Source organism: Myxine glutinosa, chromosome 14 (assembly GCF_964187855.1).
Source record: "Myxine glutinosa chromosome 14, kmMyxGlut1.1, whole genome shotgun sequence".
Taxonomy (NCBI): Eukaryota; Metazoa; Chordata; class Myxini; order Myxiniformes; family Myxinidae; genus Myxine; species Myxine glutinosa.
In genome coordinates, this window is record NC_136274.1 from 51,082,677 (window position 1) to 51,154,765 (window position 72,089).

At 44.9% G+C, this 72,089-nt stretch overlaps 1 protein-coding gene across 3 annotated transcripts; it reads right to left on the reverse strand.

The window, feature by feature from the left end:
• Nucleotides 1-5,175: 5,175 nt before the first annotated feature.
• AK9 (adenylate kinase 9) lies at nucleotides 5,176-35,846 on the reverse strand. Of its 3 annotated transcripts, XM_078768436.1 has the most exons (10): nucleotides 35,752-35,846; nucleotides 35,343-35,482; nucleotides 35,056-35,236; nucleotides 31,242-31,374; nucleotides 30,893-30,985; nucleotides 23,508-23,656; nucleotides 20,707-20,837; nucleotides 16,168-16,359; nucleotides 14,281-15,587; nucleotides 12,196-13,657 (listed from the first exon to the last, which is right to left on the reverse strand). In XM_078768436.1, exons 1-7 carry the CDS (start codon nucleotides 35,758-35,760, stop codon nucleotides 20,811-20,813), a joined length of 732 nt encoding a protein of 243 aa, XP_078624562.1. In that variant the 5' UTR covers nucleotides 35,761-35,846; the 3' UTR covers nucleotides 12,196-13,657; nucleotides 14,281-15,587; nucleotides 16,168-16,359; nucleotides 20,707-20,810. The 3 variants fall into 3 exon arrangements, with proteins under 3 accessions (XP_078624561.1, XP_078624562.1, XP_078624560.1); XM_078768435.1 differs by lacking the exons at nucleotides 16,168-16,359; nucleotides 20,707-20,837; nucleotides 23,508-23,656; ... (3 more) ...; nucleotides 35,343-35,482; nucleotides 35,752-35,846 and adding exons at nucleotides 5,176-6,288; nucleotides 11,224-11,436; nucleotides 11,539-11,684 and having other exon boundaries at nucleotides 12,726-13,657; nucleotides 14,281-14,632; XM_078768434.1 differs by lacking the exons at nucleotides 23,508-23,656; nucleotides 30,893-30,985; nucleotides 31,242-31,374; ... (1 more) ...; nucleotides 35,343-35,482; nucleotides 35,752-35,846 and having other exon boundaries at nucleotides 20,707-23,003.
• Nucleotides 35,847-72,089: the final 36,243 nt, after the last annotated feature.

A 72,089-nucleotide genomic window follows, 5' to 3' on the forward strand; every position in this document is an offset into this window, starting at 1 on the left:
AAGGTCGTATATTGATTCGCCCCACTTGTGCGATGTCCTCTGCCGAGACAGCTCTACGGGCAATCTGAAGTGTCCGGACTGTTTTCGGGGTCACACTCGCAATAATGCCCATACCATGGAATGTGTTTCTCCCATTTAATGTGCAGATGTCATGGTCAACATTGTCCACCACATATTGGATGAAATGTCCAGGGGTAAAACCAGGGGTGTCTGTTCCACACGTGACTGCTGCGCTGCGCTCATACGTTTGCACCTCCGTGTATGAACAACTATACCCATGTGCAAAGAGCGTGTCTATGAGAAATCGAGAACCAAAATGGAAGTGCATTTGGATTCCAAGACCCACCAACAGTGGAGCTTGAAGGATCCTAGGCCTCGCGGCTTGCATGATCGCCTGTCCCAGTGAGCAGATTTTTAAGTCTTTTCCTTTCCCCACAAACAGCATTTCGAGCAAGAGCTTTAGTGACTCAGGTAGGAACTTGGTTGCAGCATTGACAGTGGACATATCGAGAGTAGTCGGGTAAATGTCCTTATTTTGAGATACCTCTTTTATGTCACTTCTAATGAGATCAGCAGCTGTCTTGATCAGGCGCAACTTTTCTGTTTCAGGGTCCCTTTCCTTTTGCTGACGATAGAAGTCATGAAGAATCGACGATGCCACACCCCTAAATGTCACAACATTTGATTTTCCATTAATGTCTGCAATTATGATCTTATCACCAAAGTGATTGAAAAGGTTATCCTTCATGTATAAAAAACCATATGCATCACAGCCAGTGTCTACTAGGAAGGCCTCCATTTTCCCAATTAAATCACTAATTGTGGTTAGTTCCTCATCATTTTCCTCAAGGTACTTTGCCACCTTCAGGAACGCTTCATGTCTGATCTGGTCCTTGGGTCGACCAAGCTTCTGCTTTTTTGATGAAGACGCCTCTTCCGATTGGAATTTGAGTGGTATCTGTTTCTTTGTATGAAAGTTAACACTGCACACCTTATGGTATACCGCATCTGCTGCGTGTAGATCGCCAACAAATGCCATTCTGCTCCTCACAGTACCCGACCAGTTGTCAGATCGATTTTCACAGTCAGCAGACACATTATTTTGGAAGTCGAATGTCTTAACCTGGATCAACATATGGTCCTTTTTCCTCCCCTGGTACTTGTCAGGATTACCACAGAAAAGACACTGAGTTCTGTAGTCAAACGCTGAATCCATTGAACGAAGGCACCTCCCTTTGTCTGCTTCAGACGAAACACGTTTTCGCTTCAGAGAAAGTTCAATGTCTCTCACATTGCAGAACACCCAACGACAATCTGTATGAACTGCCTGTCCTGGATGGACTTGGACTTCTTCACCACGCTCACGTCCAGCTTCTTCGATCCTCGTACAATCTTTATCCGTCAGTGTACTGGTTGGATCACTGGAGAGGGGTTTCTTACAGAAGACACAGTCGACATCACCCATGTTGCTGAAAAAGAGAGGGAACTTAGGATTACATTTTATTCCCTGTGTTGTCCTACTATAAATGTATAGGTTCATAAAAATACAAAATTTGAACATGTTTATTATAAAATTAAATGTTAAAAAAAATTTTTTTAAATGTTAAAATTAAACATTTTACATTTAACATTTTAAAATGTTAAAATTAAAAATGCTTTTAAAAATAAAAATAAAACCTTAAACAATCATAAATTAAATATAATACGACTTACATTCACAATGACCACAGCGTTTAACTGTCCTCAGCACACTGATCAAATCTCTCACTGCAAGCGTCACTCCACCTCTCGTTCACGGCTCTCGTTCAATCTGAAAATAAAGTATGATCCACTCATTATAATTGAGTATAATTTTATGTATTTGTTCAGAGGATCGACAGGTTTCAGAAAAATATCATTTTTTTTCTCTTGCAATTAGTGGTGGGTTAGGGGTAAAAGTTCGCTAGAATGACTGGACTATTATGCCGAGATACACCCACACACCAGATTAGAAGTTGGTACTTCGCTTATTTGTCAAGATATTCTGCTCACAATGTTCAGACATACATGGCGGCGGCCATCTTGGATTTTGACGTGGTGACCCAATTTTCAATAGCGTTCTTCCTTATGCCTAGATACACCCACACACCAAATTAGAAGTTGGTACTTCGCTTATTTTTCAAGATATGCAGGTTACAAGGTTCAGACATACATGGCATCAGACATACATGGCGGCGGCCATCTTGGATTTTGACGTGGGTTGCATCCACACACCAAATTCGAATGCGGTCCTTCGCCGACGCATGCACGCACGGACGGATGGACACAAGGACGGAGGGGAAAACCAGTCCCCCTTTCACTCCACGGTGCGACGGGGGACAATAATTATATTGCTAATCCTCCCATTTTACACCCATTTCTCTCCTTTAATCTTGCTCGTCTCCTCGAATTTTCAGGATGATGAAGAATCCCTCTGAAGGCGGTTTTCATCTATTTATTATAAATGCACACCCAAACATTCCTCGTTTTCAATCAATAAAAAATGCAAATCCTTGCAATTCTTTTATTTGCTCAGCTTACCTGCATCTCTTCAAGAAGAAAAAGATTCTCATCAAAATTTTCCAGAATATCATTCTTAATTTGTATCCAAGCCTCCTCCTCCTCCTCCATTTCCATACCCCCATCTTCCTCTCCCTCCTCCTCATTGTCAACTGCTTCAATTGTTTCGTCATCCTAATCAATCTCACACAAAAGAAAACGACGATATTCCATATTAGAGATGTTTTTAAATATCATAAACACCCAGATTGTTCCAAGGCATTGGATAGGTGGGTGTAAGAGGGGGAAGGGAGGAAGATATAGGAGCGGAGGGGAAGGAAGAAAGGGAGGGAGATGTAGGGGTGGTGGGGAAAGAGGAGAGAGATGGAGGTGTAGTAGTGTGGCAGGGGCATCTTTGTGTCTGTCCAATCATGTTCCTCCACCACTCCAACCAAAGTCTCCCATTTTCATTATGTTTTTTAAATTCCCACCAACGTATGTCAAACCTGACTTTCCGGAAAAGGATGTAAATAGAGCTTATGGGGCTTTCAGAATGACCCCATTTATGTACCTAATTATAAGCATCGTCAGCGTGATCAACCACCAACCACTGCCTTAGACATTTCACAAAGTACCTTTTGCTTTTGCAACTTTGCAGCAGTTTTGATTCGAAATTTTTCCAAGCGATCAGGAAGCAGACATTCGATAATATCCTCTTCTGTTGCCGTAATTATAATGACAATATCAGGAAAAAGTTCTTTCACTTCAATGTACTCTACATCATCCGTGGTGGTCGGAAAGCCATCCAAAACGAAGCCATAAGACCTGCACAAATTGGAAATAGTACAATAATTGGTAAATAAATAAATTCCTTCCATCAATCCAACTAAATGGCAAAGGTAGTGTTGAATCATAATCACTCAAGTTGCACTATTGTGCTTCCAAGATATTGACAACGGAAGACAGGTGACCTTTAGGCCATTTTCTTTGATCTCACACAGACGTATGTCATGTTGACGTCATGCTGTGTATTTTAACCCTTAGATGCAGTAGTAAAATAAAGTTTTCCATCCAGAAGTGGGTAATTAGTGACCCTGAGTTGTCAGGCTTTTATTGTTGTAAAAAAGAAATATCAAAAGTAAATGCAATTATCTTTTTATATTCTTTGAGGTGTATTCTTTGAATATTTAACGAATTAAAAAAAAAAACATTTCTCCACCCTTCAATGCATTCCTAGATCTTTTAGACCTGGCCTGATTTTTGTTTCCCTATAACTTTGTTATAAAAACATTTCTATGCATGACCTTCCATATATGCTTCAAATAAAGGGTAATACATATTCCTATGTGTTTGTTTTATTTTTTGGGGTCTTTCAGGATTGTTGTTATGGTTTATCAAAATTTTCACGTTCATCCAGGAATGGGTACTTTTTCGCCCGGGTTAAGAATGATTGTTTTGTCACTATAACAATACATTTTTACGCATGACCTTTCATATGTGCTTAGAATAAAGGGTAATACATATTCCTTTGTGTTTTATTCTATTTTAACCACCCCGCCACCCCACATCCCCTTTACAGGAACCGTGTGTGTGTATGTGTGTGTGTGTGTGTGTAAGTGTGGTTTGTTCCAATGTATCTTACACACCCTTTACCCACAGGACTCAAACTTAGCATAAAGAACGTTTTCTCCCCCAGAATTGTTTTGCGCTATGACCTCCCCCCATCGTGTGTATGGGACAAGTTATTTCATGAACAAGCGGTGTTTGTGGGTCACATTCAGCATATAATGTGGGTGTTGTAACGTAATGGATGTATGCATTGAGGTAAGCTACATCCATGACGTCCAGCCACAACACCAGAGGCCACCTCCTGCTTTGCCGTTTACACGAGCATATGTGGACCATCTGATCCATCGTGTCCACACCAGCTTTTATTCTGTTGTAATACTGGATAATTTCAGGTTTCTTTTTCGTTCTCTCGTCTTCATCAATGGCATTGTCGTGGTGTAAAGTGCCGAGAAGAATTACAGCTTTTTTGTTTTGGCACATAGCTGACCATGGTGGTGTTGTCCCTGAATCCAAATACACTGCTGTACCGTTGTCATTGCTTATTGGTTGCCATCACTGGTGGGATGTGAGGTTTGTTTTTTTTGAGTGTGCCTACAAGTGTGAGTCCTTTGGTGAGCAGCTCCTCAGGCAGTGGCACACTCGTGAAGAAAATTGTCCATCGTCACATTTCTTCCTGTACCCCTAAAAAGCACAATGTTGATTTTTTTTTTTTTGTATACAAGAGAGGCTCATGTAAGAGCTAACATTAATCACAAAAAAATAAAAACTGACACATAAAACATATGATAAAGGGAGCGGGAGACAATATGGGGACAGAGAGGGAAGCATACAAGTACAACAGTATAGAACAGGGACATCGGGAGATCTGTGGGAGGGAGAGGGATTGGGGGAAGGAGGCATGGGAAAGGGGGGGGGGGGGGTATTGTGTGCCAAATTCTCTGCACAGGTTGACCAGGCTGTCTCCCTATGTATGCAATTATTTATCTCCTATGAAGCGACCAAAGCTGGGATGCAAAGGTGCACAGTCAAGTGCTATTTTTCAGCAATCTTGAAATAAAAATAAAATAAAACACACAAAGGAATATGTATAACCCTTTATTCTCAGCACATATGAAAGGTCATGTGTAAAAATGTATTGTTATAGTGATAAAACAATCATTCTTAGCCCGGGTCAAAAAGTACCCACTCCTGGATGAACGCGAAATTTTTGATAAAACATTATTACAACAATCCTGAAAGACAACAAAAATAAAACAAACAGATAGGAATATGTATTAACCTTTATTTGAAGCATATATGGAAGGTCATGCATAGAAATGTTTTTCTAACAAAGTTAGAGCAAAACAAAAACCATGGCGGGTCAAAAATTACCCACTTCTGCATCTAAGGGTTAAAAGGGTAACAAATGTCAAAGCTCATTGCCGCGATATAGGGTTTTCAGCCAGGTATGATCATCCCCACTCATTCATCTCTTACCTGAATGGTTCCTCGTTCCACCATGCATGGATAATATTATCAAGGGCACATACTGTCAAGGGTGTTGCTTTCACAAGGAAATGTAAAATTGACTCTTCGTCCTCAGAAAGAGTTGTTTTAGCCTAGTTTTGAAAGAACACAATAAAAAAACGTGTGCATATTTGTACCAGAAAATTATATATTTTAAAACTCCATCGCTTTTGCAGATGCAGCAATATCCTGCTATCCATTGTAAAAGCTTGACCTGGTAAGGCAAAGCAAAGACCCATGTAAAGGTATATCACTTACACAAGACATTGTAGGACTTTTAAAAGGGCGCACAGGTATACAAGTCATTAATTAGCACAGCAGAGTGCAGCAAAACTATTACATTTCAATGAGCAGAGGTTACCATGTTACATGTTATGTTCTGAGGAGTGGGTACTATAAACAATCCCATGTTACAATCACATTCTGAGGAGTTTCTTCCTCTTCCTCCTCTGTTTCCCCTCCTCCACCGACTCCGACTCATATTATTTTTGCAGCCCCGAGTTTGCTTGGTACGCCAAGATCATCCTGCTCAACTTAATCATCGCCCGCTCTGTAGCCAAGCTTGGGTAAAAGCATCTCCTGCAACTGAGCTCGGAACTGCAAGTGGAAGCATCCCAACTTGGTGGTGAGCCACCATCCATGCAGCCCTTTACCGGAACCAAGAGCACTCAGTAGGAACACACGGATTGGGGGAGCCTGAGAAAGAAGGGGAAAGAACATGAGCCTCGAATTTGCATTCAAATAAAATAAAAATGAACAGTATTTTCGTTAATAGCAATTGTTTTTAATCTGAACATTGAAGGAGCTGGGGCTCCCACGTCGATCAGAAGAATGGACGCGACAAAAAGCTGGAATTCATCTGAGTTGCTTTATTGAAATCAAACACTCAGGCACTCTGAAAACCCGTTTATCGGTCAGCAATATATATCTATTAACCCAGGGGGTTTGCCCAGGCCCGGCGCCAGGGGGCGTGGCCCAGCGTCCTGGCTGCGGCCTGGCAAGTTGAGGGCGAGCCTGCCCGGGCATGCCCGGGCATGCCCGGGCGTCCCGACCGAGGCCTGGCAAGTTGAGCGCGGGCCTGCCCGGGCGTCCTGGACGAGCCCGGCATGGTGATCGCTCTGCGTCCTTGATAGGTGCAAGGCGATTGTGAAACCCCAGCGGCAGCCGCTACACACGTCCCCCCAGAATCGACTTGCACCGGCAGGGTCAACTTGAGGGGGGTCCTGATGACCCGGCCGAAGCGACCCCTGGCGGGTCGTGGGAGGGGGTCCGGTGAGGTGGTGGGCGGTCGAGTGGGGGGCCCCGTGGACGGGGGGCGGCCTCGCCGCGGCGGAAGGGCCACCCGTGGTGGGTGGTCGACGTCCACGTGCGCCGGCTTGAGGCGGTCCACTGCAATCCGGTCCGACCTGCCGCCGATGTCGATGACGAACGACTTGTCGTCCCGTCGCAGCACCCGGAAGGGCCCGTCGTACGGCGGCTGGAGTGGCCACCGATGTGCGTCGTGACGCACAAAAACATACTCCGCTGTGCGGAGTGCTGGGGGGACGTAGGACCGGGGGTCACCGTGGTGGGATGTCGGCACGGGGGCAAACCGTCGGGCGGCCTCCTGGAGGTCCGAGCGCTGGTGAGCTGCGGACCAGGGACTGGTAGCGTCGGGCACGAATTCGCCCGGGACGCGTAGCACCTGGCCATAGACCAGCTCGGCGGTGGATGCCTGGAGGTCCTCCTTGGGGGCCGTGCGAAGGCCCAAAAGGACCCACGGCAGCCGGTCGGCCCAACCGCCGTCTTGAAGGCCGGCCATGAGCGCGGCCTTCATGGAGCGGTGGAATCGCTCGCACAACCCGTTTGCTTGGGGGTGGTAGGCCGTAGTATGGTGGAGCTTGACCCCCAGGTTGCGGGCGACCGCGCCCCACAGCTCGGAGGTGAACTGTGGTCCGCGGTCTGACGAGATGTCCGCCGGTGCGCCGAAGCGGGCGACCCAGGTGGCGATGAAAGCCTGCGCCACATCGGCGGTGGTGGTGGAGACGAGGGGAACGGCCTCCGGCCACCTGGTGGTCCTGTCCACCATGGTGAGCAGGTGTGTGAACCCCCGTGACGGGGGGAGGGGGCCCACCAGATCCACGTTGACGTGGTCGAAACGTCGTTCGGGCACGGTGAAAGGTGCCAGCGGGGCCTGGGTGCGTCGGTGGACCTTGGCCCGTTGGCAGGCCGTGCAGGCGCTGGTCCAATCGCGGACGTCCCGACGAAGGCCGTGCCAGACGAAACGCGCCGACACCAGCTTCTGGGAAGCTTTCCGGCCCGGGTGGGAAAGGCCGTGGAGGGAGGCGAAGATGCGGCGTTGCCAGGTGACGGGCACGATGGGGCGAGGCTGGCCTTGGGAGACGTCGCAGAGCAGGACAGTGTCCGCGCAGGGGATGTCGGCCAGGCGGAGGCCCGTGTCCGCCGCCCGGAGGGCTTGCACCGTGGTGTCGGTGGTTTGGTCCGCCGCCATAAGCGCAAAATCCACGCCCAGGTGGACCGCGTTCGCGCTGGCCCGGGACAGACAGTCGGCCACGGCGTTGTTTTTGCCGGCGACGTGCCGGATGTCCGTGGTAAACTCCGACACGGCGGAGAGGTGTCGCTGTTGGCGGGCCGACCATGGCTCCGTGACCTTGGCCATGGCGTAAATCAACGGCTTGTGGTCGACGAACGCCGTGAAAGGTCGGCCCTCCAGGAGGTGGCGGAAATGGCGGACGGCCAGGTGTAGACCGAGGAGCTCCCGGTCAAACGTGCTGTATTTGAGCTCGTTCGGCCGGAGCTGCCGGCTGAAAAAAGCGAGTGGCTGCCAAACCCCGTTCACCCATTGCTCATGGACGGCGCCCACCGCGTAGTCGGAGGCATCCGTGGTGAGGGCGATGGGAGCGTTGAGCACCGGGTGAGCGAGCAGTGTTGCGTCGGCGAGGGCCCGCTTTGAGCTTTGGAAGGCCGCATCCATTGCTGCGGCCCAGACGATGTCGTGCTTGGCCGGCTTGCCCCGGAGGGCTTCGTAGAGGGGCCGCATGAGGTGAGCAGCGCGGGGCACGAAGCGGTGATAAAAATTCACCATTCCCAGGAATTCCTGCAGGGCCTTTATGGTGCGGGGACGCGGGAACGTGGTGATGGCCTCGACCTTGGTTGGCAGCGGCACGGCCCCGTTCTTGGTGATGTGGTGGCCCAAAAAATCAACGGCCGTCGTGCCGAAGTGGCATTTGGCCGGGTTGACGATGAGGCCGTGCTCGCTGAGGCGCTCGAACAGTGTTCGGAGGTGGAGGAGGTGCTCGGCCCGGGACGTGCTGGCGACGAGGATGTCGTCCAGGTAAACGAACAGGAACGGCAGGTCACGCAGCACGCCGTCCATCAAGCGCTGGAACGCCTGAGCCGCGTTCTTGAGACCAAACGGCATCCGCAAGAATTCGAATAAGCCGAACGGCGTGATGACTGCCGTTTTAGGGACGTCGGCCGCCCTGACAGGTACCTGGTGATATCCCCGTATGAGATCAATTTTCGAAAAAATGACCCGTCCCGCCAGACGGGCGGAGAAGTCTTGGATATGCGGGATCGGGTACCTGTCGGGGGTGGTAGCGTCATTCAGACGGCGGTAGTCGCCACACGGGCGCCATCCACCCCCCGGCTTTGGCACGATGTGCAGTGGCGAGGCCCACGCGCTATCGGAGCGCCGCACGATGCCGAGGTGCTCCAACGCGTCGAATTCGGCCTTCGCTACGGCGAGCTTGGCTGGGTCGAGGCGGCGGGCCCTGGCGTAGACCGGCGGGCCCGTGGTTGGTATGTGGTGCTCGATCCCATGCCGTACTGCGACGGCCGAAAACGTCGGCCGCGTGAGGGCCGGGAACTCCGTGAGCAGGCGAGCAAACTCGTTCGCCGCCGGGACGGTGCATGCCAGCTCGGTCGGCGCGGAGCTGCTCAATGTGCATACCAGGGAGCTGAAGGTTTCAGCGTTGATTAAACGACGCCGTTGGACGTCCACCAGCAGTCCGTGTGCGCAGAGGAAGTCGGCGCCTAGCAGAGCCACGGGCACGTTGGCGGTTACAAACGTCCAAGCAAAGCGTTGGCCGCCGAAGCAGAGGGTGACGTTGCGCGGGCCGAAGGTGCGGATAGTCGATCCGTTGGCCGCAACTAAGGAGGGGCCGCAAACCGCGGATTGCCTGTCCTGGTCAGAGGCGGGTATGACGCTCAGTTGGGCGCCGGTGTCGCACAGGAAGCGCCGTCCGGACGCTGTATCCGTGATGAACAGTAAGTTGCCCGTATGGCCGGCGCTCATGGCTGGTAATGAACGCCGGCCCGGCCGTTTCCCGGCCTGCCGAAGGTGCACGGGGGTCGGCATGTCCGGGCCTTTTGTCCGAACCTGGCATGATAGTAACACCACGCTTGGTCGGGTGGAGGTGGTCGGCACGGTAGAGCGGCCGCCAATTGCGTCGGCAGTTCGGCCGTCGACCGTGCCGGGTGCTCGGGCGCCATGGTTGTTGCGTCGGACGGCGGTGGGTCCCATGTCGCCGCTGCGATGCGCCGTCCTGCAGCGGAGATCTTGTCGGCTTCTCTGGCAAGGGCCCGGGGATCTGTGATCGTCGTGCTTGCCAGGGCGAGGCGTACCGGGTTAGGCAGCTGACGGAGGAACAGCTCCCGGAACAGGAATGCCGGAGAGTGCTCGCCGAGCAGTGAAAGCATGTAGTCCATTCGCTCGGAAGGGCGCGTGTCGCCGAGCTCAGGCAGTTCGAGCAGGCGCCGTGCGCGTTCCGCCGATGGGAGGGCGAAAGCATCGAGGAGAAGCTGCTTAATCGCGCCGTATTTGTCAGCGGCTGGCAGGCTTTCGAGGAGGCTCAGGGCGCGGGCTGCGGTAGCCGACCCGAGCGCAGCTACCACATGGTGGAAGCGGGTGTCGTCGGCCGTGATGCCTCGCAGGGCGAACAGGGACTCCGCCTGTGCGAACCAAACCGCAGCGTGAGCCTCCCAGAAGGTAGGCAGTTTAAGGGCGACTGCCGTGTCCATGTCGATAGGTCACCAATGAAGGAGCTGGGGCTCCCACGTCGATCAGAAGAATGGACGCGACAAAAAGCTGGAATTCATCTGAGTTGCTTTATTGAAATCAAACACTCAGGCACTCTGAAAACCCGTTTATCGGTCAGCAATATATATCTATTAACCCAGGGGGTTTGCCCAGGCCCGGCGCCAGGGGGCGTGGCCCAGCGTCCTGGCTGCGGCCTGGCAAGTTGAGGGCGAGCCTGCCCGGGCATGCCCGGGCATGCCCGGGCGTCCCGACCGAGGCCTGGCAAGTTGAGCGCGGGCCTGCCCGGGCGTCCTGGACGAGCCCGGCATGGTGATCGCTCTGCGTCCTTGATAGGTGCAAGGCGATTGTGAAACCCCAGCGGCAGCCGCTACAACATCAACTATCTTCTCTTAAACAGGTAAGAAATCCTAATTGGTGAGCAAGACACCACATCCTTTTTTGGAAAGGTGCAAACCCACCACTTTTAAGTGACTCAAAACAAAGTAATCTCTTTCTCAGGCAGGATATAAAGCTGGCTGTCCATCATTCATCTGTTTGTGCACGTGTGTTGGTAAATAACACTCATGGAATCCTGCAACTACAGACTATACCTGCAATGGTTTGTCACCACCCACATAAAACTGTGGATCGCTCAGGAACATGCCTTGGGCCTTTGAATCTGAGCAAAGGTAAAGGTTTCCTCGGAAAATGGTTGCAGCTTCTAGGCTTCCTGGGATCAGAACAAAGTTGTTTTTCAGAGCAACCGGAAAATAGTGCTTCGTGTCTCCATACTGCCTCTTGAATGATTTGGCAAACGATTCACCCTGTGGAGGTGAATCAAACGCGATGTGAATACAAATTGTGCAAATTTAAACCTCTTACAAATCCTTGAAACAACCAACATCCTGAAACCACAACAACTGCACCTTTTGCTTTTCATTTTCCAAATTTTCATCACCATATTCAAAGTCGTAATCATTTGCTCCATCGTCATCGTCTCCTTCCTCCTCTTCATCTTCCTCAAGCTCAAGTTCCATTGAGGATACAATTGTCACCTTATAATCAAACATTTCTGGAGAAAACACAAGTAAAACAAAACTAACATGTGAGAATGAATTTATCTGCATCAATGATCTCTCTGACTGGAAAATCATATTTATCGATTTGCTGATGACTACATCCTCTGCTGTAACATTTCTCATCCTTCATACAGGCAGGCTGCAACAGGCTGCTCTTCAGACCTCAATGGAATCACAAGCTGGTCAAACACTTGGAATATGACTTTCAACATTGACAAATCGCACACTCTATCTCTCTCCAAAAGGACTGTCTAGTGAACACTCCCCTCTGACCCCCATCTACTTTGTTAACAATCCTCTGAATGAAGCTCAGTCACTTAAACTCCTGGGTCTCACTATCAGCCATGATTTTTCTTGGTCAAACCACATTTCAAAGTTGGCCTCCAAAGGCAGTCGCCTGCGATGAAGGGTTAAAGGCCAAAACATCAACTTCTCCTTGCTTCCCATGGCAGTTAGCAATTTCACAATCAATGTCCTATTGATTTAATCCATCGCTCAGCAAATGCAAACATATTCAAGTTTATTCATCACTCATAGTGCAGCGGCATAGCAAACCAATTGTGCATTTTGTGATGGAAGCACCAAATTTGGCAGAATGATAGAAAATTATATGGAGAACATTTTCAGATATGGAACCACTTTGGAATTCACCCCAATGTGGCCGCCATATTGGATTTCAAAATGGCGGCTTAAAAATCTTTAATTACAAATATTTCTGGTTCTATACCAGCTACAGCCTTGATTTTAGTGTCTGGATGTACAAACTTGAGGTCAAGGAATTGAATGGTTCTACTTAGAAGTTGATTTACTGACGCCATATTGGATTTCAAGATGGCGGAAATTGATTTACTGACGCCATATTGGATTCCAAGATGGCGGCTTCCGAAAATCTGCTGACCGATATCTCTGGTTCTATGCCAGCTAGATACTTGATTCTGGTGTCTAGATGTACATTTCTGAGGTCAATGAATTGAATGGTTGTATTGAAATATGTTTTAATGCACATAAGCAACTGATAATCCCATATTACGTACATTGTATACACACGTTCAGCAAGAGAACTAGCGAGCGTATTGCATCAAGTCATGCCAAGTGTCACAGTTCCAACTCAATGTGAGCAGTCACCATCACAGGCACACAGTGCTGTGCATTTCAGAGCCGCTTTCTTGCACTTGCATCTCCCACTGCAACCTTTTTCGCACCCACAACAGATGAGTTCATAGCAGGATTTGGCAGCTTCTGGTAGTGTTGTCCACAGAGGATCGAACTGTCCGTCATTGTCCACCCACCCCCAGTCGCATGGTGATGGGAGATAGCAGTGTGGGACAAGAGACTGTCCCCAACAATGTCCACCCTGGTAAGTTGCTCTCTTCACGTGTTGTACTAGGGCGGCCTGTGTTGGAGGTATTGCTTCAATGGATCGAGATTTCTTTGCAAAGAGTTTCTTTCTTGCCAGATTCACCTCAGAACATGTGCATGTGCGGTCGTACAGAAGCACTACGTATCTCTCCAGGGTTGCCAGTGTATCCTCAGAGATCTCACTTGGTGCAGATGCCAGGTCCAGGAATGCATTGGTCACTTCTGGAAAAGTTTCCCATACTGCCCATGCTGTTTTCTTGCCACGACCTGCAAAGCTCGAGACGGTATCACACCCTGTGATTGCATGGAAGATTGGCAGTGCCTTGGCTTTGTCTGGTCCCAGGGTAGCAGACAGCTCGTGTGCTGCTATGTAGCAGAAGTTCTTTCTGGTTCCAAACACTAACCAGAGTTCGTCCACTACCTCATTAAGCTCCTGGGCCATCCACACAGCGAGAACCACCACATCTGTGTCCACGGTGCGGATGAGTACTCTGCGGTGTCCAGATTTCATAGCAGCTGCTGCGTGGAGCATCATGCGCGTGTCTGCTTCCTCGTGATTGCACGGGGCCAAAGCGGCTGTGTCTGCACATGGTGGTACAGCAATGACCTGTTGGTGTAAGCATGAACAATACCGTGATGTAAATTAAATGTGAATTCCTTTGGTGTAGGTGGTCACGAATAAAACCTGACATGAATCTGCATAACATTTATTAATTTATTTCAGTACATTATTTCAAGTACATAAATACAGGGCAATTATTATTATTATTATTATTATTATTGTTATTTACTTGGCATCAAACACATGAAATCATACAATATGACATTGTACATATAACAGTAGCCTGTTCATGTACACTCCCCCAATATGCCAGGAAAGAAAAAAGCAATTCAAGAACACTATGGCCAATAGGCCTTTCTTAACAATTTGAGGGAGTGTACCGTGGACAGCTAAAGATTATATATACAATACAAAATATTCTTCCGAATAGATAATACAAATCGGGATTATATAATCAAAATTAAATTATATGAAAAGAATACACATATGTGGGTAAGAATTTACTCTACAACAGCATAAATCAATAATACATTGTATAATATGTACTGAAACCACAGAAGATTGTACACACACTCTCAAACACACAAGCAGGCACGCACCCACTCTCACCACCCAGACACATACACACACTTTAACTAACACACACTAACATACATCATGCACATTACCTGTTCACCGTCAGTAGCAATCAGCTGTTTGTCTGGCACATCGATGGACTCCGTGACCTGCTTAGACAGAAAGCTGAAGAGTTCCTCCTTGTTCTCGTCGACACGGAGGAAACTGTGCCAGTTGCCTGGTAGGAGGGCAGAGCCAGTGACACGTCTGCGTATTCCCTTGCCTCTGTTGGTCCTTGCAGTTGCCTTCAGGCTGCCTGACTTTGCATAGCGGTCCCACACTAGATCGAGACGAGATCGATGTTGAAGCTGTGACATAATGTATGGAACGAATACTTTTGTGGCATAGTCAAGAAATGTTTTGGTCTGGCCTGGGCTCAGCATTTGAACTATTACAGCTCCATCGAGGATCACAGAAGATACTTGTGGTGGGTCCGACTTTGTTTCGACAAGCTGTTCTAAGGGCTGCAACAAGTCAGCTTTGGAACCAAAGCGGAGCTGTCCATTTTGCGAGAGTGCTGGCGGATGTGCGCTGTTCTCATGTTTGAAGAACTGCTCGAGACCCCCATCTCTGGTTTGGCATGCGATGTATAGTCTGGAGAAGAGCTCTGAATCACTCTTTGCAGAGGCTACTTGTTGTTTGCTCTTCTGGGCAGCTTTGACCTTGATGGATGAAAACAACGGGAGTTTGTTGCGTTTGATGACATCATTGAGTGGCTTGGATCTGTCTGCCAGACGTTCCTTCTCAAATGAATGGAACTGATCTCTCCCAATCTGTAAAGCTGTACGCACAGTATCTACAACAGCTGGGTATCCTGAAGAAACTCTGCAGCCTTGCGAACGTGTTTATCTAGTTCCAATGTCGCTGCTTGATGAAACTCCAAACCAAGCTCTTGCTGGCAGAAGAAGCACAAATTGTCGCATATGCTATCAACACAAGCTGCCTGAGACCTAGTAAGCTTGTACTTATCTGTGATTGTACTGGGGATAGGGCTTCCCTCTGAATGACTTCTCTTCTGTACCCGCTGTAGCTTGGTAGTGTTATATTTCACCCTGCATGACTTGTGCCACTTGGCTTGGTGGGCAGCTAGAGTGGCAGCTATCCCTTGGCCTTCATCCAGTCGTTGCAAGTCCACGTCTTGTGGCAGCTTGCCTAGTTTATTGAATGCTGATAGATTGTCTTCAAGTGTCTTGTATCCAGCACCTGCATCAGTTATTTTCGTGACAGCAGGACACTGTAGGGACTCTCCTATATCAACTTGACACAGAACACAGAGTTCCCAGTCCAGTGGCGTCTTTGGCATTGAAGTTACATGCTTGGTAACATGAACTAACTTGAACTGCTTCGACATGATTGAAACCTGGATGGAGCAAACAAACAAAAAAGTCGTTTAATTAGGGGTTAATCAACGGACCAGCATGTTTTATCTACAGGACAATACACGACCCCCCCTGAAATTTGACACCAAATGACCTCTTTTAGGGGTATTTTTGGCCGAAATTTTCAAATTTTTCACTTCCCAGACCCCTAGATGTTCCCTTGAGCTCAGAATCGCCGCTGTAATGTGTCTACTGATGTTAGAAAAGATATAGGGTGAATGGGGCAATAATTGTGCCTGTAGGATTTGTTTCCGCCACCCCCCCTAAGGGTTACAGATTTTTAAAGCCGCCATTTTGAAATCCAATATGGCGGCGACCTTGGGTGAATTTCAAAGTGGTTCCATATCTGAAAATGTTCTAAATATAACATTCTATCATTGTGCCAAATTTGGTGCTTCCATCACAAAATGCACAATTCTTCTTAAATTTTTGCTATGCCGCTGCACTATCACACGTTTTCTTTTCCGTTTTTCCCGACACTGCTGGTGAAGTGTTAATCTTCACTTGCTTCGTCCATAAAAATAAACAAGTCCATACTGATCACAGTTGTATCTCACATACTTTTCATGGGGTTCAAAGCTTCATCTGCAAGTTCCATTGAAGTTTTCCATGCAATGTCCAACATATATGGACAAATGGTAGACGTATCATTGATGGTGTCAAAAAATATTTCCCATTCCGTCTCAAATGCCTTCACTTGTTGTCTATAATGTTCCATCTCTGGTACATCTGGGAAATCGTATTTCGAACATTCTGGCACAGAGACGCATTGGCCAGAGAAAGGGAAAAATAATTCACAAATTTTAATAACAATGCATGACCAAAATTACATTAAAACCAGTTTAAATACTATATATTTCACAAACAAAGCAAGTCATTTGTCAATCTGGAAAATACTCATGTGAGAAGCTACATAATGCTGAAACCAAGTGGATAATTTGTTGTAGTTGAATACAAATGCAAAACAGCACAGCTTTGACCACCGACGACATGAACTTATAGAAAGGACCTAAGAGTCATGCAAGCAGTCTCTTTAGGAGGCAACCCACCTTGCACTCTTTCAACGCAAGGATCATCCAAGCAAAATTACATTTTAACACAAAACATCACATGGCAAAACAAAAAAGCAAAAACGAATTTTAAGCCACAATAATAAAAAAAAGATAAAGAATGTCACATGCCAGTTATAGATAGGTTACACGCATGAATAAACCGGCATGTCTTTATTAACTAGAGGGCTGCGATTAGAGATCGCTGCAATCGCTGTAAATTAGAGATCGCTGATGGTTCCCGGTATAGCCAATTCATAATATTAGCCAAATGATAGCACTTGAAATTATGCCTGAATGAAATGAATGACAAAAATTAAATCATGGAAATATTTAATTGAAAATTGAACAAGCGTTATGCCTAGGTCCCCCGTCGTTGAAGTGATGTGCGTTGACAAAGTGGAAGACGCAAGGTGGCCATCTTGGATTTTGACGTGGCGACCCAATTTTCAATAGCGTTCTTCCTTATGCGTAGGTACACCCACACACCAGATTAGAAGTTAGTAGTTTGTTTATTTTTCAAGATATTTCGCTCACAAGTTTCAGACATGTATATGGTCGCGGCCATCTTGGATTTTGACGTGGCGACCCAATTTTCAATAGCGTTCTTCCTTATGCCGAGATACACCCACACACCAGATTAGAAGTTAGTAGTTCGTTTATTTTTCAAGATATTTCGCTCACAAGTTTCAGACATATATATGGTGGTGGCCATCTTGGATTTTGACGTGGCGACCCAATTTTCAATAGCGTTCTTCCTGATGCGGAGATACACCCACACACCAAATTAGAAGTTGGTATTTCGCTTATTTTTCAAGATATTCCGCTCACAAGGTTCAGACATACATGGCGTCAGACATACATGGCGGCGGCCATCTTGGATTTTGACATGGGTTGCACCCACACACCAAATTAGAATTCGGTCCTTCGCTTATGCACGCATGCACAGACGCACGCACGTACGCACGCACGGACGGAGGGGAAAACCATAGTCCCCCTTTCGCTCCACGGTGCGACGGGGGACAAAAAGTTAGATAATTGAAAATTTCAGAAAACAAATAATTGAGCAATGAAATAATTGAAAGATTAAATAATTGAAAAATAAATAATTGCAAATTAAATAATTGAAAATTAAAACTAGAAAGCATCTGAAAATGCAAAGCTGTCCGCATCTGCTTTGCATTCAGAGGTCTTTTTCTTCTGTATGTTAAACATGCCAAAAACAGCTAAAACAAAATACAAAATGAAAATTTTATGCAACCTTGACCTTTTTGTCTAAAACCTTTTCATCTAAAAAAAAAGAAAAAAAAAGTAAGAATTGGCTTATAGCTTTTGATTGGTGAACCAATTCAGTGACCCAATATGCAAATACTTAAAATTTAAGGTCAATCGGAGGAAAAGCGACAATTTTTTGTGATGCTGATCTTTGACCTATTGACCAAAATATTTATTTATCTTCTCTTTATTTTCATAATAAAACTTTGTTGAAAATGTGATGACAAAGCTCAAATGGTAAATTGAAATTTCAGGTTACCGTATATATCGGTGTATAAGACGCACTTTTTTATTGGAAAAAAAAAAAGTCAAAAGTTGGGGGTGCGTACTATACACGGGGATAAAAAACAAACAAAAAAAATTCGGCTTAAAAGCAAGTCAATTTTCCAATACATTTACAGAAAAAAGTATTTTACGAAAAGCGATCTCGGTTGCACATTTTCCCCGTTGTGTCATGCACAATTGCGCCGACATGCAGGGCCTCCATTGCTGCTCGTTCGCCCCGGATGGCAAGCGGGTTTTGTACCATTATGTGCTTTCTATGGATTTGTCGCTCAAAGCAACGCCGCTTCCGGAATGTGAATAGAACTGCTTTTCCCGCTCTGAAAAGCCACATCGGTCTTTTATTTTGAAGGTCTTTTATTTTACGACTGCAATAGCAATCCGAAATTATAGGGCAGATTACCGTAAATGTCAGCTTGGACTGAAACGTCTTCATACGTTCTATCCGGTTCCAGAGAAGAAAAGATCAAGATGTCAAGGCGGTCGTACACTTCAGCGTTCAAACTCTCCGTCTCCCAGTCTGCAGAAAAGTTTGGGAACCGAGAAGCTGGGAGGAAGCACGGCGTGAATGAGTCTGTCATCGGCGCTGGTGAATAACAAAGGCTTCCATATAGGATATGCCGAGGAAGAAGAAGGCGAACAGGGGAAAATCGGCGAAGTGGCCTCAGATGGAGGAGCGTGTCATCGCCTGGGTTCGGGAGAAGAGGGCAGAGGGTCACGCCATCTCTACACTTGCTCTCAGGCTGAAGGCAAGGAGCTTCGCTTTGGATGGAGACATCGAAGACTTCATGGGCCTACAGATTTATGGAACGCCATAATCTGTCGGTATGACGCCGCACGCACATCGCACAGCATCTTCCCGACGATACGGCCGACAAAACAACACGCTTCCAGGCATTCATAATCAAGCTTCGCCGGGAGCACAACTACCCGCTCAGCAGGATCGGAAACGCCGACCAGACCCCTCTAACCTTCGACATTCCAAAAGGGACCAGCATTGGAGTGAAGGGGGAGCGGACCATCACAGTCAAGACAACCGGCCACGGAAAAGACAGTTTCACCGTTTTGCTCGCTTGCACCGCTGATGGGGGCAAGCTTCCACCGTATGTCATCTTCAAGCGGAAACTCTACCCAAGATAAAATTTCCAGCGGGTGTCATCAATCGAGCCAAACAGAAGGGTCGGATGGATCTGGCCCTGGTCCAGGACTGGCTACGAGTGGTGTGGGGTAGGCGGGATGGCGGCCTTTCTCGACAACGGAGTATGCTGGTCCTCGATGCGTTTCGCTGTCACAAGACAGAAGAAACCAAAGAGCTACTCCAGCGTTCCAACACGGACCTAGTCATCATCCCGGGTGGGATGACTTCCATACTCCAACCCCTCGACGTGGCCATCAATAAGCCCTTCAAAGAAGGTATGCGGCGATGCTGGGCGAATTGGATGTTGGAGGGGGACAAGAGTTACACAAAGAGAGGGCGAATGAGGAAGGTGGACCTCCCGACGATCTGTGGCTGGATTGTAAAGGTGTGGGAGGAGATGCCGCCAGCGATCATAAAGCTGGCCTTTCTCAAGTGCTGCATTTCTAACAGCATGGACGGTACCGAAGATGATATAATCTGGCAGGAGAGAGCTTCCAGTGGCGGCGACAGCAACAACGAGAGCGATGGTACTACCCAGACGAGGACTTGCATGCCGTCTTCGAAGAGGAGAGCGACGATGAGGATTTCCTTGGCTTCAGCTGAGAAGCCCATCACACACCCAAACGGCCCTTTGCAGGGCCACAACTCCACAATAAAGAATGTTTTAATAATCTCTCTACTCTCTCCTTTCTTCTATGAAGCAAAGAAGCTCCCGCGATTGCATGCACATCTGGACACTGACGCGTGTGTAACAGAATACTGACTACATATAGCTAAATATTTTGAGGTTTTTTTTCCTTTCAAAATGTTCATTTTGTGCTACTTAAAGTTTGTGTACAAATGCATAGATTCACGCTACTGTAATCTGAAAACGAGTGATTTTTTTTTTTTTTTGAGGGTGGAAGTTGGGGGTTCATACTATACATGGGTGCATAGTATACACCGGTATATACGGTAATTGGATGAAAAAATGATTTTACATGATGCTGACATTTGACCTTTTGATGAAATTATTAATTTGACTTCCCCATATTCTAATAATAATGCTTTGTTGAAAATTTGATGACAAAAGCTCAAATAGAAAAAAAAAAGTAACGGCCCAAACAGACACAGACACGATGCTGGGGACGGGCTATATACTGTGTACATTGGTACAGTATTTGAAAATTGGAAGAAAAAAATAAGTAATTGCAAATTGAAAAATTAAGCAATTAAATATGAAATAATGGAAAAATGGAAAAATTCTTCTTCAAAACGCAGGACACCATGGACACCAATACTACTTAATGCCAACCTCTCTGAGCCATAATAATATTGGAATAACGTATCGTTTAATGACAAGGCCTTATAACATACCAACAATGTCATCCAGTGCTTCTGTGCGTTTCACTTGTCCTGGTTCTTCCTCCTCTTTGGGTTGAAGTCCATTTTCAGTCCCACCTATCTCCTGCAGTTCTTCTTCATGTATAGTTGGTAAATTTTGGAAACTTTAAGAAAAAGGAAACATAAGAGCACACATAATCCAACCAGGCATCGGAACATAAAAAAATAAAAATTCCCCTTTTTAAGGCCATTTTCCCTGCTTGAGCGGTGGTTAGCCTTGCGGGCCCCATGACAATCATCATGGTTCCCTTTTTGAGGCAATGTTTATGGCCGGATGTTATGGCGGGATGCCCTTCCTGACGACAACCCTTTAGTAAGAGCACACATAATCCAACCAGGCATCGGAACATGTAGTCTGCAAATCCAATTTAAATAAAACGTTAAATTGTTCAAAAAACAACCATCAAAGAGTTCTCATCTGAATTTGTTTAAGCATCGTACAAAATATACGTGACTCCCAAATCCTGTAAACAACAAACAATGAAATTTGAAACTAGAACAGAACTCGGGAGAGTGCATACATCCACCAGGCGGAAGTTTACGTTTTGTATCCCACTGATAGGCTGGATCTGCATCCGAATTTTAATCAATCAAATCGACTTGTTTTTGTCGCCTAACTCGTCCACTTAGTCCAAATCGTCTGAATCCGTCCACCATTTTTAAAAATTTATATATAGCGTTCTCTATCATTTTTGGCCCTAGCTATCAATGCTGACGAATAATTAAGAAAATGAAAAAATTCTCAGATCCGGGTTTTTCATGAAAATCTAATCAATTTGTCCTTGCCAAACACCCAACCTGTCAACCAAGTTTAACCTGGATCCGTCCATAACGTTTTGAGATATCCTGTTCACAGTCAGACAGAAAGACAAACAAACAGGGATGAAAACATAACCTCCGTCCACCCTTGGTGGCGCAGGTAACAATGCGTTGGAAACAAGACCGGTGTTAAACCACACATTTCCTTCGAGTGTCATGCTGTTGACCTGGAGTATCATACTCGGGGGAAGCAGCTCGTCGAAAAACTCCATTGTGCACAGAGAGAGGATGGTGATGCATCATAGAACACACCCACCTTCACAAGGGTAAGTAAAACCAGCCATTCATATCTGCATTCCTGGCCACGACCTCCAGAAAAGACCGGTCTATTGAGCAAACCAAGATGGCACTGCCTACCTCATTTCTTTTACAGTTTGCTCCGTTATCTGTTTCTCAGCAATTCTTTTGCTGACACTATTATCTATCATTTCTTTGTTCATGTGGTAAAGTCGAGAAAGAAGAAAATTATCTGCAGAAACATGAAAGAAACCAATGGAGGAAAAATGTACAACAACCAAGTTGAAAACAAAGGAACCACAGTGTGTAATGAATGGCTTTAAAAGCTTGGAATTAAAGAGCTCACTTCCTTCGCTGATATCTCTGAGGCAAAACACAGTATTTGGTAAAAAAAATCGCCATCCAGCATGGCGATCCAGTACTCGGGTCTCAAAGGCGGCACCTCCAACACCCAGCCATTGCTGGGGATGGTTCCAGGCTGAAAATGGGGGTCCTGGGTAGAATGATTGAGCTAAAATCATGGTGTAACACACATACCTAATCAACCATGTATTCAAGCTCAACGATGACAAGATTATTAATTACGAGCTGAAACTCACAAAATTTGAAACCTTAGAAGTATGCCCGTGTCAGTTCCCGACCCAAGACCATACTGAAGAGGTATGGATCATCCACATGTGCCAGGCAATTATTGCACGATCAGCTGACAGACATTTAACTTTTGCATAGCATCAAGAAGACTGTTGTTTGCAAGGATCAAGTCATAATTACAAGCAAAGTCATAAATACATGATCGCAGCGGAAATGAGGGAAACATCATCAGCAGGGTAGAGTGACACAACAGAGTGACACTTGGAGGAATAATGGGTGAGGGGAAGAAACACTGAAAAAATCCGTTTAAGCCCATAATAGGATGTTTTACACCTGTAGCAAAAATTAACTTGGGGAATGCAACAAGGCAATTCTTTGGGCTAAACAATGATGGGCTAAATGGGCTCGTCCCTTATTTAAGGTCATACAGGATTGTGCGACCACTTGTTGGATTCAGTGTAGTCCCATGGAGACTGACCCTTTGTATAATAATTCCATTCTGTGTGCAGATAATACATATATGAAGTATACAATACATATCCCCCAAAAAAAGAAAAAAGAATATGCAGAGGGGTTTGATTCCCGACAGAGCATCAACCATCAAACGCAGAGGCGCAATCCAAGCTCTGCTCCTCTCCTAGCCGAGGGAGTCACGTGACGTATAATACTTGCTTGCCTAGAGCACCGTTACTTTCTTTTTTTTTTTAGATCAATTTGATTAATAAAATTGAAAGTTGTTATTGTGACGTTGACTTACGGGCACTTATAATTATATGTCATTCCTCTGTCCAATGTGCTGCAGATCAGCTGTGAGAGTCAAGTGGTTATTGTGTGATTGGCCAACAGCAATCGCACGTGAACACACACTTACCAGATGCATGCCGCAGGATGAAAACTATACAGCTGCCAAAAATCAAAAAACAAAAAAAACTCTACCTTTGGAGTAATGTTGGTGGTTGCTGAACATTTTGCCTTAAAACAAACAAACACCAGAATCACATCTGGGAAAGTTCAAAACCGTCGATGGAAAAAGAAGAAGCCATGAAACCTATGAGACAACAGAAGGGAGCCGAGGTGCACCAAGAAGACCCCTTAATGTATTATACAGATTACTATGACAGAGACACCTTTAAAAGTGCTTCTTTCAGCATATCCATGTACGTCTGTGCAGGGAAAGAAAGTAACAGCTCAATGGTCGTTTTTGTAACCTCAAACTGATCATCATCCGACACGCCAGACTGCAGGTTTGCATCGACTTCCAGAAAATCATCAATGTCTGAGCAAAAACACGAAAGCAAAGGTGGTTAAGCATCTCAGAGTAAGACTTTTGTGGTTTATTTAAAAAAATAAACTTCATTAACAAAAACAATGCTTTCGAGGACAAAATGTTGTCTCGACTGGTAGTAAGGGCATTTTATGAGATATTTCACAAATCTGTTAACTAAATTGTTACCAAAAAATTTCTTCACCAATATGTTTGTAAAGGTGTGTAATAACATGTGTTAAAATGTTGAAGTTCAACTCCCGTGGGAAACCCAGAAAAAAAGCTGTTGAATTCTGGTACCGAAAAATTATTTTCGAGAATTTTTTTTTTTTTAAATCGGCCCTTAAGTAACTTATGAGGGGTCAAATAAGGGTTTTTCATGATTCTGAGTTGATTGTTAACATTTATATTTTCACTTTTACATTTACACACAAAGTAGCTTTTCTTTCACATACATATATAATACTCAAGAGTTATTTCTCATTCACAATGTCAGAAGTTTCAACAGTCATTGTCTATGTCTTCTTCAGACTCAACAACATCATGACTGCAGTTTCTGCATGTAATGCCATTACAGACTCCACAGGCCGAGATGCACGTGACCCCATTCTTCTTGCAGCTGCATCGCCGGTTGCTGCAATCTCCATGACAATTACAGCTCGTGAACTGCAATAGCTCCTCAGGAGCCGTGGGGTCCAGTGTTGGAACTGGCTCATACCCATGCACACCTATTGTCCATCCATAGTCACTGGGGTTCAGAGACATGCTGCAGAGACAGAGACATGTTCAGAGACATAGGCAAAGGTGGTGCCGGAGAGGTGACTTCGATCCAACCCATTGAGTGAAAGGGAGTGTTTCCGTGAATAGAGACAATGTTTAAATCTATATTGTCTCCAACAAACTGAGTGACTGCATTGTTTGTTTCCCCAACCTCCATAAAGACCACCTGATCATTACTTGACAATTCACTTTCACTGGCTGGCACTTTGGCTGTCATCACTGATTGATCCTCAAGCGCAGCATCAACCGCAACCTCATCATTGATCTGTTCATCGGTTTCCTCCACAATGGTGTCAAGAGTGCCAGAAGTATCTGGAACATCATCTCCACTCCTACTATTAAGGAAGCAGTATTTGTAGTTTTGTGTCTCCGTGTAAGACTCAGTGTATCCCAGCCGGTGGAACTTGTTGAGCATCCATTTTGACCCAAATCTATGATCAAGTTGTATGGCAAGCCCCATTTGGTGTGGCAATACTCCAGACCGAGGTCGACAGGCCTTAATAAAATTCTGCCCCCAAACGGCAACTCTTTCGTCTGTCTTGACAATCGGTCTCAAGAACATCTGAAGGCTTGCAGGAACAAGTGTCAGCTGACTATCGATGTCAGTCATACTGTGTGTGGTGGGGTATGACTTTGGACCTAAATCAATCAAGGCAATATCATTGGATATGAACTTGAGTGCCGTCTTTATGATCTGAGTCTTCTCATCTCCATGGTCAAGATTAGCATGATGCGCTCGCAGAATATTGTCGGTGCCATCTTTGAGACAGAGTACATCTGCCCTTCTTTCCTGTGTTGTGAAATACAAGGTGTCTTCGTATTTCTCTAGAAGTTTTATCTTTAGCCAATGCTTTGAATAAGAAAGGCTCTTCTCTGGTGACTGATCAAACTCCTGCAGCTTTTCATGGACTTGGTCCATGTTCATTACCCCATGCTCTAATTCTGAGTCTAACCATTCGCAGAATTCAATAAAAACTGCCTCTCGCTCCTCATCAATACTCCTCTGTCCTCTCTTCCTTTTTCCTTCCTCATCAGTCTTGGACAAACTGTCACCTCTCGCAAACATAAGTTTGCATCGCAAATGGTACAGTGTTTCTTCTGCTACCAAGTCGTTGATCCCTTCCAGGCGTCCAGTGACTTCAGTGCCCCAGTCATCCCCGCGACTCCGTGCTGTCTTCAGCAAGCTTGCCTTCAGTGTATCTGCAGTCAAATTATCTGGCACTCTGTATTTCTTTCTAGCTTGTGCTGGTTTATTTTTGTAGAGCTGGGCTGGTTGGTTGCAAAGAATGCATACATCCTTATACAGGAGGTCAACTGACTGTGATCTTCTAGAACTGCAGCCAGTTGATGAACTGAACTCACAAGTAGTGCGTCTTCTCTTCAACTTTGATGACTCTTTCTCTGCCTTTGATGCTTGAGCTGACTTCTTGGTGGTTGCAACAAAGTTGTTGTACAGATCATTTTTACACTTCTGGTGGTACCTCAGTTTTCCTTCCTTTTGAGCCTCCTTCATACGTTCCACAACAGTAACATTTTCGACAGTTTCTGCTCGTTTCAATAAAGTTGAGTATCCCTTTGGAGTTGCCTGTATGAGCCTTTCAGCTGGTGTATCCGAGCGTGCACAGATGAAGCAATTGAGCACAGGTGGAGTAACGTCTTCATCCATATTGCTAGACTCCATGTCCTGCAAAGTAGAAAATGAGATATATGTATTTAGAAATTATTTTTCCACAAAGGAGTGTCTGTGGTGAAATATAAATGTTAACAATCAACTCAGAATCATGAAAAACCCTTATTTGACCCCTCATAAGTTACTTAAGGGCCGATTTAAAAAAATATAAATTCTCGAAAATAATTTTTCGGTACCAGAATTCAACAGCTTTTTTTCTGGGTTTCCCACGGGAGTTGACCTTCAACATTTTAACACATGTTATTACACACCTTTACAAACATATTGGTGAAGAAATTTTTTGGTAACAATTTAGTTAACAGATTTTCATATGTTTCCCTTACTATGGTGGCCAAGTCATCCGAGGTGGGGGCTGCTGTATTTAGCACGGTAACGCTGTAATTTTTACTCATATAAACAGTCCTAGCCATCCAATCACATGGAGTTATCACCAACAATCCCAGGTTCTCAACAGCAGCTAAACGACTTGAATGCATTGTTGGTGAGTATGGCAAGAGATCTTCTAGGATTGGAGATGTAGTGAGAAGGTGGGAGTAATGTAAAGGGAAGAGATGAGTGCAGTTGGAGAGAATGGAAAGGGATGGAAGGGAAGGAAAAATCAAACACTTCTACGATTTTTGAGCAAGTAATGTATTGTATTGTAGGATCTGAAGGTAACAATTATGCCTCCAACATTTTTGGATATCGATGGTGTGTTAGGATTATAAGTATAACAAGCTAATGGTGAAAGTGATTTTACCCTACAGTGTCAAAGTATGTATGCTCTGTGATTGGGAACTCCCTGGTGGTATGCGAGATTGTCATGCATGTGCAATAAAAGAGGCCTTCTAGTTTACCCCGAACTGAAATATGGCGTGTTGTCAGACACTCTGGATCACGTGAGCAATCTAGCCGATAAGTATGCACATTACAGCCATCGAGGTGCATCAGATGTGTACCTGTTCAGATTGCTCCTGTTCAGATTGTTTTATTATTTTTCCGTCGGACATTTTCACTGCTTATTAGGTTACTGAGGGTACCCTATTGTTTTTTGTTCCGTTTGTTTTATTTTCTTCCACCGCACTTTTCAGCTTTATTCATTTTAAATTTCCTTTTCTCCACAACCGCTTGAGCAATTGACACAAACTTTGATCATAGGAGCGAATACCGATGGAATTTTAAAAAAATGATTACTATGACATTATAGGTCATGTGGTATGGCAGCCATATTGGAAAAAAAGGGAAAACTTTGGACATCTTGTCTGGAACTGCTCAAGGGAAAAAAAAAATAGAAACTTGGCACAGATTAGGAACTCCACACCGGGAACATTTGTTAACGATGACATCGGTGCCTTATGGGTATGTCAAATTATTTATCCGATCAATACGAAATTTTTTTGAGAGTCATCTACGAAGAAATTGTTTAAAAGAATTTAATTCATGACATCATCAGTCATGTGGTATGGCAGCCATATTCCTTTGAAAATAAAATAAAACCATCATCATCCGACATGCCAGACTGCAGGTTTGCATTGACTTCCAGAGGCGCAGTCCAAGCTCTGTATATAGGGTGATAACAATGATGTCATCAGTGATGTGATACTCCAGCCATAATTGGTAGAATCAAAATCCATATCCGAAAAATCTGAAACTTCACATATCTGATCTGCAACCCGATGTGAGAGAGAAATTAAATTTATGAGGTCATCGGTCATGTGGTTTGGCAGCCATGTTGGATTGAAAAAAAAGAAAAGAATTCTCCAGAACCTGTTAACAGATCGATGAGAAACGTCATCCATATGATCAACTAGCCATGGGGAATATAGTTTTAATTTATTTTTCATATTCATCTTCATTGATGCAATTTAGCCTTAATGTGCACAAAAGTGGTCGTTTAATATTTGCATCATGAATCAATAATCAATAAAGCTATGGATAATGGCAATGTATGTGACATAATAGGGTGTATGGATGATATGGGTATTTGGGCCATAATAGTAGCCTATTCAGTTAACGACTCGTTTTTGTTCACAATGAGTGCATGGGGCAAGACTAAGCACTCTACCAAGTGCTACGCTAGTTTGTATATTAGTTTTGTTCCATGTATATTTGAAAACTATGACTGCAAAAATGTCCTTCAAAAAAATATTATCTTTGAAATTAAAAAAACCCACATAAAATATAGATTAATGACCATGTTAATTTCATAACAGCAAAATACTTCATACACATAAAACTCTCCCAAAATACAGGCAAAGATTGTGTTTCTCTGCAAAACAAATATAAAGCAAAAATAATAAGAATGATCCAATGATCCCGAACAATAAAAAAAATATATATATATATAATAATAATAATAATACAACAAACAAAACAACATGCATTTTAAGACCATTTTCCCTGCTAGAGCGGAGGTTAGCCTTGTTATATATTCTACGCGCTCCCCATGACAATCTTCTCCATTTTGCCCTATTTTCTGAATCTCTCCTTGTTAACCCCCTTGCCCGCATTTCTTCTTCCACCATCTTTAGCCAAGTCTTTCTCGGTCTTCCCTGTCCTCTACTTCCTTCTACATTCATTTCCATCACTCTTCTCAACCAGTCACTTTCATCCTTCCTCAACACATGACCAAACCATCTCAACCTGTTCCTCTTCACAGCATCAATCACAGGCTCTATTCCCATCATCTTTCGCAATTCATCATTTGTCTTCCTCTCTCTCTCAACGATACTCCGCACATCCACCGAACCATTCGCATTTCCACCCTTTCCAGCCTTCGTTGCTGCTCTACGTTCATTACCCATGTCTCGCTCCCATAAATCATAACACTTCTCACACATGCAGCATACACCTTTCCCTTCAGCTTCAACGACACTCCCCTCCTCATCAGCACACCACTCAGTTCCCGAAACTTCTTTCATGCACATCTCACTCTTGCAACCATTGCCGAGTCTGATCCACCTTCTCCATACAGCATGTCTCCGAGGTAGCAAAATGTTTTCACACCTTCCAACTCCACGCCGTCTCCAAGATCCAACTCAACATTTCCTCCATCTGCAGCTCCCTCTGTGCACACCTTACATTTGAATGTAGCTGCCACACTGGTTAATGACCCTCTCAGACCACTACATTTTTGATGAACCCACTCAGCGCACATTGTACATTGAATGGAGTTCACTCCGACACCCTTCCTGCACACAGCACATGGCCACTTCCCAGTTCTTTCCACCTCACCACATGCTTTACCACTTGCCATCACCTTCGACTTTCCTATATTCACCTTCAGACCTTTTGTCTCCATACATTCCTTCCACTTGTTCATCTTTTCCTTCAGTCCATCCATACTTTCCGCAATCAACACCAGATCATCTGCATACAACAACTCCCACAGTAAACCCTCCTTTACGTTCTGAGCCAGCACCTCCATCACAGCTACAAATAGTAGTGGACTTAGTACCGACCCCTTATGCACTCCTACCTTCACCTCAAACTCACCACTGTTCCCGTCCTTCGTCCTTGGAGCTGTGCACGCTCTTTTGTGCATTGCCATCACTACTCTGATCAACCATTCCACCACTCCAAACTTCCTCAATGCCCATGTCAATACTTCGCGTGGAACCCTATCGAATGCTTTCTCCAGATCAACAAACCCAAGAAACAACTTCTTCCTCTTCTTCATGTACTTCTCCTGCAACTGCCTCACAATAAAGAGTGCGTCTGTCGTTCCTCTTCCTGGCATAAATCCAAACTGCATTTCGTCGATCTTCACCTTCTTCCTTATCCTCCTCTCCAAAACCCTTTCTAATACCTTCATTCCATGCTCCAATAACTTTATCGCTCGGTACGAGCCACACTCCATAGGGTCACCTTTCCCCTTGTATAGAGGGACGAGGGTACTCAGTTCCCAATCCACTGGAATGCGGCTTTCTTTCACCACCAGATTACAGATCTCTGTCATTCTCTTCACACCCCAACTTCCTGCTGCCTTCAACATATCTCCCACAACTCCCGTCGGCCCTCCCGCTTTTCTACTCTTCATTGCTTTTATCGCTTCCTCAACTTCCTTCTCAGTTATCTTCTCTGCCGGTCCTAAAACTGGGTTACTCTCTATGTTGCCATCCCATTCATTCTCTGTATTCAACAGCATTTCTTTATATCTTTTCCATCTTCCTTTAATTCCATCTGGGTCCACAACGATTTGTCCCACTTCATCCTTCAAGCAACTCACCCCCATCACATTACACCTCTCTTTCGCTATCTGCTTTGCAATCCTGACTGAATACCGCTCTCTGACCCTCTTCCGAATCCAAGCTTTCTCCGAACATTTTCCTGCATGCCTCCTGCGCCTTTGCTACCTCTTTCTTTGCAGCCTTCTTGGCTGCCTTATAACTTTCATGCTCTGCTTTTTCTGCTCCCGTACCCTTCGCCTTCTGCCACTCCTTGAACTTCTTCCTCTTCTCGTCAATCCTCTTTCCAACTTCCTCATCCCACCACCATGTTTCCCAGTGCCTCGGTGGTCCTTTTGTCCATCCACATACCTCACCAACGGCTCCCAACAGACTATCTTTCATTGACATCCAACCACGTTCAAGCTCAACCACATCATCCTCTACCCTACTCAGCCTCTCTTTTAATGACTCCCTTACTGTCACTTCTTTCAACCTCCACACCTTCATTCTCGGTTGGTACTTCACCCGCCGAGCTCTCCTCGCACCTTTCACCTTAATAATAATAATAATAATAATAATAATAATAATAATCGCCATCATCCTTATTCATACATTTAAAGCCAAAATTACCTTCATCTTTCATAATGGATGAAGGCATTGAGTTCATATCCTCAATAAGCAATGGTAAATCTTGTGAAACATCTCTCTTGACATCTTCAGTCACTGTTGGGATGTTGAGCAAGTCAATACCAGCCTCAGCCACTTGGCAAAATAACACAAAGGCATTATCACAATAACCTAACGATAAATTAATATTGCATTGTTAGGTACACAAACCACAACACTCAGATTATTAATGCTCCCTAAGAGAAGATGCATAAAGTCTCTCTTCTTCAGTGAAATGGAAAAGCAATGTAAATGTCTAATAGCAGTCAATCAACAACTTCTGTACACAAAAAAAAAAAAAAAAACATTGTACATTGTGCCACTTCAGTGTCCTTGCTCAGCTGCTCTGTATTCAATCTCACGATTGCTTCCTCAGCTGCTTCCTGTGTCGCTTTCTCAATCTGCTCCTGCAATCTCTGCTTCAGCAACGAAGTGACGTCAACAACCTGAGGCACCAAAACGTCGTCATTTAATGTTAAGGGGAGGTCAAACACACGTCTGTGCAAAACAACAAACGATAGTTATTAACTTCGTGAATTAAAAAAACAGATTTAAAAAAAACACCTAAATACAGTGCATTCAGAAAGTATTCAGACCGCTTCACTTTTTTCACATTTTGTTATGTTGCAGCCTTGTGCTGAAATCGTTTAAATTCATTTTTCCCTCATCAATCTACACTCAATACCCCATAATGACAAAGAGAAAACAGGATTTTAGAAAGTTTTGCAAATTTATTAAAAAGAAATAACTGAAATATCACATGTACATAAGTATTCATACCCTTTGCTATGACACTTGAAATTTAGCTCAGGTGCCTCCCATTTCTCTTGATCAACTTTGAGATGTTACTACACCTTGATTGGAGTCCGCCTGTGGTAAATTCAATTGATTGGACAGGATTTGGACAGGGTGACGTCATCAGCAAATAGATAAGGGGGGTTTTCCAGAGAGTCAGATAGATCATTTATGAAAATTAAGATTAGGACTGGATGCAGAACACGGCACTCTCGGCTTAACTGGGAGAGGAGATGAAAGGATTCCATTGAGATCCACACAAGAAGAGAGCAAGTCAGTAACCCAAGAGTGGAGTTAGCCTTGGATGCCATAGGCAGAGTTTAGACGAGAGAGTAAGGCAGGATTCCAGACTGTATTATAGCTTGTGATATGTCCGGAGAGATGGCCCTGATCTCATATTTGACATTGAGGGCCTCCAAATTGTTGGGAGAGTAGAAGCAGCATGTCTAAGGTAGAGTGACCTGGTCTGAATTGGAATTTGTGATCTGAGATGAGGCTGTTGGAGAAAAAGAAGGATTTAATATCAAAAGCGATTATGGATTCTATGACCTTGATGATAATTGGAAGTAAGCTGATCGGTCTGTAGTTGAGGGGATCGGTTTTTGCACCTTTTTATGTAATGCGGGGATGTTGGCTGATTTCCAAGCATATGAAGGTGACCTGGGGCAAATGGTTGGGCAAAAAGAGCACAAATAAGTTGTGCAAGAGCAGCACGTTACGTGCTCCTCCCCAACCCCCGGTCACGGTGCACCTCCGAGCCCCGAGAGGAGTCACGGCAGAAAGATGTGTTATTCTGTGTCAAAGATCAATGGTGAAACCACACCAATTGTTACCAACAAACAAATATTGTATTAAGGTCACATAAGAATAACAACACAAAAAATAGTAATCAATTGTACAACCAATATATTGTTGCGGCTCTCAACGTCGGCCTTTCCCCTTACCAAGGGGGGGTTAGTCCCCTTGTCTTTTACTAGCCGAAGCGATCCAGGGCTATGACGTTCCTTCCGGACGGCGTTGAATAGGGTGGTAGGCCGAATTCCTATTACCTAATTACCAACGCCTCCCAGGAAGCAAGGAAATAACCCCGCCTGAATCACGGTTATAAGTGGAAACGCCAAGCGACAGCGAGCTGTGATCTGAGCCGTTAAGAGCTATACCCGATCTGAGCGGTTCTGAATCGTGCCACGCTTACCCAATGGAGGAAAATACTGATACGGTCGAATCAGGAAAGACAGGAAGAACAGATTGGTTTATTTACAATTTGTACAGGAAGGAGAAGAAGAACACACAGTGAAGCTTATACAGTCTTAACTTATCCCAGGACACGGGCCCGTTTCACACTCAAACACACTCACACGGGGATGTAGATGGTGAGGGCGATGGTCCAGGGATGATGGCGTCCAGGCAGTTCACTCCAGTCCCCGACTCGTACCGCGAAGGAGATGGTCAGGGCAGCAGAAGCTCCCCGCGGGTCGTTGCGCGGAGCGGACAATTACGGGGTTAAAGGCGGGGCGAAAGGTAGGCTGGCTGGCGGTTACTTCGCGGCTCAGCCGCATACGTAATAAATGAACCGGGCTTTATATGCGCTCCCAATACAGTTCACTGCAAAACGCCTCTCCCGCAGGAGTCCTCTCACAGCGCGCAAGCCCAAACATGCGAGTCCTTATACAATCAGACGTCTCCGCGCAGTCCTTTTCAGCACAAGCTCCCTCTGTAAGTCCTCTCAAAGCCAACCCTCCAACGAGTCCTTTTTACAATGCGCTTTCCTCACGAGTCCTTCTGCACGAGTCCTCTCGAGGCCTTTGTGCATGCGCTTACATAGCCTTTGCAGCGAACCTTCCAGCATTTGCTGGATGCGCCCTTACCACGCCCTCTTAAGCCATGCCCACCGAGCCCTGGTTGGTCGTTGGCTCTTACCGTCTCCGCCTTTGACGTGCTGCTTGACGCGGCCACACCCCGACCTCGCGCTCCTCCCCCTTTTCAGGCCCACCTCATGGCCACCCGACTAGTTTGAGCGAGCAGCTGGCAGCTAACGCTGCCGGCCCAACGCGTAACAAACGAGGTGGATTAGCCGAATCAGGGCACGGGATGGATGCTGCCCAACGAGGTCGACTTGGAGGGTGGCCGCACAATGAACGGAACCTAAGCTTATTTCTTTTACACAACGCAGGTATCACTAATGGAAATGGCCTTATCCTCACACATACTATGACATAACGAATGTTCTAAGGGGCCTACGTGTTGCTTGTGGACTAACTATGGGGGAAAACCTTTAACCTTTAATGATGTTATATTCACACTCTCAGAACCGCAACAATATATTTCCTATGATGGTACCATCAGGTTCGTACAATATAACTCACTGTGCTCCAAGTGAGCGAAAAGTAGTACATTCCCCAATGTCTCTATTCCGGCATCAAGCCAAAGTCGATCCGCTCCAGCGATCGTCAGAACGATGTCCAATAGAGACCAGAATCCCGTTCGGGTGACAGTCACAGTTACGCGGCCAAAGCTGCGCAAAGGTGCCCCCAAGGCGACGGGGAAATCCAAAGGCGCCCTCCAGGCGACTGGGAAATCACACCCTCGGGTATGGACGTTTCACGGCTCCAAACCGGCGAACCGCAGATTTACCTTCAAAATCCACGTGACACACACACACACCAGATAAACGTCTGGATGCGGTGAAAATGGTTGAAGCGAAGCGAAAAACCTTGCGCGATGTGCAAAGCGCGCGAGTCAAAATGGCCGACGGCCCGTTCTCGAGGCATAACGGCACGACGATGATTCTCCTCGGAATCAACCGCCAAAACCTGACACGCAGGTTGATCTGTCACAGCGTTAACAACTCTGTCGCAAGAATCCCTTTCCCGGGAAACCCGAAGTTCGCTAGTGACCTCCGTTCGTCAACGTTTGCTCCAGACCTCGAAGCAGCTAGGCTTCTTCCCCAACTCACTCGCTCCACCTTCTCCTCCTCCTCTTCCTCTTCGTCGTCGTCGTCGTCCGGTTCCATTTAAAACATTGACCTTTTTACCTTTTGAAAATAGTAACCTCTATCTCCCTTAAACGACAACAACAATAGTACATGGAATCAAAAATGTTTACAGTGGATGAAAACCACAACAACGGAAGTGACGAATCCGTAACACACAGCAGGTTTTTAGGTCTGCCTCTTCTGAATAAAGTTGGTTCCTCCCCTCTTGGCTAGAACCCCTGCTTGTATCAGCAGATCTGCCTCTTCTGGAAAAGCAGAGGCCGAACGTGATGAACTTTCAATTAACAATTAATACAAAACATATCGTGACATTGCAGCTGCCTAATGGAAATTGCACCTGAGCATTGTACATCTGACCAAGTGCGTGACACAGAGTCGATTTCCCAGAAGAGGGAGGCCCACACACAAGAACTTTGCAAGGATGACGTGGCTGTGGAGGCATCAAGTAAATGGATGGGTTACATACAAACTCCTTCATAGCCTCCTCACTTGATAGCATGTACATCTTGTCCAGCAATCTGAAATGGAAACATTTGTACAATCCAAATCAGAAACAAAATCAAGAACATCGCTAGTTTCATCTTACATCAAAGGTCTGATAAAGAGAAACAGAACAGGTATTACCTGACAGCAAATTCTGGCTTCCCATGAATGATGCTGCCACGATAGAGCGCAACAGGACACACATCACCCCATTGGCTCAACTGCCACCGACAACCCGATGCGACGTTATGGGACCGTGATAATACGTTCAGCATGTCTGCCTGAAATGGTAACAAGCAGCCTGAATTGTATCGATGACAAACCGACTTGGTTATTTTCAGCACAGAATGTTTATCACCACTGTACTATCTTAACAACAATATAGGTTTGTGTGCAGATCACGAGTCGTCCCATACATCCTGTAGCAATAAGAATCACGACCGCTTTTACATCACGGAATTTTACATCATGTAATACATTAAATCCATTCCGTTCCTGATCCCAATCAAAATAATCTTCATTAAATGTGCCGTGTGAACTGCATGCTCACCATGGCCATATCATCGAGAAAGCACTCTGGCGGTAGCTCCAGATGGAGTGGTGACGCAACGTGACGGACACCGATGAAGTCAAGCCATTCCACTACAGCCTGCAAAAAAAAAAATCTCAAATTCAACTGTCAGAATGAGTCCAAATATTCTTGGGAAACGACGATGTCCTGGACATAATTAACTGTTGACAAATACGAGCTCCCTAACCTAAGGTTAGATACAAACATAGATACAAATCTTACTATAATTCACCAAATGTCCGTCCGTCTGTCCATTCGAAGGTACCGTAAAAACTGCTGAACCGATCGCAACAATATTTTGGGTGGATAATCCTGGGATCTCCAGGAGTAAAATAGGCTATTTAGTTTTCTCAATTTCAGCTTTGGTCTCCAACATTCTCAGGTTTGGACTCCCGCATAACATTCGCGTTCGCATAATGTTCATTGTGACGATGTTGTTTTCCCGGGTGCCGCACAAACGGCTGCACGGCTGCACCGATCGGACTCGGTGACCTCGGACAAAGACCTTTTATAAGGACACGGGTTGAATCCCTGCTTGAGAGAATTCTAACCCATTTCAACTGAAGGAAACACGTATCGGGAGTACATACGACATAGCGATTGTGAACACGATTTTTATCGATCACGATTCACGATCATAGTGTATAGATCACTGTGGGACATTTGGTGAATTATAGTAAGATACTGTTTAGATTTTGATGACTTGCGTGTGATATGATTTAACGGATGTTTATATGAATCGTTTAAAATAAAAAAGCCTTCAATTTCTGATATTTTACCTTTTCATTTGGGCCTCCCAATTGAAGCCCCGCCCGCAGGGTGGGTACCGTTGCTAGTACTATTAAAATCTGTATCCATTAGCTCTTCATATGATAAAACCTGAAACGGTTAGTCATATCACTTTGTACAAATTAGGAGGCCAAGCTTACATCAGAGAACTGCATGACATAATGGGCCTCTATTTAAAGATAGAAGATTGTGATGTGCAACTGATGTCAAATGGAGAAAAAACTGAATGACTATTTTGCATCCTCGGAAATTGGCTCCAATCACAGATGAGAAGACGACGTTACATGATTTGCAAAATCAAATACAAGCTTCAATCGTCACATGCATCGTTTAAACCCCATTCTGGTGAAACCCCGTAAATCCGGGATCACTGCTCACCTTCACTCATTCATTCATCTTTATCCCCCCCTGTGATGCCAACTTGCGTCTCATGACATTCCTTCTTCATCAGAGCGCAGACACGAACTCCTCACAAGGTTTGGAACAACGCTCCTCAAATTGGAGAGTCATCGTGAAATGCTGCGTCCTATCCGTCAATCTCAACCTCGTTCCTGCCTACAACTAAGAAACTCCTTAAACTTGGACTGCCCCTTCATCACCATTTTTCTGGAGCACATTTACTACCTTTTTTGTTTATTGCCTGATTTTAAACGTGCAATGGTTATGTTATTTATAGACTTAAGACCACAATGCTTTTTAAATTCTTTATTAAATGGTATTGTTTTTATTTTGATGCAATGGAGATGTAATTATTGTTATTTTGCCGTTATTTTATTGAACACTTTTATATTTTACAATGTAAACCACAGAAATTTAAATCTTTGGACTACCTTGTATGGTGTTTTATACAAATAAACCAAAGTACAGTATTATTATATTATTATTATTATTATATTTCCCGGTGTGTACCCCGGTTTAGAATAGGTACACCGTATCCCTGCGCATCGTAAGAGGCGACTAAGGGTTGGCGTCAGGAAGGGCATCCGGCCATAAAACATTGCCTCAAACAGGGAACCATGATTGTCATGGGGCCCGCAAGGCCAACCCCTGTTCCAGCGGGGAAAATGGCCTTAAAACGATCATTCATTCATTCATTCCACATTCTCTAAAATCTCATTTTCCCTTCAGGTCTTCAAGACAGCTGTTCACCAATGTCTCAGACTGTCCCTGATCCAATTCCATGATCTTTTCTACCCTCATCAACCCCCACCCACTACCTCCTTCCAAATTTCCAGTTTTTCTATCCTGAGAGTTTGATTCTGTATCCATCTTGTTCACCCACTGCATTCTTCCCTACCACTCATCCTTAACCACATCCCTTGTTGGCCGTCTCCATATATTATCTCCCTCGGCCTTGCTGTTGGCATTTCTCCCCTCCCTTTCCGCTGTTCCTTTTGTTCTGTTGCATCCTGATCCGTTCGGTGTTCTCGAAGTTCTAGGTCTTCCATGAGCCTTTGCTCTGTACTGTACAGTATACAAAAAAAAAAAAAAAAAAAAAATGAACCAGAACACAAATTTCACAATTTAAAAACGATTTTGTCTAAATAGTACCAACTGGACAACTTGCAGGTATTGCTTCACTATATATAACCACCTTTAGAGGCCATTTTCCCCCGCAAAGCGGGGGTTGGCCTTTTTCGGGAACCGTGGTTGTTGTTGTTTTTTGGTCCCCTTTTTGAAGCAATGTTTTACGGCCGGATGCCCTTCCTGACGCCAACCCTTTTTGCCGCCTTTACCGACAAACAGGGAATTACCAGTGAACTGGTACTCAATTTGCCGACCTCGGAAGGATGACAGGCTGAGTCAACCCCCCTGGCGTTAATTCAGCGATCGACCGGGATTCGAACCCAGGATCCTAGGATCCTAAGCTGGCACCCTAGCTGCTAGCCCAACACCAGGGTGCTTCACTATAAACAAAAATCATTTGCAGATTGTTCACAATAGACGAGCCAGTGAGGGCCACTGTGGAACTTTGTCGTTTAGATATCATGTTTATAGCTGCAAACATTTTCTGCTTTACAAAGGAATCCACGGAGTGACAGTGGCCAGTAGTGCCAGTAGGCGTCAGACCTGTCAGATAGAACTCGGAAACCTCACAAATGAAAGCAAAGAAAAAAGTTTAAAAAAAAAAATTAATCAAATCTCTCAAAGTTCAACGGACCGCCAAAACAACTTCAGGCTCTCGAGTCCCATCAACATGGATCGCGTGATCACGTCCATGCTCCGCCAAGTATGTCTGAAGAAGCAAAAAGTTTTAAACATAATGTGCACACATCATGCCATCATTCCCCATTGTACACTAAAAAGACGATTAACAAAAGCCAAGAATGATGGCAAACCTTGAGGGGGCCTTTGCATTCTGTCCTTGTGCATCTGTAAGCACCGCTGCCCATTCTCCAAAAATGCTTCTGGGTTTTTTACCAATCGTTGCAAAACCTCCTTTGGTGGCACTTGGTAGTGCCCATTCTGCAAAATCAAAGCACGCATCATCCCCTCGATTGGTTGCATCAAGTTAATTGGCTAAATTGGATCCTCAGACCTCGATCTTTCATCTTGCTCATATGTAAATTGCCATCACTGGTGTGCTTAAACCTTAATACTGCACTTCATTCGTGCTCGCTCTTACTAAGTGAAGACAGATCATTTGTAAATATGACGTGAACATCATATAATCCTTTTACCATGAGAAAGAAAAGAATAGTGTTCTCAAATGCAGGTACCTCGTCTTGCTAAGATCATTGCGTCAATCAATAGGTCATGACTACAAATTTCAAACACTGGTAATTGTATTTGGGTGGGGAGAGGGGTGAAGGTAATGTGTGAAACACGGTTGTAGGGTGAGGAGTGAAACACCCAGTGTATCTTTTGACAAAACCCCCTTACAGACATCACAATCATGATACCAGTCTAAAATCAGTCACCCATACCTCAGATACCTAGCATTCCTGCCAATACCCATGTACCCCTCTATTCCAAATGCGTTTAGGTACCTCACTCCTCACAGACCATCGATACCACCAAAGCAGCTTTCTGAATAAGAGTTATACTGGGTGGTTTGCCATTGCTTCCCCAGCAAGAGTTAGGACAGGAAATTGTAATTCGTTTATGGTGCCGGCGATAGCTCGCCTACTCTTCTTGAAGGATACTGTGGCGTCTTGAACGTTAAACGGGCATCCCATCTGCCAGCACTAGTCGGTGCACGTTAACCGGAATGACATCACACACAACGATGAATCACCCTGCTCGTGAAACACAGGGCCCACAGTTTATAACTGGGTCGGGATTAAAGCCCAAGCGTACCACAGGTTAGTGTGCGTACCTCGAGGCCATCCTGCATACCCTTATGCACTCAAATTTAAATCTATCAAGTCTTTGCAGAATGTAAACACAAATTGCAATCGCCAACATCTCGAATCAAAATTGGTTACAAAGCTGTTACTTAAGAATCCGTGCCCGACAGTCGTGTGATGTGGCCGTGCAGAAGTGTTCTCACCAATAATATTTCATCTTCTGCATCTTCCAAATCATCAGCAAGAAGAGTGCTCGATAACTTTATCGAATTCCATTGCCGCTCTGTGTATGATACGCCGGTGGTTGGATCTACCCTTTGTCCCATTTGGCGCAGCAAAACGTGAGCATCTGGACACTGGTGACGTACAGAGATGTTAAAACATCCTAAAGGAAATTGGTAAAATGTATTTGAAATTTAACAGAAAGGGAGACTCGACCAATCAAAATAAAACTTCATTACAAAACCTTTTTTTTGTAATATATTATGAGGGAAAGGTGAAAAGGAAGGTCAAAATGTTTCTTATAAACGTCCAGCTAAATGGCTAAGTGTGACATTATGAGCTGACAACACCACTTCGGAAGGAAATACAAGAAAGGTAAGTAAACAGGTGGCCTTCACAGGCCGATCATCACAACACGGAGCACGAGTTGAGCTGTTGTGCCCACCTCCCCCTCCCCCAAATTTAAATGGATGCAGGTGCGAGTTCCAGGACACAATAAACGTATCCACAATGAACGTCATATTTATCGCTTGATAAACAACGCAAAAATTTTTGAAATGCAAAACTTGACCACAAAAGTTTTTTTTAGTTTTTTTTTTTAACAGTATCTAAGGTTTGTAGTGGACCTGCTACACACACATGGACATACAGACGAATACACGAGACAAAACATAGGACTGATTTTCGAGAAAAATACAGCCGACACTTCCCGGAATACTCTGGGCACCAGCGACGTCACAACAATGGCGTACATTTCTCACCGCACTCAACGGAGCATTCTTCTAAGGAGGAATTTCCTCCTCCCTTTGGATGCCAAACACATGGGGATTGTCTGTGATGTATCCTTTTAAACGCTGAACGTTAAACAAGGATGAGCATGTGCCATTTTTAAAGTCTTTCGTATGACTCGGCCGGAGTTTCAACTGCTGACCTCTCACACATGAAGTGGACGCTCAAACCATTACACCACCCAGTTTGGTAACACAATCTGCCAAAACACCCTCAGTCATTTTGTTTTTATAAGCAGAAAAGCTGCAAATCAAATACTATTAGGAACTTCTAGGGCAAAGCACATTTCAAAATTCACCTCCAAAGCCGGCCGCCAAATGGGCATCCTCCATTGTGCAAAGTACTTCCTTGGTACACCTGAACTACTATCCACCTACAAGGCCTTCATTTGCAGCTTGATAGAGTACTGCTCTTCCCTCTGGTCTGGCTCCCCTGCCTCACATCTTACTCAACTTGATGGCAAGGAAACCAAGGCCTTAAAGATCAATGGAATCTCCCACGATTAAGCTGAATCTATGGGTCTATCACTTCACCATCAGTCATGATGGTCGTCTCGCTGTCTTATACAGCCTCTTTCATGGTCTTGCACCCTCTGCTCTTTCCATGCTTTGTCCCACCCAGGTTTCTTCAGGGCACACACGGTCCACGATCAAACCCCTTCTGGTGAAACTCCCTAAGTCCAGGATCACAGCTCACCGATACTCATTTGTTCCTCTTTTGTCCCGCATGTGGAATCACCTTCCACATTCTCTTCAATCTCACCATTCCCTCCATGTCTGCAAGCCAGCTGGTCACCACCATCTCAGATCATACCCAATGCAAAAGCATGATCTTTTCTACACTTGTCACTCCTACCCAAATTACTCCTTCCAATTTTCCATTTTTTTTTCTCCTTGGAGTTTCTTTCTGTATTCATCTTGTCCACCCCATGCATGCATGTTTTGCATCCTATTTTTAAATTCATATGCACTACCGGTCAAAAGTTTTAGAACACCTCAATTTTTCCAGTTTTTATTCAAATTTACACAGTTTAATGTCTCATGGAATGGCCATGAGCCATGAGGAATGGCCATGAAACAAGACGATAGGCTTCAAATCATGGAATGGCCAGCACAGACTCCAGACTTAAACCACATCAAGCTGGTTTGGGATGAACTGGACAGAAGGGTGAAAGCAAAGCAACCTACAAGTGCAACACATTTGTGGGAACTTCTGCAACAGTGTTGGGAAGAACTTCCTGAACAATATTTGATTTCCATTGTAGAAAGAATGCCACGAGTGTGTTCGGCGGTTATATCTGCAAAAGGTGGCTACTTTGCTGAGTGGAAAATTTAAATAAAATTTTGTTAAACAAAATGATTCTATGATTCCTTTTTTTATGTCCAATTGTTTATTTGTTCTATGCTTAATTTCAGAGTACATTGAGAAATTAAACTAACCAGAAATTAGGCTAACCCCGCTCTAGCAGGGAAAATGGCCTTAAAATGCATGTTGTTGTTGTTGTTGTTGTATTGAGAAATTAAACTGCATAAATTTCAATAAAAACTGGAAAAATTGAGGTGTTCTAAAACTTTTGACCGGTAGTGTATGCAGGAAAATTACATGCCCAGACCAGGAATCGAACTCAGGTCCTCTGGAAAACCATACCAGTGCTCTGCCATCGGAGCTATCTGGGTGACCCTGACTGACCATGCAATTTTCCTCTGAAAAACCGTTGGAAAACCGTTTCACTAAGCTCTTACACGCTCTTACAAAATGTGAAAAAAGTCAAGGGTTGTGATGTGAATACTTCCTCAAGGCACTGCCTGTATGCACATAGTGGGCACGTCTTTGCTTCAAACCAGGGTTTTCTTATTTTATTTTGGGAAGCGATCGAGGCAGCGGTCTGTTTCCGACTATTTCCTCCTAAAGACTCGACCAAGATCCATAAAACCCACTTCATTATAAAGGTCTTTGTCCGAAGAGTTCCAGGAATATCGCGAGATTGTGAAAGAAAACATCCGGGAAAAGTTCCGAAAATCTCACGCCCACGGATCAATGAATGAACAGGATTCCTTAACTGTCTATGTCTTATCTTGGTTCACAGGCACATCACTGTAGAGAAGACTGGGGAATTCACAAGACAGAAGAAATACCGGCACTCCCGGTAGAATATGAAAGGACATGAAGATACAGTCCCGGCTTGCTCAAGCAGGGAGAACAGGCGCCTTATCCCATGACTCTTGGCCCCTGAGGAAAGGAGAAGAGAGGACGTGGCTCTGGCATGGTTCTGGTCGAACAGGAGCAAGTGAAAAGCACAGCTTCTTCCAGGCCGACTTCTTCCAGGTTTTTAGACACATGCACCAGGTGGGGTGGACGTCGTCTATCTATTACGTATAGCAATGCATATCTAATATCACAATTAATTACTTTATGCTCATTCGATTACCTTCATTAAGGAATGAACTAAACTATACTAAGCAACGTCAGCACCTTTATTTTTATTTTTTTTGTATACAAGATCGAGGCTCGTGTAAGAGCCTAACATTAATCACAACAACAAAAAAAACAGACATGAAACGTATAATAAAGGGAGCGGGAGACGAGATGGGGGGAGAGAGAGAGAGAGAAGGAAGCACACAAGTACAACAGCAGAGAACAAAGACATCGGGGGATCTGTGAGAGGGAGAGGGCTTGGGGGGAGGAGGCATGGGAAGGTGGGGGGGGGGGGGGCGGGGTGGTAGAGGTATAAAACACATGGACACTGCTAGGACTTCTAGGAAAGAAGTTGGTATTTCAAAAAAGAGGATCTGGGGTGAATTAACAGGGGTAGAAAGGATCAAGGTTTTTGATGGGGGAAGATAAGAGATGGTGGTGAACAGCTGTTTTAAAGACCTGGAGGGAGGAGTGGGATTGAAGAGAGTGTGGGAGTTTGTTCCAGAGGTGCGAGAAAAGAGGAATCATTGATATGTCAGAATATGATCACCTTGTCAGATATGTCAGACTGACCTAGGAGTCATTTGACCCAAATTACCCAAATGTTGCATATGTTGATATAGATATGCTGGAAAGATGATCACACCTTGGGAAATATAAATAGACAAACATTAGGATGGAAAATGTATACGCACTTTGATGTTGATGATCACGTTTGGTTTCAATGGCCAAGACTTGATCAAATTTATCTGCTCCTCAATCTTTAAGTAATCTTCAGAAAGCGATGGAAATCCACATAATACATACCCTGTGTGTGAAGGAAGGTCTTTTGAATTTTGTTTTTAATCACAAATCATAAATTCATGAGCAGGCAAACACAAAGGCATTTCTAAAATACTTCACAATAAAATGTTGCTTAGTCGGGCAAGTACACACTTGGTAATTTGTTCACAGTTCCTAAGTCAATGCCTCGAATGGTGTAATGATCCCAGGATGTGAAACTAGGAAGAGACTTGAATCTAGAAACCATGCTAATTTGTCCATCGTCTCTTAAGGCCCATGTTGTCATACTAAAATTCAGTAATCATCTGGATCAATGTCTGACCCTTCATCATCATCATCATCATTAACACCAGTAGTCCAAGGTATTCTCACAGAAAGCCCACAGCCCACAGGAAACTGGCAGCTCCAACCGGATTCCCCCAGAAATGGAACAATGAATAAATGTTAAATAGTTGTCAGTATTGTGTAGGGTTGAGAGCAAGTTGTAATGAAGTGGTGTACAGTTAAATGTCTGAACTTGTGAATGGATAACGGCTGGGCCGATCTCCACACAACATTTTGCATGTGTGATCGGGGTACATTGGGTGAGGTCATAGGCACTAAATAAGCCCTCTCCCAATGCCTTCCAGGGTGGGGAAATGGCCTCCACCCCCCCCCCCCAACCCCCCGTGAACCCCCAAAGGGGCAGATTTCTGTTAATGCCATGAACAAACTTTGGTGCATCACGGGTGGTGGAGGATGTGGTGAAGTTTCATCGAAATATTGTGTGTAGTTTCAGAGAAAAAAGCAATTCATATTTTTGGGGGTCAAACCTGGATCCACCTTGACCCCTGGTAGACCCCCTTAGACTCCGTTTTTTTTAAATGCCGTGAACACACTTTAGTCACGACACAACAAATATCATTTGTACCAAATTTGGTCGCAATCCCATCAGCGGTTTCGGAGAAGAGGTTTCAAGTGTTTACGGACGGACTGTCGACGCGCCATTGCATAAGCTCCCCTGAACTTCGTTCCAGGTGAGCTAAAAGCGGAGAATGGCATAAGTTGAGATTTTTTGTCACTGATCTATACGTAATAAATACCCCATAATGTCAGTGGAATTCCTTTTTTTTAGAAATTTTTACAAAATATTTAAGAATAAAAAGCTGAAGTGTCTCGAGTCAATAAGTATTGAACTCCTTTAATAAGACACTCTAAATTGAGCTCAGGTGCATACAATTTCCTTTGATTAACCTCGAGATGTCTCTACAACTTGATTGCAATCCACCTGTGGCCAATTCAATTGATGGGACATGATTTAGAAAGAAACACACCTTTTTATACAAGGCCCACAGTTGAAGGTGCATGTCAGAGAAGCAACTCTAACATGAAGCACAAAGAACTGTCCGTAGAACTCCGAGATATAATTATGAGGAGGCATACAGTGCATTCAGAAAGTATTCAGACCCCTTCACTTTTTTCACATTTTGTTATGTTGCAGCCTTATGCTGAAATCGTTTAAATTCATTTTTTCCCTCATCAATCTACACTCAATACCCCATAATGACAAAGAGAAAACAGGATTTTAGAAAGTTTTGCAAATTTATTAAAAAGAAAAACCTGAAATATCGCATTGACATAAGTATTCAGACCCTTTGCTATGACACTTGAAATTTAGCTCAGGTGCCTCCCATTTCTCTTGATCAACTTTGAGATGTTTCTACACCTTGATTGGAGTCCGCCTGTGGTAAATTCAATTGATTGGACATGATTTGGAAAGGCACACACCTGTCTATATAAGGTCTCACAGCTGACAATGCATATCAGAGCAAAAACCAAGCCATGAGGTCGAAGGAACTGCCTGCAGAGCTCAGAGACAGGATTGTGTTGAGGCACAGATCTGGAGAAGCCTACAAAAAAATTTCTGCTTCATTGAAGGTTCCCAAGAGCACAGTGGCCTCCATAATTCTTAAATGGAAGAAGTTTGGAATAACCAGGACTCTACCTAAAGCTGGCCGCCCGGCCAAACTGAGCAATCGGGGGAAAAGGGCCTTGGTAAGAGAGGTGACCAAGAACCCGATGGTCACTCTGGCTGAGCTCCAGAGATCCTGTGTGGAGATGGAAGAAACTTCCTACACCTTGATGTTTGTACACCTTGATTGGAGTCCACCTGCGGTAAATTCAATTGATTGGACATGATTTGGAAAGGCACACATGAAAGCCCACTTGGAGTTTGCAAAAAAGCACCTAAAGGACGACTCTCAGACTGTGAGAAACAAGATTCTGTGGGCTTTCATGTGTCTTTCACCGAGGAGAGGCTTCCGTCTGGGCACTCTGCCATAAAGCCCAGATCAGTGGAGTGTTGCGGTGATGGTTGCCCTTCTGGAAGTTTCTCCCATTAACGGTATGCCATGACACATACACAGGCCATACGTGAGTGGCCCAATGCCCTATTAAGTGACTTTACATTGGCGTTTCCATTTTTTATGTGACTGCTGAATGGAGAAGGTGGATCAGACTCGGCAACGGTTGCAAGAGTGAGATGTGCATGGAAGAAGTTTGGGAACTGAGTGGCGTGCTGATGAGGAGGGGAGTGTCGTTGAAGCTGAAGGGAAAGGTGTATGCTGCATGTGTGAGAAGTGTTATGATTTATGGGAGCGAGACATGGGTAATGAACGTAGAGCAGCAACGAAGGCTGGAAAGAGTGGAAATGCAAATGGTTCGACGGATGTGCAGAGTATCGTTGAGAGAGAGGAAGACAAATGATGAATTGCGAAAGATGATGGGAATAGAGCCTGTGATTGATGCTGTGAAGAGGAACAGGTTGAGATGGTTTGGTCATGTGTTGAGGAAGGATGAAAGTGACTGGTTGAGAAGAGTGATGGAAATGAATGTAGAAGGAAGTAGAGGACGGGGAAGACCGAGAAAGACTTGGCTAAAGATGGTGGAAGAAGAAATGCGGGCAAGGGGGTTAACAAGGAGAGATGCAGAAAATAGGGCAAAATGGAGAAGATTGTCATGGGGACCGCAAGGCTAACCCCTGCTCTAGCAGGGAAAATGGCCTTAAAATGCATGTTGTTGTTGTTTCCATTTTTTATGTCGACTACCTGTATGTTCCAATCAGTTTCGGGACCTTCTATTTCATATGTACACAAAGTGGATTTTCTTTAATTTCTACTTCTCCCGTAGTTGGGATTAATACACGTTACACTTCAAAAATACCATCACCTACGGAGAGGCCAAACCTCAATCCTGCCACTTTCCCCATGCATATGCAATCAACAGATAGCTCCTTATCGAGTATTCATGTTAACTCGAGTCAACTTGCTCAAACCATTTTAAATCCTATTGATTCCGACAGTGTACAAAGACAACATGAACAGAGTGACTCACCATAGTAAGCAACCTCCAAAGAGCTCGCAGCTTCTGTTAGTAATTCAACAACTTCCTTTTGTGAAACACTTTGGCCCTTCAACAGCCATTCTTGAAGCTGTTTCAATTAAAAGTAACAGCAATAAAAATAATTATGGTGATGTTGGAAACCAACATCACAATTGCTCACTTCTCAACTGACAGAGGGAAACAAATTAAAACACAGGTTACTGGTCACATTTGTCCGCTGATTACAGTTCCTGTCGATTCAAATTGATACAAAAGACTCGCACCATCTTACCTTGAAGCCAGTTTGGGTTTCCCTTGCAATGTTCCGAGAAATAACCTCTTCAGCTTAAAGGTGAACAAAGGAGAATACAATTATGAATTTTGAAACTCACAAAACACACAAGTGCACCTGTTTTTCTGCAATAAATAAATAAATAAAAATAAGCAAGAGGAAAAGGAACTCCACAAGGATTGGCAATAAAACAATCAAATCTACTTCTCTGAAAAAACGATGACAAGAGGGGCAATCCTTGGAACGCCTCCACATCACTGTCTGCCATAACTTTTCATGTGAGGATCACATGACAAAACTAGCACAGCACTCGGTGGACCAAAGCCGAACAGTTTAAGTTTTGTATTCCATTGATCGGCCGGATCTATAACCAGACGTGAACCAAAATCGAATCAGCTCGTTCTTGTCACCTAACCAACTCATCCACCTAGTTTTGTCATGACTCATCAACAACTTTTTGAAACATCATGCTATATATTGTTTTTACCCTATTTCTCAATAGCGAAAAATCGCTTCAAGAGATTTTAAAAAAATTATCATATCCGGATCTTCACCAAAATCGAATCAATTTGTTCTTGCCAGACACCCAACCTGTCCACCAAGCTTCGTCTGAATCCGTCCATAAGTTTTTGCGATATCCTGCTCCCACACAGACAAACAAAAAAGAGACAGACAGACAGGGGTGAAAACAAAACCTCCGTCCACCTTACGTGGCGGAGGTAATGAGCGTCAAAGGCTAGTCACCATCTGAGTATATTGTTGAATCTCACCGAGCTCATCATGGTGTACGAGGTGAAAATAAAATTTGTGGCATATGGCTCCCCACTTTAGGCTGGTGCTCCTGCTTCCCACCTTAATCCTCCCGAGGCGCTCAAAAACAGGACACGATCGCCTCCAAGGCGACGGGTTTGAATCCCGACCCAGCTATATAATGTCATCCCGGTGTTTCACAGGCAGGTTGATTCACCAGGTTTTCAGAGGCAGGTTGATTCATCCCTTGGATGGGCGTCCCATCTGCCGGCATTAGTTGATGGACATTAAAGCTCCCACTATGTCCTTTGTGAAGAGCAGGTGAGCTATCGCCGGCACCATTAGCAAATTCCAAATTCCTGCTCTAAGCTATATAGGGCATATCAATGGCACAGCCACGTCCTCAGCCAATGATGCTACCCCGCAGCCTTGTGCTGCATACAAAAGAAGACTATATCTTCCATGCACAGTAATTATTTTCCTGTACCTCTCTGTACAACGTTTCTTGTTTTTGTTATTACCTCCACCACCACAAGTGGATGGAGGTTAGGGTTTCACCCCTGTTTGTTTGTTTGTGAGCAGGATCTGTCAAAAAGTTGTGGACGGATTTGAACCAAACTTGGTGGACAGATCGAGTGTGTGACAAGGAAGAGTCGATTCAATTTTAGTGAAGATCGGGATCCGAATACGAGAATTTTAAAGTGATGCTTCACCATTGAAAGATCGGGCCAATATTTCAAAATGTTGTGGCCAAGTTCTGACCAAACCAGGTGGATGAGTTGGGTCTATGACAAGAGCAAGAAGATTTGATTTTGGTTAAAGTGTATCAGTGGGATACAAAACGTAGACTGTTCAGCCTGGTGGAGGTATACGCTCTACCGAGTGCTATTCTAGTCTTTTGACATGTTTTTACCAGAGACAACTCTAAAAATCTGAACAATAAGAATAATCGACCTATATAAAACGCAGTGTTGTTCTCCTTCATGAAGAGGATTTCAGTCGGGTTTTCAGGTGCAATCTTTCAACATGACTGTGTGTTCACTGTGGTTTATTTTTGAAGATAAAAACCTAGAAAAACATTTTCCATAAAAGAGTAATTACAGTCACGTGAAAAAGTATGTACACTCCATGTAAAGTTTGACTTTTTCAACATATTTCAACATACAGCTATTTGATCTTCATTTCAACAATATTGATAGATAAAGGTGATATAATATAACAAATATCATGAAACATTTACATTTTGTAATCCATTGTATAATTTAAATAAACATAAATGCAAATTTCGCATGTGGAAAAAGTAAGTACACCCTTGGCTCTAATAGGTGGTATTGCCCCCTTTGGCAGAAACAACCTCAAGTAGGCGTTTCTTATAACTGTCTGCCAGTCTCTGACATCGACTGGGAGAAATTTTTGCCCACTCCTACATGCAGAATTCTTTCAGCTGTGCGATGTTCGAGGGGTTTCTTGCATGCACAGATCGTTTCAAATCCCCCCACAACATCTCGATGGGATCTAGATCCAGGCTTTGACTTGGCCATTCCAGAACCCTCCATTTCTTTCTTTTCAGCCATTCCTTGGTGGATTCATTGATATGTTTAGGGTCATTGTCATGTTGCAAGGTCCACCTTCGGTTGAGCTTCAACTTTCCGACAGATGGCCTCACATTATCCTCAAGCACCCTCTGGTACAATGAAGAATTCATAGTGGATTATATGATGGTGAGCTGCCCAGGCCCTGATGCAGCAAAGCTGCCCCAAACCATAATATTTCCACCACCATGCTTTACAGTTGGTATCAGGTTCTTGTGGTCAAATGCTGTCTTTGGTTTTCGCCAAACATGTCTTCTGGTACTGTGGCCAAATAGCTCTACCTTTGACTCATCTGTCCAGAGCACATTGTTCCAGAAGTGCTGGTCTTTGCCAAGGTGTTCATTGGCAAACTTTAGTCTTGCCCTGATGTTCTTTCTGGACAGCAAAGGTTTCCTCCTGGCACACATCCCATGTAGATCAAATTTGTGCAGCCTCTTTCTAATGGTAGACTCGTGCACTTTGACATCAACAGTGGCAAGAGCTACCTGTAGGTCCCGTGATGACATTCTGGGGTTCTTTGAGACTTCTTTCAGCATCTTGCGGTCTGCTCTCGGGCTGAACTTGCTGGGGCGGCCTGGCCTGAACAAGTTGGCAGTTGTTTGGAATCTTCTCCACTTGTGGATGATCTTCCGGACAGTCGAATGATTGATTTCAAATTGGTTGGATATCTTTTTAAATCCCTTCCCAGACTCAGAGGCATCTATAACCTTCTTTCTGAAGGCCTCAGAGCTCTTTTGATCTAGGCGTGGTGGCGCTGCACACTTTAACAACAAAGAGCAAACTAAACGAAATGTCTGAGGTTTAAATAAGACAGGTTCCTCTAAGATCCTCTCCAACGATGTTCTAATAATTTGCACCTGAGCTGGTACACCTGATTCTAATTTTAGGTATTTGAAGTAGTGATAAATGTAGGGGTGTACTTACTTTTTCCACATGCGAAATTTGCATTTATGTTTATTTAAATTATACAATGGACTACAAAATGTAAATGTTTCATGATATTTGTTATATTATATCACCTTTATCTATATAATAATAGCGTAAGGACTCGACTTTGTTATCCCTTTTACGCAGCACCCAGTGACCCGATGCCCACGGCACTAATGGATTTACGATCGACGAACCGCGCTCTTTGTTTATCACGTTCAGCCATACTCGAAAAATCTGAATTAGCCGATGTTGGGGACCAAAAGCATCCGATTAACTGCCGATACGACGCCATCGTATTGGCATCTGCTGGGCGAAGGCGAAGCAAGCCGTCCGCTGATTGGACAGGCGAAGGCGAAAGCAAGCCGTCCACTGAGTGGACAATCCTGAGCATGCATTTGTGCCGGTGTCGTCGATCGCGGTGTACGCTAACCTCATCAGGTGGGTTTACCATGATTTCTTCCAATCACGCTCTTTGTTTATCACGTACAGCCATACTCGAAAAATCTGAATTAGTCGACTTTGGGGCCCAAAAGCATCCGATTAACTGCCGATACGGCGCCATCGTATTGGCGTCTGCTGGGTGAAGGCGAAGCAAGCCGTCCGCTGATTGAACAGGCGAAGGCGAAAGCAAGCCGTCCACTGAGTGGACAATCCAGAGCATGCATTTGTGCCGGTGTCGTCGATCGCGGTGTACGCTAACCTCATCAGGTGGGTTTACCATTATTTCTTCCAACCGCGCTCTTTGTTTATCACGTACAGCCATACTCGAAAAATCTGAGCAATAAATACGTTGTTCATATACGCACTCTTCATTCTCATCTTTCTTCCTAACTCTTACTCGGACAAGCAAATCCCCTATGCCATCCATAATGGTACACTCTATCCATACACCACATCCTCCCTTCCGTGGATGTTCCACGGGTTTCGGCTAGTCTGTCAATATTGTTGAAATGAAGATCAAATCACTGTATGTTGAAATATGTTGAAAAAGTCAAAACTTTACATGGGGTGTACTTACTTTTTCACGTGACTATGTCTCTGCTATTGGAATTGTAGACAGTGGCTTGAAAATCGAGCCTCTAGGCCCTAGGGCAGTGTACAGATGAATAAAAAAAACAAACAACAATACCATACAAGGCACAGGAAGGTGAAATTAGCTGCAGATGATGTGCAAGGCGCAGAGTAAAACGAGTGTTCAGTTACATGCATAGAATGTCGAAAATAAAGATACAAGTACACCCGACGCTTGGCCGAGGCTTCAGACTTTGGTACTCACAAGGCTGTACCACCCATCATTTTTCACAGGGTTTTATACCACTAATGATAATAAAACAAGCGATATCCCAACTTGATCTGCTGGCAGTACCACAAACTACAATGAACTCCACAATTTAGTGCATCACCTTATTTATTTTGATTTTAAAATCTAGCAGATAATAAATGATCTTGATATTAACCACTTTAAAATAAACTATTATTACACAGCATGCACAATCAAATTAATGAAAGTTTTTAATTAACAACTCCAGTTCAGACGCATCATTCCGGCACAAAGCAACACGCGGCGCCACACTTGAGCAACGCGTGCAATATCACTACAGATGACATACAATCGCAGAGATCTCTGCAAGTCAGGTCAATCTCTGTTCAACCCTTTGAAGAAACCGCCCGACACAAAATTGCATTTTTAAACTACCCTGGCCTAATCTTAGAGACTTCACATTTGATGTCCAGATTGACTATTAAATGGTGAAATGCAAACAAGATCAAACGTGCGTACATGAAGGAGCGTTATTTTTCTGCACCTTCAATAAGCACACAACCTCGAGCATTAACCAGCCCTGTGGCGAGGGTCAAAGCGCCAGTGCCCTGTGGGAAAGCGGAGCCATGGGGTGAAAGACGGAGAAATGAGGTTAATTAAAATATAACAAGAGAAATCCATTCATGAAATTAAAGATAAAAATAACCTCGTGCAAAGATTTCTCATGTGTGAACAAAGTGACGATGGAATAAAAAATTTAAAGTAATACACTTCAAAGTGTTTGTCGAGTATAATTCAGGTGAGTTCCAAATGCATCTAAAAGTCTTCACCTCAGACATACTCGTAAGTAGGTTGTTTTTTTTGTACCAGTGAAACATATAATCAAATTGTGATGATAATTACAAGCAGGGACCAATTTTGTAAAATAACAAGGAGGAAGGGTAAAAATCGGGGGATTCGGAAAAAATACATTGACAAAAAAATGGCTACTGCAGTGGTACTGTACCTGTAAAATGTGGACCGTAAACGACAGACTTACTTTACATATGGTAAATGCTGCTCTCATGTTCACAATACCTGTATGTTTTTGGGTGCAATTTGTTTTGACAATTTCTTTCACGATGCAGTCTCAAAGTATTCATATTAGTTGCTATTCCAAGGCCTCTGGGCAGTGTATACAATTTCTAGGGATAGGGGAGATGGTTCCCACCCCTCCTCCCTTTGGAGATTCGCCACATCCCCCTGAGGATGTCTACGATATCCCCCAGCTGTTCCTGACCCCCACACCCAAACAGAATGCCCTCTTCCATACGATGGGCTGCCAAACAAGAAGGGGCGGGGGGGGGAGGAAGGGAAAGGGGGGGCCACTCCAAAGGAGATTTGTCCTTCAGGTTCCTTTCCCTGGGGCCCAGCCCTTGCGCAATTTTCCACCGGCCTTCCATTTTTTCCTTTTCCCCCCTGCAGTTATCCATCAATAAGAGTATACCTCCCCACAACTGGTGGCCATGCCAGAGTCTCCAGTAGCAGATCCGCCACTAAATTCTGACTTTCCCCAGAGGGATTCATACCCATATGGAGCCTCCTCCCACGGAGGCCACCCCATGACCAATGATTCCACATCCACAAACACACAGCTATTCCAATCGTAGAGGGAATGCCTCGATCTTCACCATATACTGCTCATCTATTCATTCTGCAAGGAGAAGGAGGGGACAGCACTCTGAGCCTAGGCTGACACATATTGTTGGCAGGAACAGGTGGTGTGCCCTTCCGATCCTTCACATGTCCCAAATGACCACATGCAGGCACACAGCCTTCCTCAGGATGGTGGATTCAGCAGAACAGTTGCCCTGAAAGGTCAGCTAGGCCAAACGTACATCCCAATGGTTTAGAAATGCAAAATTAAAGTCCTTCACTGACATGTTCCCCTCTCCCCATTCTCCTTTTATTCCCACTCCCTTTCTAACCCTTCTCCATTCCTTCCCCTTCTCCATACATTTTCTCCCCCCCCCCCCCCCATCCATTCTTTTCTTTCCCTCCCCCCTCCCATTCATTTCTTCCCCCTCCTTTCTCCTTTTCTTCCTCCCATCTTGCCCTTCCTTCTTCCTATCTTGCCCTTCCTTCCTCTTGCTTTCCATTCTCTACCCGCTCACTTTCTTCTTCCCACCCAATCGTTCCTACTTTTTTTCCTCCCCCTCTCCTCTTTCCAGAATTGGTGATATAATGGTTAGAGGGTCCGCTGTGAGTCTCAGAGGTCAGTGGTTTAAACCCCAGCTGAGTCATACCCAAGCCTTTAAAATGGTGCGTGCTGCCACCTCGTTTGATCCTCCGCAATTAAAAGGACAGAGCATAGCCAAACAACCATAGGTTGGCAACACTAGCACAGGCTTTTATGGACCGAATTATATCCACCTGTCAAATTCCTAGGAAAGGAACATGTATTTATTTTGGTCATTCACTTCTTCCCCAGCTCCCTACCTTTTCTTAGTCTGCAGAAGCCGATGATGCAATACGAGCTATGCTTTTGGAGTGGGCAAGGAAACGGATCGTGTCTAAAATGTGTTCCTATCGGCATGTGAACAGTATAAATTAAGATGTAAGCTGAGAGAGGAATAAAAATTTCAGAAAGGAGCAATTTATCACTCACTTGCATAAGGGATATCAACGTTTCAGGTTTGTCCGACCCAGTTAACAAAATATGCAAATGGTAAATGTTTGTATTCTAAGAGAGAGGTGGGCAGGGAAGGGGCAGGGAAGAGGAAAGGGGGTGAGATAAAGAGGGGGAAAGGGAAGGAGGTGAGATAAAGATGGGAAGACTCACCCAACCCATCACCCGTATCTTGACCTGTTGGTCAATATCATCCTGTCTGGCATTGCATGCATGAAGAAAACACTGTCAATAGGTCAGCTGGCCCCCGCAGTCAGCAGTCCAACAGAGGACAACTCATCTCCATCGACTGGAGTTTTTTTGTATCTTGCCCATTATACTTCGTTCCCTGCAAATCAGACGGTGTTTGTTCCTTGAAGCAAAATTTAGATGTTTTAGCCCTCCGCTGTCGTTTAAAGGATGGGGCTTCACCGGATCATTTCAATCGTCTCTGTGTCAGAGTCTGTGAAGCATATGATGAAACACAGTTCCTTGTGACGTATAATGGTAACCTGGTCGTCACTTTCTAATCGTCTCTCCAGATCCACAGCTCGACCATCCTGCCTTGCACTGCGATCTGGTCGGGCAGTGATCATTGGTTTGCCCATTGGTCCTCCACATGGCTTGAAGTAACATTTGTCCATTGTGTAGTCCAATGCAGAATCAGTTTGCACCAAACAAAACATTTGTATTCGGTCAGGGAGAACAACGTATCTATTTTTATGAAGGGCATCATCTAGTTTAAACATTAATAGGGTGAAGTGAAGTCGGATTGTAAATTTAATTGTTTCATAAGAATCGTTGACCCTGAAAATGTGGATATGGAGACACCTTTTCTGTGAAGTTTGGTTCAGAACTTACCGAGATACAAGCTAAATTAGTAATCTCTGTATTGGTGGCAGCTAATTTGCATATTAATGGTTTTGGTAAAAAATTCTCAAGGGTTTCAAGGTGGCACATCACGGAATATTAATATGGGGGGGGGGGGGTTCAAAGGTCATGAAACAGCCAAAAAAAAACGTGTGGACGCCAATGCATGGTACCCCCCTCGGACTGCTGGACCAATAGTGTTTATCTGGGATTGTCGTAAATGGGCCCTGGTCTCAATATGAATTGGTGATCTGAGATGAGGTCATTGGAGAAAAGGAATTCTTTCATGTCAAATGGAACGATGGATTCCATGACCTTGCTGATGATTGAAAGTAAGCTATTAGGTCTGGAGTTAAGGGGATCGGTTTTTGCACCTTTTTACCTACGCCGCCACTGAAGGTGAGCAGAGGTTATGTTTTCATCCATATCTGTTTGTTTGTTTGTGAACAGGATATCTCAAAAAGTTATGGACGGATTCAGAAGAAATTCGGTGGAGATGTTGGGTGTGGCAAGGAAGAAATGATTACATTTTGGTGAAGATCCGGCTACTGGAATTTTTAGGTTATTCTTCACCATTGAGATGTAGGCCCAAAACAATATACAACAACATACAACATGCATTTTAAAGGCCATTTTCCCTGCTAGAGCGGGTGTTAGCCTTGCGGTCCCCATGACAATCTTCTCCATTTTGCCCTATTTTCTGCATCTCTCCTTGTTAACCCCCTTGCCCGCATTTCTTCTTCCACCATCTTTAGCCAAGTCTTTCTTGGTCTTCCCCGTCCTCTGCTTCCTTCTACATTCATTTCCACCATTCTTCTCAACCAGTCACTTTCATCCTTCCTCAACACATGACCAAACCATCTCAACCTGTTCCTCTTCACAGCATCAATCACAGGCTCTATTCCCATCATCTTTCGCAATTCATCATTTGTCTTCCTCTCTCTCAACGATACTCCGCACATCCGTCGAACCATTCGCATTTCCACCCTTTCCAACCTTCGTTGCTGCTCTACGTTCATTACCCATGTCTCGCTCCCATAAATCATAACACTTCTCACACATGCAGCATACACCTTTCCCTTCAGCTTCAACGACACTCCCCTCATCATCAGCACGCCACTCAGTTCCCGAAACTTCTTCCATGCACATCTCACTCGAGCAACCGTTGCCGAGTCTGATCCACCTTCTCCATTCAGCATGTCTCCGAGGTAGCAAAATTCCCAAAACAATATACTGTACACAAAACGTAAACTGTTCCGCCTGGCGGAGGTTTGCGCTCTACCAAGTGCCGTTCCAGTTTTTGTAACGCAGTGATGTTGGTTGCTTTCCAAGCAGATGTAATAGGACCTAGGGCAAATGACACCGGGTGAAAAGGGCAGAGAGAGAGGAAGTGCAATAACAACAGAACAGATTGTTAGGACACGTGAGCTGATGCCACCCAGTCCAGTTGCAAAATCAGAGTCGAGGGTTGCCAGAAACTTCTTCACCTTCTCAGGTGCAAAAAGACACATAGCCTACGAGCAATTGGGCATGACGTTGTGGAGTGAGTACAGACAGCGAGGGGTTTGGGACATAAGATTTGGAAGCAAACAAAGAATAGAGGCATTCAGCCTTCTCACGTGCTGAGTCGACTGTGGTGCCATTTGAAGTGAGGGAAGGGATGGAGGGGGTGCATACCTCAGAGAGAGACTTAACAAGGTCCCACTCCCATCTTCTCTGCACCATAATCCCAAAAGTTTGGGATCGGCCTTTCTGATCTGCCGTCTCCATTCCCCTGTCCTACGTTTCCTGCTCCCTCAATCCCATGCTCTTCAAATCTCTATCCACGACCTCTCTCCACTTTTGTCGTCCTCTTGATCTTTTTCCTCTAAATGGCTCATTCCATACTTTCCTGGGTGGTTCTTCATCCTTTTTCCTCATCATGTGTCCAGACCACCACAACCTAGTCTCTAATCCTTTCTGTAATACTTACATCTCCAACTCTCTTGCATGTCTCCTCAATCCTCAACCACTCAATTAGTGATACTCTGAGAATCCACCAAAGCATTCTCTTCTCCATCCTCTCCAGCAACTATTCCCTTTTTCTCAAAGTCCATGTTTCTGCACCATACATCATAACCTGTCTAATCACTGTCTTGTAGATGTTAACCTTCAATTTTCTCGGTATCCTTCTATTCTTTCTTTCGACTTGCTCACCAAATCTATTCATTCCAAAAAAAAATTCCATCTCTTACAGCTCCTCCTTTCTGCATTCCCGAAACTCACATGCACTCCACCCCCTCACCCCCCCCCCCAAACCCCTCCAACATCCTTAAACATATCTCTGACTCAAAGGTCACAAGAAACTCATTTTGCCATAAATGTTCGTTTCCCATTAATCGTACAACACTTTCTAAAATCCAAACTCACCCCTCCCCTTCAAATCTTCCCCATCACCCATCCCTTTCAAATCTCCCCTCTTGCCCCTTCCCTCCTAAACTCCACCTCACCCCTCCCCTCCTAGTCTCCCCCTCACCGATCCCCTCCGAGTCAACCTCCACCCACCCCCCTCCCCTTCAAATCTCTCCCAACCCTTTCAAATACCCCCCTTGCCCCCTACCCCCTCCCCTCCCCTCATAAACTTCCCCCTCACCCCTCCCCTTATAATCTCCCCACCCTCATTTTTTCTCCATTTCCCCCCTCTCACCCCTCCTCCTCCTCAAAGCGTCCTCCCCGCTTCTTCCCCCTTCCAACTCTCACCTCCATCTCGCCCAACCTTCTTCCGCGCTCTTCCCCCCACCCCCCCCCCCCCCTCATATAACACCTCACTGTGCCTCACCCAATCTCCATCAAACCTTTTGTCCACCCCATCCTTCCCTTTATCCGAGCTATTCTGAAATCTCTGACACACTTTCAACAGCTCTCCCTACCTCTTCCACATCTTACCCTACCCTTCCCCCCCCCCCTCCACCCCCCTGTTCTGTATCCGATGCTCCCCCTTCCTCTTCATTAATGGTATGGACCTCAAACATCCAGGGCCTTCGCTCAAACTTGACTGATCTCTCCATACAGGTTGCTTCTGACAAACCAGACTTGATCTGCTTAACAGAAACTTTCCTCCTTCAGGATGTCTCTGATTCCTTAATATCTCTCCCGGGTTACTCACTCCTCCGGTATGATAGACCTGAGCCTCGTCCTGGAGGTGTGGGGTTGCTATCTTTATCAAAAACGCTCTTCCTCACTCGCCCTGCACTTCCCGATCTCCACCTCACCCCCAGGAGTACCTCTGGCTGTGGCTTCTACTTCGCTCCCACCTTTTGTTCATATGTGTGTTGTACCATCCGCCAAACAGTGATGACTCCATCCACATCTCGCTGTCTGATAATATGGACCAACTTCTATCTACTCATCCCAACTCTCTCTTCCTCATATGTGGTGATTTCAATTGTCACCATGCCAATTGGCTGGGTGTGGGTACCTCTCTCACCAGCCACGGCTGCTCAGCAAAGGACTTCTGCGACTCACTGGGACTGACACAATCTGTCAATTTCCCAACCAGGATCTCAGTCAACGGAGCATCTTCTCTTCTAGACTTGGTTTTGACTAACTTCCCTGCAAATGTCTGCAGCTCTTCTTCTGCTCCAATCGGCTCATCTGATCATGCTTGTTAAAGTGGACATCTCTCTGACCATTCTCAGAGAGCCTCCTCAGCGCCGACGAGTCTGGCATTTCACTCAGGCTGACTGGCACGGTCTTCAAGCAGCCATCAATCATCTGGACTGGTCTCCCATCTCTACCGCCTCTGACATCAACTCATTTTGGGAATTCTTCCAAAGTAAATTGCTCTCTCTCATGCACAGATTTATTCCATCTCGTCTTCAGTTGTCATACCCTTCCTCCCGTCCATGGTTCACGGAATCTTGTGGTGAGGCAGTTGCCCAGAAACAACTTGCCTTCGCCTCCTGGAAAGCAAATCCAACGGAAGGAAATCTCATTTCCTTTCACAAAGCCCCCCCCCCCCCCCCCTTACCTCAAACGTCTACACAGGTGACTCTGCTCGTGAAAAAGCTGAATGCCTCAACTCTGTGTTTGCCTCTAAATCTTGTGTCCCAAACCCATCCCTCTCTGTACCCACCATACCTAGTCGTACCCAGCTGCTCCTGAACTGTGTCCTTTTCTGCTGACAAGGTGGAGAATTTTCTGTCAACCCTTGACTCTGATTCTGCAACTCGACCTGACGGCATCAGCCCACGGGTCCTAAAATCCTGCTCTGCCGGTCTTTCACTCCCTCTCTCTGTTCTCTTCACCCTCTATTTTGCTCAAGGTCATCTGCCATCAGCTTGGAAATCAGCCAACATCACCGCTTTACACAAAAAGGTGCAAAAACAGATCCTTGCAACGACAGACCAATCAGCCTTCTCCCAATTATCAGCAAAGTCATGGAATCCATCATTGCTTCAGATATGAAATCTTACCTCTTCTCCAATGGCTTGATCTCTGATCATCAACTTGGTTTCAGACCTGGTCACTCCACTCTGGACATGCTGCTTCTGCTTTCTCAACAATGGATGGAGGTCCTCAATGCCAAACAGGAAATTAGAGCTGTCTCCCTTGACATATCACATGCCTTCGATACGGTCTGGCACCCCGCTCTGCTCACCAAACTCTGCTCCAATGGTATCCATGGAAATCTCCACGCATGCCTCACTGACTTCCTCTCTAGTCATAGTCAACGTGTGGCCCTGAATGGGTTTCTCTCATCTCCCCTTCCTGTTCAGGCTGGAGATCCCCAAGGCAGTGTTCTGGGCCCTGTGCTTTTTCTGGTCTTCATCAATGATCTCTCTGACTCTCTTGAAAATCCTTTCTACCACTTTGCTGATGACTCCACTCTCTGCCGCTCCATTCCTCATCCCTCAGATCGGCAGTCTGCAGCCTCCTCACTCTCTGCAGACCTGGACAAAATCAGACTGGTCAAACAAGTGGAACATGTCTTTCAATCCTAAAAAATCCCACACACTTATTATGTCTCTCCCAAAAGACCGACTGGACAACCCTCCCATCTACTTTCTGAACAATCCTCTCCAAGAAGTTCTGTCATTCAAGCTTTTGGGTCTCACTATCTGCCATGATCTTTCCTGGGAAAACCACATTTCCAATCTGGCCTCCAAAGCCAGTCGCCGACTGGGCATCCTCCATCGTGCGAGTCATTCCTTGGCACACCTGAGCTTCTCACCACATACAAGGCTTTCATCCGCAGCTCAATGGAATAATTCTCCCCTCTGGGCCGGTATTCCTGCCTCACACTGAGCTCGGCTTCACGCTGTTGAAATCAAAGCTTTCCGAATCATTGGAATCTACCGCGATGAAGCTAACTCCGAGGGCCTTTCACTTACTCGCCGCAGGCAGGTTGGTGGTCTTTGTCTTCTTCCAACTCCTTTCCGGCCATGCTCCCCGAGCTCTCTCTGGGCTCTGTCCCCCAAATATTCCTGCAGGTCGCACAAGATCTGCCTGCAACCCTCTTATGGTTAAACTGCCAAAATCAAGACTCCATGCCCACCTTCACTCCTTCATTCCTCTTTTCTCCCACCTCTGGAACAAACTTCCTCACTCTCTTCAATCCCACTCCTCCCTCCAGGTCTTTAAAACAGCTGTTCACCACCATCTCTTATCTTCCCCGATCCAAAACCTTGATATTTTCTACCCCTGCTAATTTCACCCCAGATCCACTTTTTTGAAATACCAACTTCTTTCCTGGAAGTCCTTGCAGTGTCCTTGTGTTTTATACTTCTCCCACCCCTCCCTCCCCATTCCCACACCTCCTTCCCCCATGCCCTCTCCCTCTCACAGATCTCCTGATGTCCCTGCATTCAAATGTTGTGTTTGTGCTTCGCCTTCTCTCCCCATCTTGTCTACCGCTACCCTTATTTTATGTTTTGTGTGTCCGTTTGATTTTTTTTTGTGTGACAAATGTTAGCTCTTTCACGGGCAAATGTTAGCATGTTAGCGATCCTGTATACCAAAAAGACAAAACAAACAAACAAAAAAACAAGTACAGATACATTCAAAGTACACCGCCCCCATGCCAAATAATTAAATATCCTACAGCGCGGTATTGCTGGAGCGCCTCTGGCGCCCAGCAATACCGCAATGCAGCTCATAGAGACTGCATTGGGATGGAGATGTGTACAATAAATTGATTGATTAATTGTATAATTAAAATCAATAAAAGATTATCACAAAATATTTTCTTCATCAATTGGCTAATAGCATAACTGAACCACCAGTGCTTCATCCGAAGATATATATTTTAGAAATTTAATTGAATAAGTCATTAATGAAAAATTAAATAATGAATTGATTAATCAATAAATAATTAATCGATTAAATGATTAATCAATAAGTCAAGAATATCCTTGATAGCCACATCACTTGGTCACTGTCATGTCCAAATATTAGCTTCCTAGCTCAAAAGGTGCCTGAGATATTGGCCAAATGAGAAAGAAAATAAATGATTAATAATGAAAATAAATAAATAATAATCGTAAAAAAATCAAATTATTAATCAATTCGGTCATAGAACACATAAACCACCACCATCTCATCATAATGTGCAACTTAAAATTTTTTTGTTTAGTCATTAATCAAATAATTAATCGATTAATTGATTAATTAATAAATCAAAAATAGCCTTTGCAGCCAAATCACCTGGTCATTGGCATGTCCAAATATCAGCTTCCTAACTCAAAAGGTGCCTGAGTTAATGGTCAGAAGAGAAAGGAAATTTAATTAATTAAATAAGTACTTAATTAATCGCTAATAATTAAATAACTCCTCAATTTATTGATTCATCAAAAAACAAAAAATAACGTTTTTGACAAAGGACTTGCTCACTACTGTGCCGAAATTTCAGCTTCCTAGCTCAAAGGATGGCTGAGATATCGCCCGGAAAAACAAACAATAAAGAAAACAACCAAGAAAACAAACAAGAAAACAAACAACCAGAATGAAAACTGAGTACTCCCTTTCAGCGTGCGTCACTGCTGAGCCCCCTTCGGTGCCCAGCAATGACGATTTGCAGTGCCTGGAGATGCCATAGGAAAGGAGCGGTGTGCAACAAACACCACCACTAACCTCCTTCCATTTTGCCCATGCTGCCTTCGCTCTATCCTGTATTTCTGCTACACAATCTCCCCCTCCATTAGTGTTGAACCTCCGTGTTTGAATTTGTCCATTTATGTCAGCTCTCTTCACCCCTTATAATCGACAATGTCGACCCTCTCTACATCAGTCTTGCCACAAACCATTACCTTTGTCTTTCTCGCATTAACCTTCAATCCCTGCCTCTCTAAGTTATCTTGACATTTCAGCGCTCCTCTCTGCGGCTCTCCCTTTGGCACTGCTGTTATGACAAAATCGTATGAGAACAGGAGCTCCCAAAGTTCTCTATCTCTAATGTCACTCAGCACGTCCATCACTGTTATCGATATAAAGGGACTTGGTGCAGAACCTTGGTGTGGAGTCGTAGACCAACCACCACTCTAAAATACGGTGAGTCCCCATTCATTGTCCTGAACATAGCATTAGCTTCCGCATACATTTCCATCACGATCCGAGCAATCTTATCTAGCATGCCCTTCTTCCTCAAACACCAATAGACCAATCACTTATTTTGGAATCCTATCATATGCCTTCTCTAGATCTATGAAAGTGCAGTACATCTTTTTTTTTTCTTTTTTTTTTCCCATCATCCTTTCCTGAATCTGTCTCATGATGAAAATCACCTCCACTGTTTCCCTTGATCCTCCTTCCCCACCTTAAATGGCCTATCTGCAGACTGCCAAAAATAAGACAATGTCCCAAGTTGGTTTGCCTCCACACCTTGTCTACCCAATCCATCTTGCTCTGTTTGCCACTGTCTTCTGCACCCACTGTCTTCTGGAGTTATGCTCTCACAGAAGAAGCTGAAGAAAGTTGTGTCCAGCCTCAATCATGAATCTGTGACGGTCCCAGATTGCATCAGTGCCCATGTTCCTAAGTACTGTTATCGTGCTCTCGATTCTCCTCTTTCTGTTCTCTTCAGCCTGTTGTCTTTTTGCCACTTCCCATCTGCATGGAAGTCAACAAACAATACCTCCCTTCACAATGGTACAAAAACAGATCATCGAAGTTCTAAGCAAGCCTGGAATACACCAATGAGATAAACATTCTTTCCTCTCATCAAAATCTATTGTCTCACCACCAGTTTGGATTCTGTCCCAGTCACTCAACTCTGGATATGCTGCAGCACCGCTTCGCTCTCAGCAATGGATGGAGTCCCCAAATCTCAGAACAAGGGATTAGGGCTGTCTCCCTGGACCTATCTCAGGCAATCGACAGTCTGACATTCTGACATTCTGCTTTGCTGATTAAACTCCCTGCATAAAGGCCACCTTCATCTAAAACAAGGCCACCTTCTTCTCTGGCTTTGAAATCCTCCATTGGTGCAGTCAATGTGCTGTTATCAATGGAACCCTCTCCTCTCCCAGTGGAGGCTGGAGGACCCCAAAGCATTGGCTTAGTCTCAGACTTGTTCCTCATCAAAAAACTTATCCGATGCTCTGCAAACCCTCTTCTTTTTTCAGACTACTCCACACTGTTGTATGGTACACCATCTCACTGACAGGCAGACAGCAATTGTCACTGTTTTGATCAGGAATTGATCAGACAATGGGAGAACAAATGTAACGTGTCAGTCAAAGCTGACACATCTCAACCACTCCATATCCCATTGGAAGAGGTTTAGTCTTTTGAACTTCTAATCCTCGACATCAGCCACAATCTCTCCAAGGCTGACTACATAGCAAAGCTGGCCTACAAAGCCAGCAGCACACACATAAGGCATCCTCCATTGTTCCCAGTCATGCCTTAAACAATGCCCTTTTAGCTTTTTCAGCTTCACACTTCGATGAGGCTACATTTTGTGAACAAATTAACCCTCCACAAGCCCACCCCATCCTTTACAGATTATTGAGTTTTCTCCACTATATAGAATATAGTTTTCTCCCATCCCCACCCCCCTTCCCACGCCTCCTTCCCCCAAAGCCCTCTCCCTAACACAGATCTCCTGATGTCCCTGCTCTCAAATGTTGTGTTTGTGTGCTTCCCTCTCTCTCCCCATCTTGTCTACAGCTCCCTTTATATGTTTTATGTGTCTGTTTGATGTTTTGTGCGATTAATGTTAGCTCTTTCACGAGCCTCGATCTTGTATACAAAAAAAAAAAAAAAAAAAAAAAAAAGCCTAAAAACCACTAAAAACCCATTTTCTCCGAAACGACTGAACAGATTGAGGCCAAGCTTTGCAGGCAGAATCGCATACTCATGAGTCATGACAAACAAAAAGTTCAGCGAGCATGACGTCATAAGTCACATGGTTTAGGAGCAATGACGTTTTGAAGCATAAACCTTTAAAACCTAGCTCCTCCCTCATTTTTGATCATATCAAATGGAAACTTCACAATTATATTCGGGCCCAAGTCAGCATGCTAAAATGCCCTTTTGGAATTTGCGATAGCTCACATGGAATGGCAGCGATAACTGATTGAACGATATTATTTTACAAAATTATATCTCTAGAACCGCTTCATTGATCGACGTGAAACTTTATAATAAAGTCGAAATCATGAAGTGGAACAAGTGTGAAAATTTTCAAGATGACTGGATGTACGGTCTGGAAGTTAGAAGTTGTTATTGTGTGAAGAAGAAACTGCAAGAGCTTCACATGCCATGTCACGGATTCTGGCAGTGCGATTTTTCAGGTTTATTTTCTTTTAAAAAATCATTTTTCTCTGCAATAGTTTGACCGATGGACAGGAAATTTTCACCAAAGGAGCGCCTTGGCCTGCAGAATCTTTTAATAGCAACTATGACGTCACAGACAACGTGGTACTGGTGCCATCTTGGAAAAACCGAAAAATTTTGCAGCTCCACATCTCCAAAAGCGCTGCGCAGAAACAATTGAGACATATCTCATTGAAAAGAAGTATCCATGGAGAATAACCCATGTGAATGATAATGTCATTGGTGCTTCCATTATGACGTCATAATTCGACAAGTACAAAACTTCATCCGGTCAGTATGAAATTTCTTGAGCATAATCTAGAGATAAATTGATGGAGAAAATAATAATAATAATAATAATAATAATAATAATGTGATAGTGGAGTTGTATGAAAGCGGAAAGGTGGAGAAAACCGGTCATCACTGCCAGCAGTTATAAAGTGGCAGTTCTAGTTGATTATTAAATCTGCTATTTTTAATGCAAGACCATATAATTTATATGATACATAAAGGAACTTATAAAATTTTGTTTGACTACAACAAATGTTTGAAATGTCCTCCTCCATGTTCTGAACACTTATTATTGAATCGTTTCTGACTACAGACTGAAGTGTTTCACATGACACTGGAAATAACCCTTGTTACAGTATCTTTGAGATCATGGATGTTCATTGGGTACTCTTTTCATCTGCATCTCCCTCAACAAATCCCCACGGGAAAAAAATCTAAAGGTGAGAGGTCAAGACATCTTGGAGGCCTGCAAGGAAATTCAGATGTGCCAGGAAGGTGATTATTGAGCCAGTGCATGGACAATAGAGCAGTATGAGCAGTTAGTTGCTCCGTCCTGTTGAAACCAAGCACCAGGAACGTTTCAAATGACTCCAGAAACACGTGTTCAACATGTGTATGTAACGTTCCGCATTCACAGCTACCCCTTCTTCAGTAGCCTGATCTTTTGTTAGAGAAAGCCTTCAAATCAGACTTTAATACTCGAATGACTACATCGTGAGATACTCCAATTCCATGTGAAATGAGCACTGTTCATTTTATAGGGCTACGCACAATCACTTCGTTAATTCTGTTTATAATCTCTGGCGTTTGAATATTCCTCAAATGTCTTGTGTGTCCTGCATTGTTGTTATTCACAGATCCCATTCCTCTCCATTTTGAAATGATACGACGTCTAGTCTTCAAGGTTGTGGATTTCATCGAGGAAATCGTCTTCTAAACACACTCTGCACTCCGATCACCGATTTCAGCTCTTCTACATTATTCTACAATGAAGATCTGCTCCTCTGTTAGTTGCACCATTGGTTACCTGCAAAAAATGATAACAATAACAATACAAATGTCAAAATACATGCTACAAACAATTTGAATGATTACGCTACCTAATCCTCTACATTTGACATTTCTACCCACAAAGATTTTAAAAAATTAACTTCTCAAATTGGGTACATTTTTGTGACTCATCCTGTATAAAAACAAAACAAAAAACAGCTTCAGAGTTCATCAAGAGGACTCATTGCTCAGGTATCTCAAACAATAGGAAATGCATTCAAATGACGCTTGGCTTCTTACGTTTGCATTTTTCACAAATAAATCATTTGGTGTTGTGTGGTTAGTTAGGGGCGCCTGACTGCACAGTGCACATTATGTTCGTTGGAGTTTGTATACCGATCACCATCTGTTTTAATCAAAATAAGTTGGTCAAGAAAAGCTATCCAACGTCCAGTTTTGTATTGTCCAGACAGGAAGGAAGAAGAGCGTGGGAGGATTGGGAAGAAAATGTCATAAAATAAATTGAGGAAGAGGTAGCATAGGGGGAAAGTAAGATATAAGGGTTACGTGAGGAGCATACCAAGGGGCGGAGCTTAAATTCCTGTCGTTTCATCGATAATAATAATCTATCTATAATTCCATTAATCTCTGTGTGTATGTGTGTATGTGTATGCGACAACGATTTCTCGACAACTACCGGTCCGATATACTTGAAACTTGCCAGGTATATTGCTGGGGACCCGAGGATGTGCCTTTTCAAGGTTTGAAATTAATCGGACAAGTAGTTACCGAGCTATGGCGATTTAGCCGTTCGCCTTGGCGTTGCGAATGGACCAAACCATTTCATGTAAATAGAGGGGGGGGGGGGGGGGGGTTCTGTGGTCGTTGCGAATGGACCAAACCATTTCATGTAAATAGAGGGGGGGGATTGTCACTGTACTCGCAAGCCGTTCGCCGTTCGCTTTGGCGTTGCGAATGGACCAAACCATTTCATGTAAATAGAGGGGGGGGGATATAATTTTAGATAGATATATAGTACGGGCATATATATAGTACGGGCATGCCCTAGTAATAATAATAATAATAACTAGAACGGCACTAGTGAGGGGGGCGGGGAGGAGTGAGGGAGGGGGGAGAGGGGCGGGGAGGAGTGAGGGAGGGGGGAGGGGGGCGGGGAAGAGTGAGGGAGGGGGGAGGGGGGAGGGGGGCGGGGAGGAGTGAGGGAGGGGGAGGGGGCGGGGAGGAGTGAGGGAGGGGGAGGGGGCGGGGAGGAGTGAGGGAGGGGGGAGGGGCGGGGAGGAGTGAGGGAGGAGGAGGGGAGGAGTTAGGGAGGGGGGCGGGGAGGAGTGAGGGAGGGGCGGGGAGGAGTGAGGGAGGGGGGAGAGGGGCGGGGAAGAGTGAGGGAGGGGGGAGGGGGGCGGGGAAGAGTGAGGGAGGGGGGGGACGGGGAGGAGTGAGGGAGGGGGAGGGGCGGGGAGGAGTGAGGGAGGGGGAGGGGGCGGGGAGGAGTGAGGGGGCTGGGAGGCGTGAGGGAGGGGGGCGGGGAGGAGGGAGGGAGGGGGGCGGGGAGGAGTGAGGGAGGGGCGGGGAGGAGTGAGGGAGGAGGGTGGGGAGGAGTGAGGGAGGGGGGTGGGGAGGAGTGAGGGAGGGGGGGCGGGAGGGGGGCGGGAGGAGTGAGAGAGGGGGCGGGAGGAGTGAGAGAGGGGGCGGGAGGAGTGAGGGAGGGAGGGGACGGGGAGGAGGCAGGGGTAGGGGGGAGAAAGGAGGCAGTGGGTAGGGTGGGGGGAGGAGGGGCAGGGGATGGGGGAGAAGGAGGGGGAGGAGGCAGGGGCAGGGTGGGGGGAGCAAGGGGGAGGGGGGAGAAGAGGAGGCAGTGGGTAGGGTGGGGTGGGGTGGGGGGGAGGAGGGGGCAGGGGATGGGGGAAGAGGGGACAGGGGTAGGGTGGGGGGAGCAAGGGGGGTAAGGGGGGAGGAAGGGGGTAGGGGGGGTGGATGGGGGGAGGAAGGGGGAAGGGGGTAGGATGGGATCAGGGAAGGGAAGGGGTGGGAGTCCAGAGGTAAATAGGGAGGTGGAGGCAGGAGGGTGGGGTGAGAGAAGGTGGGGGGGGGGGGAGGAAGGGGTTAGGTGTGCGAGTCCGGAGGTGGTGGGATGGGGCAGGAGGAGGCAGGGGAAGGGATCCGGCGTTGCCTGTACCCTTTCCCGTACGTATTAAATGCACGAACACTTATTTTTTTACAGTCTGCATACACGTCCGAATTTAAATCCCTTTTCATGGCGAACCAGAGAAAAATATCCAAAGTTTATCATCCACCCTTTCCGAGATAAAACCAAAAGTAAACGTTCGTAAAATAAAATTAAAAAGCTTGCAGTGAAAGAAAAGAGCGTTGTGTTAAAAGTTAAATAAATCACCAAATTCGTTCAAAATTAAATCTACCTCAAGATCCCTTTAAATCGTGTAATACAAAATCAGATTTCCACAAATTGTCAGCATCACATCTTTCTCCTCCGATCCACAAAACACGGTTTACATCTCCATAGTCTATCCTGAAGAAAGCGAACCAATTTTCTTTTTAACCCAATAAAAACTCACAGGCTTTCCCAGCACGATAAAACACGGTGGTTTGGCGAGAAGGTAACTAAGTTCAGCTGCTTCTGCGCCGTACGGATTCCCGTGCCTCTCCATAAGCGAGCGCAGCTTTGCATTCCCTGTGAAGAAAGCACGGAGACGGACGGAGTCCAGAGAGCGACACCGTTTGTGTGGACGCGCCAACCTCAAACCACGCCCCCAAATGGGTGCAAATTAAATTGAGGTTGTTCGTGACGGTCTCACATTCCCGAGATTAAAAATGAAATACGGATGGGACGAAGACGGAAGAAAAAAAAACTCGTTTTTAATCAAGTGAGTCCGTTTTGGTTCAAATACATACACCGCTCAAAGCTAGCGAAACGCTCAACCCACATTTTCCCGCCCCTCGACTTGAAAGAGCAATCAGAGATTGCAGACACTCGCCAGGACGTGTTTTTAAGACTTTTGTGTTAAAACAAATATGGCGGCCGAATCACGTGACCGATGACGTCTTAATTCTTTTTTCTCTACCAATTTATCCACAGATGACGCTCACGAAATTCCATCTTGATCGGATGGTGGTTCATGTGCAGCCACCCGGCTGCTGGTTGCATCATTTTTCAGTGGGCGCATCTGTCGCTGATGCAATGCCTCTCCATAACCAGTTATCTGGTGCTCATTTTGCCGAACTCAAAGGGATGACAGGCTGAGTCAACCCCGGGATTCCGAACTCAGGATTTCAGGATCCCAAGCCAACACCAGGTATTCTTGATCAGATGAAGTTTTGTACTTGTCAATTTCAAGACGGGGGGGGGGGGGGGCGGGGTGCATGACACCTGCATAAAACTATAGCGCTGGGGGGGGGGGGGGTGGGTAAGGGGTGTCTGGTGGATGGTGGTCCTCCCCCTAGAAATGTTTAAAAATTGATCCATTTCGTGCGTTCTTGGAAGTTTCTGCAGTTCCTTGTGTTCTTCCCTGGTCCAACAGTTCAACAGATTCGCGATGAAATGGTCAGATCGAGGAACTGGTGAAACGACTTGCCCTGCTGTTCCTTCTGCTATAAGTTGATGAATTTTGTAGGTGTGTGTGTGTGTGTGTGTGTGTGTGTTTGTGTGTGTGTGTGTGTGTGTGTGTGTGTGTGTGTGTGTGTGTGTGTGTGTGTGTGTGTGTGTGTGTGTATGTGTTTGTGTGTGTGTATGTGTGTGTGTGTGTGTGTCATGTTTTTTTGTGTAGTTCTACTGGAGCTTTCTGATATGGAATTTCTGATTTGTGTAGTTCTTGCTAAATGATTGTTATGATCTCCTGAGTTAATTAACCTAATTAACTGCAAATAATCCTGAAGAATTCCCATGTTTCTGAACGCACGCCATGTTACGGTGTATGGAGCAGTTTAATAGGTGCTGGGCAAAGCCCGGCACCGCCATGTGCGCCGAGGTTGTGAAGATCAAGGCAGGGGGATCTCCCCACAAAAGAGATCAGAACGGACAGCGGATTGTAAATTATTTTATTCATCGTAAATTATGCCATTTTGGAATAGACGGCGCTTGTGTTTCTGAATGAAAATGTCACTCACATCATGTGGGGATATGGTGACGTCATGGTGTATGTTCATGAGGGCCAGAGATGCCATCCGACTTTCTCCCATGGAATTTCTTAGGTAGGTCTTCAGACGACGCAGGCAAGAAAATGAGCGTTCGGCCTCACAGGAGCCGACAGGGAGGGTGCATCCAATATGGAGTAGGACTTTGATGGATGGAAATTCGTCTCCATCTACTGCGCAGAAACAATCCATGAATGTGCTTGGACGCGTGTGGTTGGGCTTCCTTCTCCAAAACATCTGCCAGTCTCAGCTCATTTATCAGTCCTGCGGGATGTTCCATGTCGTTTTTCCAACGCAACAGCTTCTGATGTCGGGCTGGAATGTCGCAGGTATCGGCGATTATCGCAGATGGCATCAGCAGAAACAGATCGCTACCTTCCCGATTTTCAGCACAGAATCGGGTGTCCATTTCCTGGCTGATGTGGTCGAGAAATGGAATGGACATGTTTCTGAGGTAGAAGAGCAAGGGAGTATTGGCGGCAGTGTTAGGACGATGGATTTGTCGTTTTACAACTCTCGGCATTGTGACATCACCTCCTACAGATTCTATCATGGCCTTAGCATGATCAAACCACAGAGAGAATTCAGTTTCTGCATTTGACCGTAGTTGAGTGAGCACGTCCTTATCATCAATCATAGAGTACTAGCCGAAACCCGTGGAACATCCACTGAAGGGAGGATGTGGTGTATGGATAGAGTGTACCATTATGGATGGCATAGGGGATTTGCTTGTCCGAGTAAGAGTTAGGAAGAAAGATGAGAATGAAGAGTGCGTATATGAACAACGATCGCCGACACCGACACAAATGCATGCTCTGGATTGTCCACTCAGTGGACGGCTTGCTTTCGCCTTCGCCTGTCCAATCAGCGGACGGTTTGCTTCGCCTTCACCCAGCAGACGCCAATACGATGGCGTCGTAAGATGGCGTCGTATCGGTAGTTAATCGGATGCTTTTGGGCCCCGTCGGCTAATTCAGATTTTTCGAGTATGGCTGTACGTGATAAATGCACATCGGATTTTTATGTGAAAAAATAAAAAATATTTTTTCACACAAAACGGCTTTTTTGCGCGCAAAAAAATTAT

Excerpts from the sequence above, each read along its gene's own strand:
- AK9 (XM_078768435.1), bottom strand. The coding sequence starts at position 14,610 with ATGCTGAGCCCAGGCCAGACCAAAACATTTCTTGACTATGCCACAAAA. Across the intron at positions 13,658-14,280 it reads TTGCTACTGACGGTGAACAG|GTCATTGCTGTACCACCATG; the intron begins GTAATGTGCATG and ends TTACACCAACAG.